The sequence below is a fragment of the Phocoena sinus genome, chromosome 11, assembly GCF_008692025.1.
Source record: "Phocoena sinus isolate mPhoSin1 chromosome 11, mPhoSin1.pri, whole genome shotgun sequence".
Lineage (NCBI taxonomy): Eukaryota > Metazoa > Chordata > Mammalia > Artiodactyla > Phocoenidae > Phocoena > Phocoena sinus.
The window spans coordinates 4,264,228-4,317,694 of record NC_045773.1 but is presented as its reverse complement, the minus strand read 5'-3'; the positions used below and the strand labels follow the sequence as shown (position 1 = coordinate 4,317,694).

The 53,467-nt window shown below is 58.5% G+C and overlaps 1 protein-coding gene across 1 annotated transcript; it reads right to left on the bottom strand.

The window, feature by feature from the left end:
* Nucleotides 1-225: 225 nt before the first annotated feature.
* On the bottom strand, nt 226-52,457 carry PLXND1 (plexin D1). The gene is made up of 36 exons (XM_032648817.1): nt 51,007-52,457; nt 34,486-34,662; nt 31,445-31,576; nt 31,052-31,152; nt 30,834-30,963; nt 29,328-29,505; nt 29,062-29,170; nt 28,519-28,621; nt 23,860-23,964; nt 21,451-21,540; nt 21,146-21,239; nt 20,046-20,200; nt 19,082-19,233; nt 18,122-18,221; nt 17,892-18,031; nt 16,964-17,131; nt 16,789-16,879; nt 16,352-16,615; nt 16,117-16,266; nt 15,143-15,257; nt 10,295-10,402; nt 10,103-10,215; nt 9,105-9,209; nt 8,436-8,566; nt 7,833-8,031; nt 7,037-7,183; nt 6,736-6,892; nt 6,185-6,288; nt 6,039-6,102; nt 5,315-5,349; nt 4,978-5,082; nt 4,303-4,466; nt 3,058-3,205; nt 1,836-1,976; nt 1,611-1,685; nt 226-1,355 (listed from the first exon to the last, which is right to left on the bottom strand). Exons 1-36 carry the CDS (start codon nt 52,321-52,323, stop codon nt 1,239-1,241), a joined length of 5,784 nt encoding a protein of 1,927 aa, XP_032504708.1. The 5' UTR covers nt 52,324-52,457; the 3' UTR covers nt 226-1,238.
* Between the last annotated feature and the right edge of the window lie 1,010 nt (nt 52,458-53,467).

Sequence of the window (53,467 nt, the reverse complement as noted above, 5' to 3'; positions counted from 1 at the left end):
ATTACCTAGGTAAGTAGGTTAGGAGCAGGGCCTGCCCAGGGGTAGATGGCACACAGCAGCTGTGACATATTCCTGGCGGTCAGTGGATGCCCGCGTTTCCCTTCTCGGAAGCGGAGTTGGTATCTGCACACCCGTCACGAGGGGAGCTGGGAGGGTCCTAAGCCAGGCCCCACCCCCTTCTGCTACAAGTACAGAGCTATCTCAGGATAAAGGCTGGAGCCCACGGCAGGTTTTCCCATCAGACTTTTATTATAAAGAAGGTTCCAGAGCATCCCAGCCTCCCCCTCCAGCCCAGCCCCAAGGTCTGCGACCTGTCCCAGCACTGGCTGGGTCAGCCCCAGCCAGCCGCTTCTGGCAGAACAGAAAGGACGGTGTTCCAGGGCGCGGGGGTCTCTGCCAGGTCTGCCTGTCCCCTGGAACAGTCATTTCCAGTGTTGCGCTGGGAGCCCCTCGGGACCCCTCCCCGGGTCCTCTGCACTAGTGGCAGCTATTCACAGTTGGCGCGTGATAAGTTTTTTAATATATAAAAGCTTTTTTAAAAACAACAACAACAAAAAGTGGTGCTCTCTTTAGAAACACTTCCAGCAAGATCAAGTAGCCCAGCTACAGCCTCGGTGCAACTCAGCCCCCTCCCCCGCCTCGAGACCAGGATCGCCCAGCACCTGTCCCCTTGGCCCCTGCCCGCCCGGCTCCCAGGGCAGCACAGAGCCTCCCGCGGGCAGTGGATGCTGCCCACTCAGCCAGTGGCCGCTCAAGAACAGAAACCTGACACTGCTGGATGGCGTGTGGCCAGGGTCCTCTGCAGGTGAGTAGAGATGGGGACAACATTTTGGTGGTTGAAGCGGAAACCAGCTGAGGGCTGGTTCAAGGGGCCTCCCCTCCACCGGGTAGGATGAGGTAGTGTTTCCGGCTGCGACCTCGGGGCCGGGCGGCCTCTTCGCCCATCGGTGGGTTCGTTAGCACTGGGCCGTGCAGGGCAAAGCAAGTGGGGTGCCGTCCAGGCTGTGCTGGGTGGACGGTGGGAGCCTTACCGGGGAACGGCTGCAGCATTTGAGCCCCCAGCCCAGAGCCGGGTCTGGGGGCAGGTGGGAGGGGACGGTGCCCAAGGGGCCAGGGCTGGGGGCTCCGCTGGCTGGCTCAGAGAGGCCCCTCGTGCTGCGTCGTTTCCCAGCCGGAGTCCGAGGCACTGGGGACAAAGCGAAGTCGAGGGAGGGCGCCCGTCCCGCCGGCCCCCAGGCTCAGGCCTCGCTGTAGCACTCGTAGATATTGTCCTCCATCAGGGCCACCACCTGCTCAAACTTGTGCTGCAGCTGCGTCCTCCGGGCTGTGGGGTTTGCCTCCAGGGCGCTCATGATCTGAGGGGGAAGCGGAGGGAGCTGGGCCAAAGCCCGGGCCCAGGACCCCCGGGTCCCACTGCACATCCCGGGGGAGAACACACCGCCTGGATTTCCACTGCTGCTGGCCACCCCCAAAGCGGAAACGTCCTGGGCATATGAATGCCGGAGAGGGACCCTCACCCTGGGTGTGTTGCCCTGAGCGGGTGGCAGTGAGCAGGGCTGGCATGGGGGCATCGTAGCTCCGAGGGGGGCCTCGCACTGGGGGCTACTCACCTGTGGGCGATACCTCTTGGCGTATTTATAAATCTCTGTCATGGCCACGTTGGTGTTGAACTCATTCTGGTATTTCTGTGAGGAAAGACAAGGCGGGAGTCGGAGAGAGGCTGACTCCATGGTCAAAACCAGGCCCGGCCCAGCCAAGACTCGCTGCTTAAACACAGCCCCTCGCTGACGGTCAAGTCCCGCCCTGGCCCGCCCGGCAAGGTCCCCGCGGCGCACCCGTGACTCCTCCGCCAGGTGCGCGTTCATTTCCTGCTCGCTGAGCGGAGTCATGTCGTGGATCTGTTTGTAGTAGCGCTGCACGATTTTCCGGTACTCGGGAATCTCCTTGGCGTAGAGGAGCTTGTTGGTTGGTGAGTCCTGGGCAGAGAGGAGTGAGGGATTAAGACAGAGACTCGTGTTCTCCTGGATGAGCCCTCGTCTCTCCTGCCACACAAACGAGCCCATCACTGAACGTCCCCGCCCCGCGGGCTTTGGACCAGGGACCCCCCCACCCCTCTCCTCTCTGCCCTTGTACTTGGAACCCCTGCCCTCTTTTCTACGGAACTGTCAGGGTGATGACCTCAAGGGGGGACCGACTTCTGGGGGGAAAAGTGCATGGGCTTGTGCCAGCTCTTTGACACGCAGGCTGTTTTGTTTGTATCCTTGCTTAGGGATATGGGTCTTGGTGGCTAAGATTTCTGGAAGCCTGACTGCTGTCTCAGTGGAATATCTCCCACCACATGTTTCCTACGCCTGAAAGCAAAACGTGCCAAGTATGTTCCAGTTCTCTGTCATGGGCGTCCTGCTTTCCGAGATAGTGTGTGAGAGGTGACGGCATTTTCTGCCTCTCGTGGCCTCTCTCTGAAAGTCATGGGCTAAACACAGGGCCAGGCACCCGCCCTCCTGCAGGGGCAGGTCTAACTCTACCATTTCATTAACGCTCACAGCCTCCCTGCCCGGCCCAGGCCCTTCCCTCTGCCTGGAATGCCGATCTCTCTCCTCCGCGCCTGCTAAAGCCAGCTGGGTCCTCTCCCTGCAGAAAGATGCCTCAGGGGTCTCCCTCCTGCATGTATTCAAAGGTCTTGGTCACTTGTGCCCCCCTCTGCCCACCCCTTCACTCAGTGCCCACTGGATGGCTCTTGACCATCAGGGCTGCCGCCCGGAGCCCACGGGTCTCTGATGGTGTGCCAGACCACACAGGCTTTCCACGTTCACTCTGGCTTCTCCCGGTCTGGCTCCACGGCCTCAGCATTGGGAACTGGTGCGGGGCACACCTGAGGCAGCTGCAGCCAGTCTGCAGCCACGTAGTTTGACTGTGGGTGGCGGTTTCTGGGAGTCCCCCCTGCTTCTGATGACCGCGTTCATTCCCACGTCCCCCAGATCTGAGCTCTTTTGGTTCCCCTCCCAGAAAGATCTCCGTCCCCATCAGCACCAGGTGGCCTGCCCAGGAGCAGCTGACCTTGCCCAGCTGCAGGTCCGAGATGGAACAGGCGTCGATGAAGGCCTGTGCGATGACTGAGAGGCAGGCATCGATGTGGTCCGTCTTCTCGATGTCAAAGACAAACTGTGGGTTTTTTAGGATGTTCACCCAGAACCGGAGAGGAAGGCTGTGGGACAGAGAGTGACAGGGGCAGCGGTGTGAGCCCCGCCCCACCCGGGGGTGGGCAGCGGAGGCAGTGGTTGCCGAGGGGGCTTGGGACAGGCTGGCTTTGCCCCTCGAGGCCAGGGGAGACTAGTCACAGGACGGAACCTCTGGAAACCTCGGTTTGCTCCCCCACAAATGCGGCTGATGGCCATCCCCGGCCGGCTGGGGCAGCAGAGGGGCTGGGAGCCGGGTTTCCTGTGTGGAGAGGGCCACGGGCTGCGGCAGGAGCTGCAAGGCCTGACTTCACCCTTGCTGCCCGCCCCACCCCTGCAGAGTCGCCTGCTCTCACGCAGCAGCCTGGAGCCAGCGAGACAGGCCTGGTTCCCATTAGAACCCCCGCCCTGCCCCTGCCTCGCAGCCCATGGCTCCTCCTCCAGCCCCTGCATGGCTGCGGGAAGTCCATCATCAGCTGGGTCACCAGGCAGACTGAGGGAGGGAAGAGGCCTGGATCCTTAGCCTCAGGGGGCCAGAGGGTTGGTAACACCCTCCTCCCCAGTGACTGGGCAGCCTGGGACATACAGACCCCCCACCCCACCCCAACCAGAGCTCTGAGCAGCCCCTGCAACTACACAGAAACTTCTAGGTCTGCAGCATGTTTTTCTGAGGGTTAGGCTAAGGTTTTCAACAACTTCTTGTCGGGGTTTGTAACCATGAAAAGCTAAACCGTGCCTCAAAGGAGGGATGTGATCGGGGGCAGGAACATGTCCACGGGCCTCAGTGTACTCATCTGTAAAACGGAGCTGACGGTGCCACCGCAGAGGGGTGGGGGAGAGTGACGGGAAGGGCAGAACTTAGACAATGCTCACTTTAGTTAATTCTTACAATTAAAGTGCGTTACTTTTACTGCCCTGGTTTTATAGCTAGGAGAAACGAAAGCACAGAGAGGTTAAGTCACTTACCCAAGGTCACACAGCTTGGAATGGCATAAGGGATTGAACCCAGGCCGGTGGGCGGAGAGACCAGGCTCTGAACCTCCGCACCACTGCTGCCCCCAATGATAGAGTGAAGCCACACAGCCTTCTCCTCTGGCCTCCCACCCACACCACACTGGCCCGCCACCTGTTGGTCTTCCAGATGTGTAGGGTGTCAGGGTCTGAGATCCCCCTCTTCTCTGCTTGCTCTTCCAGGAAGTCAAAGAAGTACTTGACAGCCAGTGGGGGCTTGTCTTCACGGATACTCAGAATGGCCTTGAACAGGTCATCCAGAAACTTCTGCAGCGTGCCCTGCATGGATGGAGGTGGCCGTCGTCAGCCCAGGACCACACGGAGGCGGGTAAGCAGGCACCTCTGGCAGTTCAGGGGAGCCCGTGGTGCTGGGACTGAGCAGTGCTGGGTGAATGGGGAAGCTACGTGGCATCAGGCTGGTCATCTAACCTCTCTGGGCCTCGGTCTTCCTGTCTGTGAAACGGGTTAGTGCAACCTACCCCACAAGGGTGTTGGAAGGACTGAGACATAGAGCAGGGAATTGCCGGGCTGGAGTGTGAGCTCTCAGCCGTGTGGCCTTGGGGGCATCGCTGGGCCTCTGCTGCCCTCCGTGTCACACGGGCTGATAGAGAAGTTGTCATCGGGCACCCTCCATGCTGGGAGCAAACCCCTCCTCAGCTGGGACCCAAAGCCCTCGGCCGCTCGCCCCAGAGCCCGGCTGGCCGCACAGGGGAAGCGCTGTCCCCCTCACTCCAAGTGTGTGCTCGCAGCTGACCCACTGGAGCGAGGACACAGATGAGGGCCGGCCCACCTTGGTGGACAGCAGGCGGGTCAGGTAGATCTCTGGTAGCACCTTCTTGCGGTGGCTCTGCCGGTGGGACTTCTTGGGCTCTGCCAGCTCATCCGTGGGCAGCACCTGGGAGGCCGGGGCAGTGGTCAGTGCTGGCGCCAGGCACCATCCCCGGCCGCCCGTGGGCACTGGGCTCTCTTTGTGGTGCACGCAAGCTACCCTGGGTCCCGTTCCCGCTCCCCACTCCAGCCTTTCCCAGGGCCTGCAAGCACTGCCCCCAGAGGCCCAGGGTGGCAGGAAGCCAAGTCGACACCCAGTGAAGGGCGGGCACGCCCAGGGCCGGAGGCAGGGCACTCACCAAATGGAAATACTTCTCTGTGTCCAAGTCTTTCACTGCGAGAGGGAAAACACACACAATAAACGAGAGAGGAGTGGGGAGAGAGAGAGAAACAGAAATGGAGACCAAAAGATGGAGAAAGAAACTGAGCTCCATGGACAGAGCGAAACGGACATGTGGAGAGAACAAGGCACAGAGAGAGAAATGCAAAGTAAGAGAGCTGAGAGCGAGATCCAGAGACACACGCGGAGAATGAGGTAGACAGAGAAAGACAGAGGCGTTGACAGACGGAAACATCCACCAGGTGACGGCAGCAGCAGGGAGACGGTCACGGCCCCCGAGTAGGGCAGGGTGGCGGCCCTCAACCCCCAGCCCAGACCTCACTGGGAGAGACCCGAGAGCCTGCTCCTTGCCTCAGGAGGGAACCCCAAGACCCAGAGGAGCCTAGGACCCCAGGCCTGGGGCATCTGAAGGTATGGATGGGATGTTTGAGGCGGGGACACAGGCCAAAGTCCACATGGCCTCTTGGAATCACATCCCACCCTCCTGGAGCCTCTCTCTGCTGCCTGCAGGAATCCAGCGCTGAGAGGCCTGGCCACAAGCCCTGCCAAGCAGCCCTGCGGCAGGGGGGCCCGGCCCCGCCCCCAGCAGGGAGCCTCAGCCGGGCCCAGCCCCGTCCCTCGAAGCCTCAGCTTCCCCACTGGGGCCGCTCAGAAGGGGCCCTCCCCACGTCCACCAGCACTACCTCGGCCCAGGGTGTTGTCCTTCTTGTCTGTGAGGCTCATGGCCAGGGAGGCACCTTCAGGGATCTGAGGGGGAGAGAGGCTGAGGTCAGAGGTCGGAGGTCAGGGAGGTTGGGAGTGGTGGGAGGTGGGTGGAGCCGGGGCCCACCTTGTAGTGGGCCAGCGTGTTGAGCTTCTTGCGGCCATCCTCGACCACCGAGGTGTCGTCCAGGTCCCGCAGGATGTAGCTCTGCGTGCTCGAGGCGAACCACTCTGCGGGCAGGGGGAAGGGCATCAGGGCTGGGAGCAGGGGCCGCGGGGAGGCAGGCCCCCAGCGGGCCACACGGGGAGAGAACCGGGGGCACCCACACCTGTCTCTGAGCCTCTACTTGCCCACCTGGGAGACGGGGAGGGGAGAGGGTGCCGGGCGCAGAGCAGGAGCTCTGGAAAGGCCTCATCCTCGGGGCTATCACTGGGATCTCAGATCTGCTGGGGAGGCCTCTCCCGCCCACCCTGGCAGCAGCCTGCATCGACCTCCCACCGCAGGCCCTGTCTCCCCTCCCCGCCCCACACAGAGCTCCTGGCAGCTGATCTGTCTGCACGTCCCCAGAGCCACAGTTAGCGCACATCTGCTGAGCGGCGGGAGTGTGTGCGCCCAAGGCAGGGGCCTGCGCTGCTGAAGCAGCCCCACGCCTGCCGCCCCTGCCCTACCCTGCCCACCTAGGTCGACGTCCTCGGCACGCGGCCACTGGGAGTAGGGCACGTTCTTGCAGAAGGCTTCCAGGATCTTCTCCTTCACCTGCGTCAGCGTGTCTGTGTCCATGGCCCGCACGCTCAGCGAGTCCATACCGCAGCCCTGGAAGGACACGTTCAGATTCTGCAGGAGAGAGGGGGAGGGTCAGCGGGCGACCACCGAGCCCTGGAGGGGAGACAGCCTGCGGGGAGTGGGGGGGGCGGGCAGCAGTGGAGCCGGGACTCTCTGGGGGTGCGGGACCCCTCCCTGCCCGCCCGCCCGGCTCACCCGGGGCTTGGCCTCGATGTTCTCCCGCAGCAGCCACTCCTCGTTGAGCGTGTAGCGGGCCTTGCCTGTGATGGCGTCGATGGAGCCCTTGTTGATCTGCTGCTTGATGGCGCACAGGAGCAGGAAGAACGGCTCCCCCACCGTCTCCTGCGGAAGGTGGGCGCCTGTCAGAGGCTGAGGCCAGACTGCCTGGCCCAGCCCCTGGCCTCCAGCCCACACTCCAGAGTCCGGCCCCAACCTGGAATGCCTTCGCTACCCGCTTCTGCCAATACCTCCGTGGCTGCCTGCTTATACCCTCCTTTTGATCCTGGTGCCGCTGCCTCACTCCCATCCCCCACCCAGAGGTGTCTCTGTGGACTCCAAGCTCGAACATCGCCTAATGTGGGTGGCCACATTCATTTCATCCTGCCAGCAACCCTTCCAGGTACGGGGTGTCATTCTCATTGCCGAGACTCAGAGAGGGCAAGCAACCTGCTCAGGGTCACCCAGCAGGGAAGTGGCAGAGCTGGACTCAAAGGCACATCAGGGGGCATATGAGGACTGAGAAAACAATCTTCTGAAACAATGCCACTGACAGAGCCTCTGTTCTGTCCTGGGCTGGCTCTGAGCCCTTGCAGGAAGTCAGGCCTTCTCTGAGCCTCAGTTTCCCCATCTGTATAATGGATCCTACGGGGCTGTCCCTCTGCCCTCCCCATTCCACATCTGCACAAAGAACTTGATAATCCCTTCGGCAGAGCTGGCATGAGAATAAAATGAAATCGGCCTAGGTGGCGGCACAGCGGCCCGGCCCCCTCACCCTCAGGCAGCTGTACATGCAGATGGACATCCAGTTGGTGAGCATCTTCTCAACCACGGACTCCGTGCGCCTCAGCATGAGCTTGGGGTTCTTGGCAGCCGAGGCGTCGATGAGGTCCACCAGCAGCTCCTTCATGATGCCCGTATAGTACTCGAGCTTGCCGTGGAGCGCAATGGTCATCAGGGAGGCCAGGCTGCACCTGTGGGTGGGCGTGGGCTGGGGGCGTCAGCACCACCCGCACTGCAAGGCCCTGGGCTCCGAGGACCACGCAGTGGGTTCTGCTGCTACCTTGTCGCTGGATGGACGGGTGAGTGTGATGAAAATCTCGCTGGAGAAAGGGCTACCTTCCCTACCACGCACAGCAACCGCCATGCCCACGAGCCCTATCCTGGCAAGCAGACCAGGAAGGGGAAGAATGGGGAAGGGGGTCTCAGGACCTCCAACGCCCCAGCACCCAGGGTCTGACGCTGGGGAGATGCCAGCTGCCCCAAGGACATGGTGATTTGGAAACTGGCCCAGGCTTGGATCCAGCCAGGCAGACCCAGGACCGGCTGGGTGGCCTCCAGCAGGCCCCTGCCCTCCCCCAGAGCCTCGCAGCCTGACCTGTCCCGCACTGCAAAGTCCTTCTGTTGCTCCAGTGCGTGGACGAAGACAATGAGGAAGTGCTTGTTGTTGAGCAGCGAGGAGAACAGGCTGATGCCCTCTTCCATGTTGGGCCGGCAGCTCTCGGGGATCTGCAGAAGCATTCAGTGAGGGGGTGTCCACAGAGGTCCAGTGTCTCTGCCTGGCCTAGGAGTCAGCACTTAGGATGCCCTGAATGGCTCCTCAAATGCTTCCTGGGAGGGGGAGCTCATTACCTTTAGTGGTAGACACCTCCTACCTCCCTGTGAATGGGAAGAGTGGCTCAGTTGAATTGAAAAGTGAGGCTCAGGCAAGGGTGCCAGAAGGCAACCTAGTATCCCTGTGTGTGTGTCGGGGGGACCCTCTCACTTTCCATTCTCTAAGCAGCAGGGGGAGTGGGATGTCCAGGGGGACCCAATCCTCTCCCATCTCTACCTGGCCTGGGGGTCAGCACGCAGAACACCCTGAATGGCCCCTTGAATACCTCCTGTGATGGAGGGCTCACTACCATACAATGGCAGGTTCCTCCCAACTTCCCATGATTAGGATCAATGGGTCAGATGAGCTGGAAAGTGGGGCCCAGAGAGAGATGGGGTTGCCCTGAGGCAGCCCAGTGTGTGTGTGTGTGTGTACGGGTGGAGGGCTACTCACCTTCCACTCTCCCAGCAGTGGGTGGGTCTCCTGCACCAGGGAGCTGCCCGGGGAATTGAGGGTCTGGGAGGGCAGGACGTAACGCTCTTCATAGAGGGAGGAGCACTGTGGAGGCAGACCCCCAGCCCTTCAGCAGGGCCGCAGACCCCCAGCATCTCGGCAGGGCTGCACCTTCCCCTGACGCATGCAGGGGCCACTCGACAAATGCCAAAGCCCACTTTACAAAGGAAGAAGAGGCAGTGGGCCACACCCAGGTGCCATAGGACTGCAGAGGAGAGGGGAGGGGAGTCCTCGGGGGCTTCCTGAAGGAAAAGGAGCAGAAGCAGCATGAGCCCAGGTGTGGCAAAGCTCAAGTGCACGAGGCTGAAGGGGAAGCCACAGCAGCTCCGTGCAGAATGAGGGAAACTGAGGCAGAAATGCCTGCAGGGACCACAGTATGGGCCGTCTGTGGCTGCTGCATGGAGAACAGTGTGGACAGGGCCCGCGGAGGCTGCTGGCCACTGGCATAAACACTCCTGACAGGCCAGGGAAGGTGGGGACAAGGCAGCGGCCCCTGGAACAGCACAAGAAGGCATGGAAGGGATGGGACAGAGTCCAGTGGACAGAAGGAGGAGATGTGGAGACCCAGAGAAGCCTCCCTGGGAAGGGGCTCAGAAAGGAGAGGGGCTGGCAGTGAACTGGTGCCTCTACTCACCCCCTGAGAGGGGAGTCATGCCCAGCACCCCAGGAGAAAAGTGGGCCTGGCAGCCAGCTTCTGTATGGACAATTAAAACATCAGTGGGCAGAGAAGGAAAGTGGGGGAAACTGGGCCCTCTCCCTCGGCAGGCCAGGGCAGGGGCCCAGGCTGCCACAGGCAGGCGTGCAGGTTTCGTACTGCTCAAGGGGCCCAGGCTGCACTTGTCAAGTTCTTCCATCAGCACAGAAGTGCCCTCTAGGTTCTCAGGGCCCAGGGAGGGGTCGAGGAGCTCCTGAAGTAGCCGGCAGGGGCCCGAACTGACCTTAGGGAAGAAGGTGCGGGTCACAAAGTGCTTGTACTCCAGGAAGGGGATGCCCTGGCTGCGGTTCAGCTCCTTGGTGAGATCCGTCATGTCTGTCTGCAGCTCAGCAAAGCCTGGTAAACAGGCAGTGGCTGTGAGTGGATCAGATGGTGAAGCCGAGGCCCAAGGTCTCGCATGGTCGCCACCCACTACCTTTACGGATTTCCTCTCGGATCTGGGATTCCATCTCCTCCATCTGCAGCAGTGTCTTCTGCCAGTAGCGCTCAGCACGGCGGCTCTTGGTGCAGAAGACAAACAGGGCTGTGGGCAGCAGAGAGGCGGGTCAGGCCAATGAAAGCCCTTTGGGGAGCATTTGTCGGTACCTGCCCTGTGCAGGGCCTGGGCCTGAAGCGAGAGGTCCTGCCTGCATCCCTCAGCTCCAGCTCCTTGGGGCAGGAGCCTCAGCTCATGGTCCTCTCCTCCCCAGTGGGTTGAAAACTACAGGGCCAAGGGCTTGGGAAACGGTCAGGAAGATAAGGCTCCATGTCCCATTCTTATAATAAGAAATGTGTGTTTGTTTAAAATAGTGATAAACACCTACCCTTCTGAAACTATTCCAAAAACTGCAGAGGAAAGAACACTCTCAAACTCATTCTATGAGGCCACCATCACCCTGATACCAAAACCAGGCAAAGATACTACAAAAAAAGAAAATTACAGGCCAGTATCACTGATGAACATAGACGCAAAAATCCTCAACAAAATACTACAAACCGAATCCAGCAACACATTAAAAGGATCATACACCATGCTCAAGTGGGATTTATCCCAATGATGCAAGGATTTTTCAATATCTGCAAAAAATATCAGTGTGATACACCATATTAACAAATTGAGAAATAAAAACCATATGATCATCTCAATAGACGCAGAAAAAGCTTCTGACAAAATTCAACACCCATTTATGATAAAAACTCTCCAGAAAGTGGGCATAGAGGGAACCCACCTCAACATACTAAAGGCCATATATGACAAACCCACAGCAAACATCATTCTCAATGGTGAAAAACTGAAAGCATTTCCTCTAAGATCAGAAAGAAGACGAGGATGTCCACTCTCGCCACTATTATTCAACACAGTTTTGGAAGTCCTAGCTGCAGCAATCAGAGAAGAAAGGGAAATAAAAGGAATCCAAATTGGAAAAGAAGTAGTAAAACTGTCACTGTTTGCAAAGGGCATGATACTATACATAGAAAATCCTAAAGATGCTGCCAGAAAACTACTAGAGCTCATCAATGAATTTGGTAAAGTAGCAGGATACAAAATTAATACACAGAAATCTCTTGCATTCCTATACAATAACAATGAAAGATCCGAAAGAGAAATCAAGGAAACAAGCCCACTCACCATTGCATAGAAAAGAATAAAATACCTAGGAATAAACCTACCTAGGGAGGATAAAGACCTATACCCTGAAACCTATCAGACGCTGATAAAAGATATTGAAGATAACACAAACAGATGGAAAATATACCATGTTCTGGGACTGGAAGAATCAATATTGTGAAAATAACTATACTACCCAAGGCAATCTACAGATTCAATGCAATCCCTATTAAATTACTGATGGCATTTTTCACAGAACTAGAACAAAAAATTTTTACAATTTGTATGGAAACACAAAAGACCCCTGAATAGCCAAAACAATCCTGAGAAACAAAGATGGAGCTGGAGGAATCAGGCTCCCTGACTTCAGACTATACTACAAAGCTACAGTAATCAAAACAGTATGGTACTGGCACAAAAACAGAAATACAGATAAATGGAACAGGATAAAAAGCCCAGAGATAAACCCACGCACCTATGATCAATCTATGACAAAGGAGGCAAGACTATACAGTGGAGAAAAGACGGTCTCTTCAATAACTGGTGCTGGAAAAACTGGAGAGCTACATGTAAAAGAAAAACTAGAACACTCTGTAACACCATACACAAAAATAAACTCAAAATGGATTACAGATCTAATGTTAGGCTGGAAACTAAAACTCTTAAAGGAAAACAAGCAGAACACTCTGACATAAATCACAGCATTATCTTTTGTGATCCACCTCCTAGAGTAATGAAAATAAAAAGAAAAACAAACAGGACCTAATTAAACTTAAAAGCTTTTGCACAGCAAAAACAAAAACCCAAAAGACCATAAACAAAACAGAAACACAACCCACAGAATGGGAGAAAATATTTGCAAATGAAGTGACCGACAAGGGATTAATCTATAAAATATACAAACAGCTCATGTAGCTCAATATCAAAAAACAAACAACCCAATCAAAAAATGGGTGGAAAATCTAAACAGACATTTCTTTAGGGAAGACAAACAGATGGCCAAAAAGCACATGAAAAGATGCTCAACACTGCTAATTATAAGTGCAACTCAGAACTACAATGAGGTATCACCTCACACTGATCAGAATGGCCATCATCAAAAAGTCTACAAACAATAAATGCTGGAGAGGGTGTGGAGAAAAGGGAACCCTCTTGCACTGTTGGTGGGAATGTAAAGTGATACAGCCACTATGGAGAACAGTACGGAAGTTCCTTAAAAAACTAAAAACAGAATTACCATATAACCCAGCAATCCCACTCCCAGGCATATATCCAGAGAAAACCATGATTCAAAAAGATACATGCACCCCAATGTTCACTGCAGCACTATTTACAATAGCCAAGACATGGGAGCAACCAAAATGTCCATCAACAGAGGAGTGGACAAAGAAAATGTGGTACATATATGCCATGGAATATTACTCAGCCATAAAAAATAATGAAATGATGCCACCTGCAACAACATGGATGGACCTAGAGATGATCATACTAAGTGAAGGACATCAGACAGAGAAAGATAAATATCATGATATCACTTATATGTGGAATCTAAAAAAAAATGATACAATTGAACTTATTTACAAAACAAACAGACTCACAGGCTTTGAAAACAAACTTACAGTTACCAAAGGGGGAAGGTGGGAGGAGGGATAAATTAGGAGTTTGGGATTAACATACACACACGACTATATAAAACAGATAACCAACAAGGACCTATTGTATAGCACACGGTACTGCACTCAACACTCTAATAACCTATATGGGAAAAGAATCTGAAAAAGAATGGATATGTGTTTATGTATAACTAAATCACTTTGCTGTACACTTGAAACTAACACAACAATGTAAATCAACTATAATATAAAATAAAAATTAATTTAAAAAATTACTTGAGTGAAAAAAAATAAAATAGTGGTAAACAGTGGATTTCTCTAGATGAGAGAATTATGGGTGATTTCTGTTCTCCTTCTGCTATTTAGCATTTTCAGTTCTTTCTACAACGACAAGGTATTACTTGTGAAATAAGAAACTTTAAAAAGATTACAAAGCAGTATTATATTATAACCCCTTTCTGGGATGTAACACATCTCTATATATCTCATATAACGAGATGCATAAAATATACATGGGGCTTCCCTGGTGGCACAGTGCTTAAGAATCCGCCTGCCAATGCAGGTGACACGGGTTCGTGCTCTGGTAGGGAAAGATCCCACGTGCCGCCGAGCTACTAAGCCCGTGTGCCATAACTACTGAGCCTGAGCTCTAGAGCCCACAAGCCACAACTACTGACCCTGCATGCCACAACTACTGAAGCCTGCGTGCCTAGAGCCCGTGCTCCGAAACAAGAGAAGCCACCGCAATGAGAAGCCCGTGCACCGCAACGAAGAGTAGGCCCCGCTCACTGCAACTAGAGAAAGCCCGTGCACAGCAACGAAGACCCAACGCAGCCAAAAAATATGTATAATATTTTTATGTTATATATTCTATCCCAGTTTTCCCTACATTTTCTACATTGAATATATTACTTTTTTAAAAACAGTTTTATTGAGATATAATGCACATGCCATATAGTCTATCCATGTAAAGCATACAATTGAACGGCTTTTAGTATATTCACAGGGTTGTGTAACCATCACCACTATCTAATTTTAGCACACTTTCCCTGCCCCTTGAAGACCCATAACCACAAGCAGTCAGTCCCCATCCACTCTCCCCCTGTCCCTGGCAACCACTAATTTGCTTTCTGTCTTTATCGATTTGCCTATTCTGGACATTTCATATAAACGGAATCAAACTATGTGATCTTTTATGTCTGGCATCTTTCACTTATCATGACATCCTCAAGGGGCATCCATGCTGTACCACGTGTCAGAACTTCTAAAAAATTACAAAGCAGTACTTATAACGCCTTTCTGAGATATAATCTATCTATCTATCTATATATATATCATACAATGAGATGTATAAAATATATATATTCGTTTATGGCTTAATACTATCCCATAGTATGGATAAACCATACTTTCTTTATCCATTCATCAGCTGACAGACATCTGGGCTGTTGTCACTTTTGGTGATGAATAATGCTGCTATGAACATTCATGCACAGGTGCTTGTGTGGACATATGTTTTCATCTCTCTCGGGCAGATACCCAGGACGGGGACTGCTGGGTCACACGGTAACTTTATTTAACGTGTCGAGGAGCTGCCGGAGAGTTTGCCACGGCAATGGCACCATTTAAATTCCCACCAACAGTGTATGAGGGCTTCAATTTCCATGCTACATTGAATACATTACTTTCATAACCATTATTTTAATAGTGGTATAGCCTACCTAAGAGGAAGGTTAATCTTCCTGAACAGCCCTCTTATAAGTACCTTCAGCAGGCCCTACTGACTGGAGAACAGGATCCGAATCCCTCTGCATGACACTCAGGGCCCATCGCCTGGGCCCAGCATACTTCTCAACAGCTATTGTCCTCCACCCTTTGTGCTGTGGCTGGGGCACACGCCTCACCACCCTCTGAGCGCCTCACCCATTCCTACCTTCACGCCTTTGTTCAGTCTGCCCCGGCCCACTATGCCTTCTCTCCTACCCACTGGTCTTCAGAGGGGCTGAGGCAAAGTGGGGTAGGTCTGCCCCCCACAAAACGACACGAGGGTGGGGCTCCTTACCAACCACGGAGAGCAGCAGCAGGACACTACAGATGACAATGGACACGATGATGGCGGTCTCACTGCCCCCCAGCTGCAGCGTGGCGATGGTCTGGTTGAAGTTCCCTACCTGGATCTGCACAGAGGTGGGGGGAGGGGGTTGTATCTTCCCTGGACTTACGCCCTGGCTCTTCTCCTCGCTAGCTGTGCGGTCTTGAGCAAGGCACCTAACCTCTCTGAGCCTCAGATGCCACAACTATGAGACAGAGAGAGCCCCACCCATCTCCTGGGGATGCTATGAGGGCTAAATGAGATGATGCTTGTCAAGCCCTTAGTCCCGAGCCTGGCACAGAAGGGAGACTCGATAAATACAGGCAACAGTGATTATTATTGCAGCCTGGGAGGAGCAGCAGAAGAGCCAGTGGCCGGGCAGTTCATAGAGCCTGGCCATGTCCTGAAGTATCTGTAGGGCTGCCCAACGACCAGGGGAGCAGGTGAGTTCTTAGGACTCAAAGGGCAGAACTGGGACTGGGGTACAGGTGAAAGGGAGCTTTTGCAGTCAGAGCCATCCTGGGTGGCATGTGCCACCTGGGAGGGAGTGAGAACCCCATCTCAGGAGGCATGCCAGCAGGTACAGTGCAGAAGAGATCCCACGTTCTAGGCCCTCTCTCCACTCCTGCTTCCCTCCCTCCATGACTCGGCATGGCAACTGGCGGCCCAGACTCTGGGTAGAGCAACCAGTGGAACGGGGACAACTTGTCATGGCCTCTGAGAGTCAGCTGGGGCTGATCACCGACCTTGAACAGATCACTAAGTTTTTGGGTCTCAGTTTCCTCATCTGCCAGGTGGGGAGGTAAAGCTCCTCTTTGCCATGGTTGTCTAAGCTTCTGAGCATGACAATGCTGAGACGTGCCGGACGGGGGGCAGATGCTCAGGCGCTTGGGACAAGACTGGGGGCCAAGCCCACCTCTGTCTCTAGTGCCCCGTCCACTCACTGTGATGGGCAGCTGCCCCTTGGCTGTGCCCAGGGACTCGTTGACCGAGCAGTGGATGACTCTCTCGGAGACGATCTGGATGTCACAGGCCACCTGGCCAATCTTGACCCGGTACTCGTGGCTCTCGAGGCCCAGGCCGTCCTGCTCCTTCTGCAGGAGCAGAAGGGGTGCTCGTGAGGCCTGTGGCTAAGCCCGGCCTGCTCACGCCCCCCACCTGGCACCCACTGGCACTCACATGGATGACCAGGGTGAGGGGCTCCCCGGGGTGGTGCTTGATCCACTTCTCCCTCTTCGCCGTGGAGAACTGTGGGTCAGGGAGGTAGTCCAGGCGGAACCTGCTGCCCCGCTGGGCCTCCTCGGGGTCCAGGAGCTCCTCGTCCACGGCTGCCTCGTCTGCGTAGGCCCGGCCGTTGAGGAAGAAGTCCACGGGGGCTGACGCGTTGCTCAGGGCCCCGGGCGATGGGCAGGTGATGAGGGTGGAGTTAAGAACCTTGCAGAGCTGGTTGAGGGGGGGCCGGGGTCAAGGTGGGGGACGGGAGGGATAATCAGATGTGGGAAAAGAGGGGGAGAGAGGCAAAGAGACAGGAGAGGCAGAGATGAGGAGATGTGGTGGAGGGACGCCTGGTCAGCCGGGGCCACAACCAGCCCTGCCCACTGGGGCCCCGCCCTCACCGTGGGCTCCCGGCCGATGTGGTGCACGGCCATGGACACCTTCTGCACCATGTGGAAACGCTCGCCAGCCACCGTGATGGTCCTGCCGCCACTGTGGGGGGACAGCAAGCCCCGTGAGCCCAGGTGCAGCCCCAGGGAGTGCCCTGGCCTGGGGTCGCGTCCAGGTCTCTCTCACCTGACGTGGCTGCGGCGGGGACTGATGGCCGTGATGACCGGGTTCCGCTTGTACCAGAAGGTGAGGTTGCCGCGCACGCAGCCCCGGTGCTCGAAGCGCACGCACACGGGCACGGGGGCCGGCAGGGCGCCCCCAGGCACCGTGCAGGTGATGCTGGTGTCTGTGCGCCTGCGGAGGACGCGGGCCTCTTCAGCAGGAACCCGCCTCTGTCACTCCCCAGCGACCAACACCCTGTCACCTGGGGCACGTGGCCTGGGGTCCAGGCCTGCTCACCTGGCCCCCACCTCATACAGAAATCTTGTTTCCACATTCCCACTGCCGCACCTTTGCTTGGGCTGTCTGCCCCACCTTGGATGCCCTGCCTTCTCTTCTCTGACCTGCCCCATCCCACCTCCTCCAAGAAGCTTCCCAGAAACCCTCTCCTGGCTCCCTCCCCGGTGAGGGCCCTGCACCCACAGCCCTGAAAGCGCTGACTTCTCCCAATCCTGACCCTCCTGGATGTTCCTAGCTCCTGTGAGAGTGTCTGCTGTACCCTGAGGGCTGAGACTTTTGGGCTCCTCTTGGTACCCACAGCAATGCCTATCAATAGCACCTGGTACACATTAAGTGCATAATAAAGACAAGTATTTCACCAAGAGCTTCTGGACCACAGCCCTGCCACTGGCCACACCCCTGGGCCAGCGGCAGCTCTGAGTGTGTACAATCATCACCATTTTCACTGCAGGTTAAGGTCACTTATGAAGTACCTACTGTATGCTGGGCACAGCACTTCCCACAAGTCACTGGTACTGTTCTTACCGGCTCAGAAAATTGAGGCTCAGAAGGAGGAAGGGGCTTGGCCAAGGGGACACAGCCAGTGAAGTCCCTGGTGATGCCTGGTGCGAGGACATTACCCCCAGCCCTCCAGCCCCCCGGCCTAGGGGCTTACACCAGCTCCATGCAGGGCTCCGTGTCATTCACCAGGACCTGGAGCTCGGAGCCCACATGGAGGTCGCTGCCGTGGATGGTGATCCTGGTGCCCCCTGCCTTGGGGCCCACGGCAGGCTCCAGGGAGTGAACCAGGGGCAGCTGTGGGGAGGAAGGCAGGTGGTCAGGCCTCAGGCCAGCCCGGGGTGAGCCTGGCAGGGTGGGCAGGGGATAGGCTGCAGCGTCCCTTACCACATAGGAGAAGCGCTCCCGTGACCTGCCCTCCTTGGAGGCGTTCACCGTCACCACGTCCGCGAACGCCCCCGGGGCTGGCCCCGTGGCACACACGATCCTGGGGAAGGCAACTCTGGTCAAGGAGCAGCCAGCAGATCCTGGGGGCCCAGGCAGGTGCCATCCGGTTTCTCCCTCAAGCAATGGCCCCTGCTCCACCCCCAGGGTGTGTGAGCGCCCCACCCTTGCACTCAGCCACCCACCCTCCCACTCACACCTGGCGCTGGCATTTGGCCAGGACACCCAATGGCATTACCCATGTCAAGATACTGAGACAATTCCCCATCAGCTGGAAAACAGCCACCGAGTCCCCCAGGTGTCACCCTGGTGCCAAGCTCTTCCCCGGGACCACCCCTGACCTGAGTTTACGACAGTTCTGCAACTATAAGACAAGGGGATTGGATAAGATGGTCTCTGGGGATATTTGAAAGTTCTCCAACCATGAGAACATTTGCTGGGCTGGTAGACTGATGGCCTTATCTGCAAGCCTGACTTACAGCCTTCGGAAAGGAAACCCAGCTCATTCCCTGCCCTCCGGGCCAGGCTCCACAGCTGCAGGCCCAGACCTCCGTGCCACACCAGTGGCTCCCACATTTTCTTAACAGCAATTTTTTTCATCGGAGCAAGGCTTCCGTGGAGGTAGGGCTGGTCTAGGGGAACACGGGAGGGCTTCCCAGGGGAGCAGGCGCCTGAGTGGTATCCCAAGCAAGAAAGGGCAGGATGCATGGTGGGAATGGCCGGGAGACCCAGGAGTGAGTGACTTCTGGGGAGCAGAAGGGTGCCAAGGAGAGTGGGATGGCAGAGGGGGGAGGGGGGAGAAGAAAAGGGAGATGGGAGGGCAGAGATGCAGTTGGCACTTCCGGGGCAGGGGGGGGGCCTGCAGGTCACTCAGAATGGCCCCAGGGACGGCCCTCTACTCACTCCTCTGACACCGTGTATCTGTCAGCCAGCGGCTCACAGGCCACGCTGCCAATCCACACTCCACGGAGCACGTCGCTGAGCCGCCGGCCCAGGTTCCTGCCGCGGATGGTCAGCAGGGTCCCGCCATCCAAGGGGCCACTCAGGGGCTCAATCTGCCAGGCGACCGGAGAAAGGGGTGAATGGGGTTCAGAGGCTGGGGTGCTGGCAGGCTCCCGGGGAGGCAGGGCCAGGCAGACCCATCACTTAGGGGAGGCTCTGAGAGCGCTGGCACTGCCAGCCACTTGGCAGGTCACTGGGGCTGCCAGTTGCGATACTGAGCCGGCTTGGGTCTGGGGACACCAGTGCATAGGGACAGAGTCACCGCTATTTGAGGGGCGTCTCCTGGGGACACCGAGGTCCACTCCCAGTGGCCATGTCTGACCACATGACCCTACATCCCAACCAGAGCTGACTGGGCCTGGGATGGGCACCTGACCCAGGCTAAGCCAAACCGACTCCTTCCCTGAGATTTTTTTCATAATTAAAACTGAGGCTTCGGAGTTACTGGCAGCCCCAATTTCACCTTATCAGCAAGGTTTCCCTGACCTCGCTATAAAATTTAGAGACCATCAGCCCCAGCATCTCTTCAACCTCAGACTCCCAATGCCCCCGCCCTGCCCTGCCGTAGCACTTACCACCTTCTCTATGTAAATTATTTCCTTTCTTATTACTGTCCCCTAACCCCAACTAAAACATTAGCTCTGAGAAGGCAGGTACTTGTTTCATTCCCTGCTGTGTCTCTAGCACCGGGCAGGGCCTGGCACCCAGCAGGTGCTCCGGGGGTAATACAGTGTGCATGGGCCTGGGTGTGTGCAAGCACGTGTACTGCGGGTCCCTGAGCCCACGTGGGGCGCTGTACGTGTGCACATTCAGGCATGTGGGTGCAACGGGCTTCCGAGGGGGGAGGTGGGGGCGGGGTGCTTACCGCTCGGATCTCGGGGGCGGGGCAGGTGTCGGGCAGGGGCTGCAGGGTCCCCCGCAGGCGGCAGCCGTCACTCCACACACACAGGTGGCCCAGGTCCTCCCGGCCCAGGCACTGGGAACAGTCGGGGCTGCCCATGGCGCAGTTATAGACCTCCACTGCGGGAGACACGGAGGCAGCACAGGTCAGCAGGGTCCTGGTTCTTAGGATCAGGACCCCATGAAGTTCTTAGTCTTCTCCAAATCCCCTGGGGGCTGTGCTAAGCACAGTGCAGCCACAGCCCCATTAACACTCATCCTCACTGTGAATCTATCCAGTGGGAGCTGTTTATTAGCTCCATTTGACAGATAAGAGATGAGGCTCAGAGAGGTAGAGTGACTTGCCCAAGGTCACACAGCCTGTGAGTAGCAGAGCTGGATTCATACCCAGGCCCGAGTGGGTCTCCTGAGCCCCCACGGAGCTCCAGGATGCTAGGGAACCACTGAGCAATGCGGGTTCTGTGAGCCTCAGACCAGACCCTCAGACTGGCACAAGGAGGAGTGCAGGGCCAGTTCTCCAGGGCCTCAGGATGTGCAGGCTTGTTCTGGGGCTTCTGCCTGGGACCTTCATAGTATGGATGTGGGGGGTGCCCATGTCCACCGAGATGTCTGAGACTCCCCATGAACAGACAGGCCCTTAGAGAGTTGATTCAGTTCATATAATAAGAGCAAGGACACCAACCACCCTATGGGGGCACAGAGTGTGTCCCAGACACCCTTGCAAGGCTTTGTGTGCACCATCTCAGCAAATCCTCACCACACCCTCTGCGAAAGGGCCTCTGCCCTTGCTTCATATGAGGACAAAGAGGCTCAGAAAGGGAAAGGTAAGGAAGTACCTGGGGCTGCACAGCCACTGGCCTGGAGATGCCCCGAGGGCGTGGTGTCTGCCCAGAGGAGCTGCTCAGTAATCAAGTGCTGAGTAACTGACCAGGCACAGAAAGGCAGGGCTGGGATCTGAGACAGTGCGTGTGTTAGGGAACACCGGAGCACGGGAATGAGTCCCCCAAGGCTGCGTCCCACCCACCTCGAGGCCGAGTCCCCTGAGGCCGTGTAAGGCGCTCCCACCTGTCATGTCGTCAGGGCTGTCCAGGAATCGGGTGGGCTGCCCCTTTAGCTGGAGGCTGAGTGGAAACACCTGGCTCTTCTGGGTTGTGTGCAGCTGCAGAAGGACAGGAAAAACCATGAGCGGTGTGAGCGGTGCCTGGTCTTTGTTGGGGGAAGGGTGTCAGGGAGACAGACGAGGGCAGGGCTACTGGGGGCAGGGGGTCCAAAAAGAGGAGGTAGAAAGGAAGAAGTGTAGGATCTGGACTTGCGCAGGCCTCCCCTTCCCCTCTGCCCCCGACCCCCGCCATTAAAGCTACACCACTCACCACCACTTGGTCGCAGCATACAGCTGATTCATTCACCCACACAGCCTCAAAGATCTCTTCTCGACCAAAGCTACATTCAAGCGCTGCACCCTGTGGGAGAGGGGGGTTGGGGAGAGTCAGGTCAGCACCCACTGCCCTGTACCTCCATCAGGACATCAGACACTGCTGTCCTGAAGAGTGGGCGTGGTCCTACTATCAGGCCTTTGCCTGGGCTGCACCTCCTCCAGGATGTCCTTCCGGGCCTCCATGTCCAATATTTGATGGAGGCAGGGGGTACATAAACACCTGGAACCTTGGCCTTGTGCTCTCTCCATGCCACTAAAAGTCTCACCAACGTCTCCCAATGGCCTAAACCCGGGGCCTTTCACTCCGTGGGTAAAGCCCTGACTCTTCAGCATGACCGACATACAAGGTTCATCCCAGTGAGACTCCACCTGTCCTTTAATGTCAACACCCCCCCCCCCCCCCCGCCGCCTCTGCCCCACAAGGCCTGGGACCAGCCACAGGACACATGTCGACATAGCACACGGGCCGTCCTGCCCTCAGCCTTTGCCCAAGCCCATTCTTCCACCCAGAAAAACTCAACACAGCCTTCAAAATGCAGCTCAAATGTCCCATGTTCCAAAGCCTTCCCAGACTCCCCCCTCAAATCACAGGGACACCCCTCACTTGATCATCCATCCATTCAGCAATGAACATTTGGGTGTGCGCCAGGGGCTCCATTAAGCTCCTAAAGCCTGTCCCCGACCCTGTAGGCCAAGGACCGCCCTTATCCCCCGTGCAGGCTGTCTACACCTGTCCCCCCACCCATTGGGGAGGGTTGGGGCTGGGTCTCAGCCCCTCTGGGCAGCAGATGGCAGCTGAAATAGCTCAGCTTCTACCTTACACAGGCCCACCCAGGTTCGAATCCCACCTCTGCTACCCCCTAGATGCGTGACCCTGTGCAAGTGGGTCCTCCTCTCTGGGTCTCGGGTTTCTAAACTCTGCAACAGAAAGAGGCTGCTCTGCTCTGCAGGGTTCTAGGGAAACTGGAGATCATGTTATCTTCAGTGGGTTGTACACTGTGGGTGCCTAATATATGCTGGCGGTTATCAGTATGCAAGAGGTGCTCAGTAAGCACTTGCTGAAAGACTAAACAGGGCCAATTCCCCAATCCCGTCTTGCCCTCAGCCCAGCACAGGCCTCCGGGAGCAGCATCAGTAAATATTTGCCGAATGAACAAATCCGGGTTTTGAGTGTGTTAGGCCAGCCGCGTGGCAGGACTTCCTGTTTATGTTCCTGTCGCTGGCAGATGTGACACCCTGAGGAGATAGCAGGTCAGCAACTCCCCTGCCCTGCCCCCTCCCCGCTTCGCTCTGAAACTAACACAGGAAAGTGGCTGTTGATAGGGCTGAGAGCTCACGTGTCCCTGGCACGCTGAGCTGGGAGGTGGGTCTGTCGTCCGAGTCCCTGGGCTCAGGGCCGCAGGGGAGCGGCACAGCCCTCCACATGGGTCCAGGCCCCTTGCTGCCCCTGGAGGCTCTTCCCAACCATTGCAGGGAAGAGCTTGAGGGCCCAGGGCAGGGCCGCCCTGCCCCTCACGGAGCTGCAGCCCCTGCCACGAGGCTGCCTGACGCATCCCAGATGCCTGGCGTGTGGCCCCCACGTGTGACAGGCTTCACGGGCCTCGGCTCCCCCATGGAAGCGACAGATGGCAAGTTCGCAGAAGCTGGGGAGGGGGTGGCTGGCATGCTTCCAGGACTCATCAACACTTCCCACCCAAGACGCTCCTCCAGGAGGGACCCAGAAAGGGGCTGTGTCCCTTCCCCCAGCCCAGATGGGCAGGGGGAGGGGAAGACTGGCTGTAGGGAAGAGCACTGAACAAGGAGTCCAGGGCTGGCGTGCAAGTGCAGCCCTACGTCGTGTGACCTGGAGGCACCTGCGTCCCCTTCCTAGGCCTCATTTTCCCCACCTGGACGATGGGGAGTCGGGCGGCAAAGGGGTTCTCTGGCCATTCTCCAGGGAAGACATGTCAGCCACGAACTGGGGAGGTGTCCAGGGTCACAACTCAGCCTGGGGTCTAGGGCAGGGCGGGCACGGTATGGACAGCGTCACCCATGGGCTGCGGCACTGGGCGGGCGCTGGGCCTGGATCTGTCAGGGGAGCTTTAGAGGGTAGAAGGGTCTGGGGGTCATGGCCAGGCTTTCCTGCGGGCACTGGGGGCAGCCTGCTGTCCCCGTGGCCTGGCCCTCCCCGCCCACTTTCCTGTTTCCCCAGCTCCGTGCAACCAGAGCGGGGCTTTCTCAAACATAGCCTGGAAACTCAGAGGAAGGAAACCAAAGCATGGGTGGTGGGCCCAGAGCAGAGTCCCCCCACCCAGGACGGCACTCTCCCGGCCCTCCACCCCACCCCCACCCAGCCTTCACTCACCTGGAAGAAGGCGGCGTTGGCCAGATGCACCGGGATGCTCTGGGAGCTGCCCGTGGGCATGGGAGCCAGGGCTGAGGGCAGGATCTGCGGGCAGTCCTGAGGGCTCTGCAGTCAAAACCCAAGGAGGTGGGGCTGGCAATGGGGCATTTCAGAAAAGATGGGGTTCACGGCCACCCCAGCCAGCCTGCGCAGCCCCGTCTCCCCGGGGAGGCACCAGGCAGCCTGGGGAAGTGAGGAAACACTACTAACAAAACGTAGCAGCCACACGCACCGAGGGCCGCGCGCCCACTGCCTCCCATGTACCGTCTCACTTGACCCTCACGGCAAGGCCTACGAGCAGGAGAAGGCATTGGCCCCATTTCGCCGACGAGGAAACTGAGGCACAGAGAGATGCAGTACCCTGCCCAGTGGAACTGGGTCCCCATGGCCGCTCCACCGCGTGCCTCTCAGAGGAAACCTCCCCGTCTCTGGGCCTCACCTTTCCCAGCTGTAAAATGAGGGGCTCTACCACTTTCTGAGACTCTACCCAGCTCTGGAGTTCTGGTTTCCAGATTAACTCACGATAAATGATTCAGAAAAGAGAAACCCCAGACTTCTGAACAGCCCACGGGAAACAGGCTGTGAGCGCCCTGGTGTCGCCAGGTTCCAGACCCTTCCCCATTGCCCGGGCGAGTCACAGGCCTCTAGGTGGAGGTGCCAGCGCCCGGCAAGTCCTGCGGAGGGCCTGGACATCCGCATTCCGCGGAGCCACAGAGGTGACTTCAAAAAAGGAAGGAAGTTAGGGTGGGGGGAGGGAGGTATGAACCTGAGGTTCAGAGAGGAGGGGCGCTACCTGAGGGCAGAGGGCAGAGTTGCTCTTTGAATTCCCCTCTGTCTGACTCTCGGGCCAGAGACTGAGGCCTGAAACTGAGGGCCAGGGATCAGGGGTCTTTACTCCTTATTGTTAATTAGACAGGGAGCTCCTTCAGGGGACCCTCAGGGGCCCAGCATAAAAACCAGAGCTCGAGGGATGCCAGTGCCATATTTACTATCATTGACCATGGTCACAGTGACAGCAGTAGCGGCCAGCTGACACAGCCCTCCCTGTGCACCGGGATACTTGGGAGCACTCTGCACGTATTAATTCAGCAAATCCTCCTCCCAACAGCCCTATGAGGTAGGTACCACCATCACACCCATTTCACAGACTAGGATATTGAGGCACAGAAAAACCAAGTGGTTTGCCCAAGCACAGCGGGCTCTAGTTGTCCAGGACGTTTGCTGACCTCCAGGCCAGAAACCTCGCCCAGGCCGGTGAGTTTCCCTGGGAGCCGACCACAGGGGCCTTAGCCAAAGAGGCAACATGGCTGGGCCCAGGTGGGGCCTCAGCGGACCACACGGTGGGGCTGGGAGGTAGCAGCTGGTGTCCACTCGCTGTGTGACCCACAAGTCTGTCCCTCTCTGAGCTGCTGTCCTGTGCCATCCATGTGTAACCCCCTCGGAGTTTCCGGGAATGGAAGCCACATGTTTCTAATCGGGTCTCACAGCCGCTGCCAGCCTGCTTCACAGCTGGCTGGGGGCCCTGCGGCTCTGTCCTCCCAGCTGCACCCCACCTGAGGGTAGGTGGCCAACAGCGGGGGCTGGAGGAGTGAGGGCTGGGGAAGGGGGAGCTTCCGCAAGAGGAAGTGACGTGGGATCATCCCTGAGGGCCCCTACCCCCCTTGACCCTTATGAGCCACGGCCACCTGGATGCTTGCACCCATTCTACAGAGCGGGAGCAAGGCTGAGGGCGGGCGCACCTTTGCCCTCTTTCAGCACCTCCCCCAGGGTTGGCTAATCCTCCTTGGGGACAGCTGGTACATCTGCTGCCAGCTTCCAGCCCCCGACCATGGCCTCCAAGTCTGCCTTGGCCATAGGGGAATCTCCCCAACCCCCAGGCCTGTGGTTCGGGAGGGCTGACCCTACTCCCTAGCCCCAGGGATGGGCGGGTACCCAGGCCCGTCCTGGACTCAGCAATTGGTATGGGGAGTGAACGTGACCCAGTTCCCCTGGAACTTCCGCAGAACCAATGAAAAGGTCTCCTGGGGCTGCTGGGGGACCAGAAGCCTGCCCGGGGCTGCTGAGGCCATCTTGCTGCCAAGAGGGGAGGGCCTGCCTGAGAGTGGAGGCCACTCAGAGGGGTGGGGAGGCCCTGCTGACAGTGTTGGAGCCCCTGGATCCAGCTGCGCCTGAAGGGGACGCCGCCCCTCGGACTCTGTACTCACACAAGCCACATGCTTCTGGTGGGGCCGACGCCAGTTTGAGCTAGGGCTTCCCTGCACGCAAAGGACCGGGGCCTCCCGGTCCCACCCCAAGCAGAGTCGTCAATGCCTCAGAAAGATGCTAAGCAGCTTCTCCCCTTTGCCAGAGTGTAGCTGCAGGCTCAGGAAACCACGGCAGACTGACCGAACGAACTCTGCGCAGAGCCGAGAAGGCGGGAGACCAGGAGTTGGGGGAACAGATGCCAGGGCGGCAATGCCAGGAGCCACAGAAAGCCCAGATGTGAGCCCAGTGTGTGCCAGTTCACAGGGGGCCTTGCCTGTCTCCACACTGGAGTCCACAGACGCCCCCAAGGTCTTTCTACGTTCAAGAGTTGAGAGCTCGGGTCCCAATCCAGCGGAGCACTGGGTGGCCCTGGGACCCCGAACCCACCTGACCTGTTCCTTCCCTGCCCTTCTGCACCGCTCCCAGCCCCTGTAAACTTCCCCCACATTCCCACCAAACTACCCTCTCCACCGGCTCCTAACCACCTTCATGGAGGCGTCTACCCAGGCTCCCCACCAAGAGACCCTGCCCTTCCATCTGCCCAAACCCTCCTTGCTTCTAAGGCCGAAAGTCACACCGCCTCGGGGTGGCCACGCGCTCCCTGGACAACTGAAAGTGGAGGACGCAGCGCCTTTCTTATTCTCCCCCCTCCACGGAAAGCTGGAGCCCTCCTCCTGGCATCCTGCACTCCCCGGTTTCCTTCCTCTGGGGCCCACGAGGGAACGGGAAGTGAGAAAAGACTCAGCCCCTAGCACCTGCCTTCCCAGAGACCCCTCTCTGGCTTGGCCCAAGCCCTACCGCCTGCTCCCACCTCCTGAGGGGTCCAGGGGGATATGCAGACCCCGCTGCCTGCCGCCCAGTCAGAGGCATGGCGCCTCCACGGCTAACTGGCACTTAACTAAACGCCAAATTAAGCATCGGTTCAGAAGCTCCTGCAGGCCCAGCGTGGGAGCTGCCTCTTTTCCCACTGGATTGCCATAATCCTCTAAGACGGGCCCTCTCTGCACCCCGCCTCAACCCTGACCTGCAGAGCCGCAGACCTGGGAGAGAGTGGTTCACGGGGGCACTGCCACAGATACACCTCCAGGCTGGTGAGCTCCTATGCATCTGTTAGGACCCGGCAGAAGGTTCCCCTCCCAGAGAAGTCCTCCCTGTCCCACCCAGCAGAGCGGCCACCTACTGTGTGTCAAGTATGAAGTTGGTACCTTACAGACAGGTGTAATTCCAGATGCCCGCCCCAGCTTTTGAAATAGGCTCCATTTTACAGACGGGGAAATAGGCACAGAGAGGTCTGGCAGCTTGCCTGGGATCACACAGCTACAACTCACACCTCAGGCTCTGGGTTCACGACGGGGAGGGCAGAACTGTGTCTAACCTGGTGCTTTCCCAGTGCCTAGGACACACCCAGGCATACAACAGGTGCTCAATAAATGAAGAGTGTTGAGGCTGAGTCCTCCTCGCCCCAGTATCCTAGGGTAGAGCACAGGAGGCAGGCTGCCGGCATGAATGCTTCACAATGACATTCATCAAGTCCCTACTGTATACACAGGCCAGGGCTGGGGCCGGAAGGAGATGTTGGCCCCAAACAAGAGCAGGAGTCCTGGCTGGCCTAGACTGGAGTCCCAGCGCCCACTGCAGAGGCTCGGCACCTCCCCTGGGATTTGGCCACACAGCCTCTACCGGGCCTCTCTCCCAGCACTGGAAACCCCACTTTACTGCATCGCTGCTTTGAGTTAAGCATTGCTGCTGCGGCACACCTCTTCCTCAAAGCAGTTCTGAGGCTCAGGCAGGAGGGGCTGAGACCACAGGATTCCAGGCTCAGGCCATGAAGTCCCTCCTCAGCGTTACTCGTTGGCACCTGCCATGGGCAGACAAGGCTTTGGGGATTCCTGACGAGGTTCTCTGAGCCCAGAGCCAAGAGGCTGGGGCTTCAGTTGCTCTGGGGACTGGTACTCTCTAGGGTTGCTAAAAATGTTGAAGGTAAAATTGAAAAGTAGCATAAAGTGCAGAAGGGGGCCTCCTCCTACAGCTGGAAGCATAAACTGGCTCAGGCTTTCCTGGGGGTCAGCTGAGCTAAAAGTGAAAAACATGGCCAGGCTTTCACCCCAAAATGCCATTTTGAACAGCTGGTCTCCAGGGAATAATCAAGGCCGTGCACAGTGCCCTGGACGTATCAGAATGCAAAAAAGAAACGGGAAGGATCAGCATGTCCGACAAGAGAGGGTTGGTTAAATGCACTGTGATGTGATGAGCCCGGCACAGCTGTTAAATCTGGAGCGAAGGGAGAAAATTTAACGATACGGAAATGTTCTCGACATACTAAATGGGAAAAAACGGAACACTGGAGGCAGAGGGCACCCCTTGGGCCTGGCTTACCATGGGATTTGGTGAGGCGTCACACCAGGACTGGTTGGAAACACAGGAGTGCTGCTGGGTGCACCAGAAACAGGGCCACTGTGCCGACAGGCAGCTGGTGCAGCTGGAAGACAAGGGGCACCCTCAGCTACCCGGCTCCCAACCCCGGTGCTCAGGAACCGGGACCCAGGGATGCAGATCCCAGCACAGGGGAAGGTCTTTCTCAACATCAGAGCTGCCGAGAGGGGCTGGGCACTCTGTTAGGTAGTGAGCTTCCTGCTGCAAGAGGTATGCAAGGAGGAAATAGGTAAGCAGGGCCTTTACGACACTAAGTTAAGTGTAATCATAGCACTTCTCTCGGCCTCTACCAGCCCGGGTGCTCACAGATGCCGGGCACTGTGCCATCTCTGCCGGGCAAAGATGCCAGTTTTTTGCACAGACACGCTGGCGAGTGAACAACCAAGAGTCCTGTCTGCCTCTGGGACACCATCACGTCTCTTCCCCGGGCTTCCCCAGGAGCAGAACCTCCTCCCGCCACCTGGAAGCAGGCCCCGCGCCACTCACGCTGTGTGGGGATACACCTGCCCAACGCGGCCGCAGTCGTAGATGGTGAAACTGGCCCTGACGATGTTCTGCCCGTTGACCCTCACCGCCATCTCGACAGTTACGTGGTCTGGAACAGAGCAGGGGATCCAGGGAGAGAAGAACAAGGGAGCAGGGGGTCTCCACCGACGTCAGAGGCTGTGATATCAGGACCCCCATGCCTGAGATTCCACCACCTGAGAGCCCCCCTCTGGCTGTCCCCACAGCCCAGGCAGTGAAGTGCTTACCTTGGTTGGGTGGGAAGGGCGGGAACCGGTTCCTCGGCAGGAGGTTGCAGTAGGCGATCTGGTGGCCAAAGGCAGGGCCCGGAACCCGAGCCACAGTGTGGATGTCGTTTCCATAGTCACAGGCCATCTCCATGCCGCTGAGGCTGGGCAGGCTCCCTGAGATCTGCAGGATCATGCCCTGGAGGCCAGGGCCCTTAGCTGGGGGTGTGGGGAACGGGGTGGGGGTGGGGGTGGAGGAAGGCCACTCCCTGCACCGCCCCACCCCCACCCTGTAACCCTGGGAGAAGAGGTGGTGGGTGGTCAGGACTCCACGCCAGAGGGCTGCAGCCTACATGGGCCTCAGTTTCCCTGTTTGCAAAATGAAACTGAGCATCTTACAGTAGCCAGAGGCGCTGCATGACGTGGCCCCCGTGACCTCAGACGCCATCCTCTGACACCCTCTCAAATCATGAGACTTGGTCCCACCTCAGGGCCTTTGCACTGGCGGTTCCCTCTGCCCAGACACTCACCCTGCCTTCCTACCTCTGCTCAGATGTCGCCTTTGCAGTGAGTTCCCCACCTCGACCTGGTCTAAAATGTCAACACTGCCCTGCAACCTACTCGCTCTGCACCCGGTTCTCTGCTCTGCTTTCTTTTTCTCTGTAGTACTTATCACCATCTTGGCATTTTATCTTGCTTCGTCTCTCTCCCTGATGAGCATGTCAACCCCTCAAGGGCCAGGTGTTTGTCTATCTTGTTCACCGCTGTGTCCCCAAGTCTAGGCCTGCGCGTGGCACAGAGCCAGTTTGCTTGACCAGATGACGTGTGTGCAGGACTGTGACATGTAATGATGGGGAGGAGGGCGCCCAGGAGCCCCAGGGCCTGTCTGGGCCATCAGAGCCATCATCTCCCCCAGGTGACAGAGGAAGATGCCAGCCTCAGAGAAGTCACTGAGGGCAGGGCTGGGTGGGACCCAAGCCTGTCTGTCCCTCAGCCCCTGCCAGGGCCTGGATCACCCCTGCCCAGAGGCTGCCTGCTACAGGTAAGCAGGGGGCTGTGGCAGCTCTAGGCCCTCCTGGACACGGGGGAGGGGGTAGCTACTTGCCCCCATGCTGCAGATTCACATTTCCCAGCTCGAGAAACAGCAGTCTGGCACTTAGTGGCCAGGATGTGAGATGGGGGGTGCTGGCTCTCCTCCCATCTTCCAATTTGCTCCCCCTCTTCTGGGACTCTGGAGCCCACCCACTTGAATTCAAATCCCAGCTTTGCCACTCCCTCGCTGTATGAACAGCGAGATGTTCAAGTGACTTGAACAAGTCACTTCACTGCTCTGGCCTCAGTTTCCTCGCCTGTAAAATGGGGATGTTAAGACCATCTGGTCGTTATTGTTCTTGTCATCTGCCTCCAGGTCCCTGGGGTGCTATGCGCAGGAGTCTCCACCTCTCAGGGTTTGGGTGCCAGGTGAAGGGCTGTTCTCCACCCGTACTTCTGAGCTCGGAGCTGGGTCCTGGCTCCCCAGAGACTCACCGGGTACTCTTGGTGCACATCGATCTCGGCCGGCAGGACGGTCATGGCGGGACAGCGGCCGGGGCCCTCGCTGGCACTGGTCCAGAAACGCGGCTGGCTGGAGTTGGCGCAGTCCTGCTGCAGGGTGCACCTGGGGTGGCACGGCGCAGGTCAGGACGCAGGGGGGCTCCCCCGCCCCGACGGCCTCCCTGGCCCAGCCCCCATCCCAGGGGTCTCACCGCGTCTCCAGGGCACACCAGCCGCAGTAGGCATCGGCTGCACCCACGCAGTCCCCGCAGGTGGTGTGCACAGCACACGCAGCGACTTTCACCCTGGCCATCTAGAGGCAGAGGCAGGGGCCCAGATCAGAGGGGCTGCCGGCCCCTCCCAGGGGAGTCAGCACGGCGAGGGCTGTGACAGGCTGGGGAAACTGAGGCTCGATGCTATAATGGGGGAAACACAGGGAACAAGGCCGCCCAGCAGAGGCGATGCCTGCGCTGGGAGGTGAGGACAAGCAGGCCGGGGGTAAGGGAGAGGGCGCCCCCAGCAGCAGCAGCAGCAGCACACAGGCAAGGCAAGCAAGAGAGCTCGGCTCGTCCTGGGGCCTCGCCAGACTGGGGCTCGGGCCTTACCTGGTGGGATGTCATCAGATAGAGGTAACCGGGGTCTGCGGGGTCAAACTGCATGACGTGGTGCACAGGCTCCCCGTAGGCCACCGTCACCACCTTCCTGCTCACCACCTGCATGCTCTCGTTCAGGTTGATCTGGGGCGGGGGGGAGCCGTCAGGGGACGGTGAGCCACGAGGGTGCCCCGGCAGGGGGAGGCCGAATGCAGGGGACCTGCCCTGGGGGTAGGGGCTGACCCGGGCTTGGAGTCTCCACCTCTGCCCCTCTCTCGGGCCCTTCCGGGACTGGCAGAGGGTCACTCTACGCTTTTGCCTCTGCTGTGCCCCCACCAGGGCCTCCCTCGCTGCCCTTCGTGGGCACATCCAACCCTGTGAATAGGTTCGGGCTTCACAGTTTACAGAACGTTTTCTGGGAGGCTGTTGGGCGTCATGCCAAGGAGCAGGGACTTGGGTTTGAATCCTGGCCTTGACATTTACAAGCTGCACAGAGTACAAGTTGTCCAAGTCGCCTCCCCTCTCTGAGCTAATGGGGCTGATGACGACACCTGCCCCGCGTGACCACGAAGTGTGCTAAAGAAGATGCGGCGGAAGCGCTGCTAGGGCCAAGCCCGGGAGAAGCTGCAGAGCCACCCGTCTCATCCCTCCCCTCTCACGCCCATCTCACAGATGAGGAAACTGAGGCCTAGAGAAGCCAAGGGACTTGGCAAGAGTCCTAAAATGAAGATGCCTCAGGGTCGTGATGCAAGCCTAGGCCTGTCTGACCCCAGAGTCCAAGGCTGGGGCTGGGGTGTGGGGTCCAATGTCCGGGCAGGAGAAGGACCAGGACTAGCTCGGGCCTGGAAGCTTCTCTGGCTGAGGGCCCGTCTGCATGTCCCCTAGAGGATTGACAATGCCGATCAGAGACCCATCAAACTGCTCTCTTCCGGCTGGTCTCACATTCTCAACATGCTGCCCTGTCAAGGTCCTGCCAAGCCCTGAGCTGGGGTCAGGGGTCTAGATGCCTCCCTGGGGCCTCCTACCACCCAGCCCTCCTCGGTGGGCTCCCAAACCTTTAGTGGCTCCTCCTGCGTATGGCATCAACTTGTTCTGGCATTCAAGGCCCTGACGATCCATCTCAGCTTACTCCACCAGCCTCATCTCCACCCACTAAACCCAACTCAACATCCCAGCCTCTGAGCCTTTTCCCATGCTGTGCTCCCTTTCTGGAACACTTCCCTCTCCCCCTTGGACCAAGATTTGTCCTCCCAAGGTCTCCAACAAAAAGGAGGGCTTCGCAGATGCCCTCCACACACCCAGTTGGAATTACTCTCTCCCCAGGTTCCCACAGGCTGTCCCTGCCCTTGTGACATCCCTCGTCCCAAGGGGCCTCTTGGCAGAGTCTGTCCCGGGCAGCTTGGCCCCATTCCCACCCCCAGGCATCCAGCAGACATGTTTCCACTCCTTCAACAGTCTACTGATGGGACTTCCCTGGTGGCGCAGTGGTTAAGAATCCGCCTGCCAACACAGGGGACACGGGCTTGAGCCCTGGTCCGGGAAGATCCCACGTGCCGCGGAGCAACTAAGCCCGTGCGCCACAACTACTGAGCCTGCGCTCTAGAGCCCGTGCTCTGCAACGGGAGAAGCCACCGCTATGAGAAGCCCGCGCACTGCAACGAAGAGTAGCCCCCGCTCGCCACAACTAGAGAAAGCCCGCGCACAGCAGTGAAGACCCAACGCAGCCAAAAAAAAACCCCCCAAAATAAAAAACACAGTCTATTGAGCACCTAGTGTGCTCTGGGGCCTGGGCTGGGTGCTTAGGATCTAAGCCCCAAGCTGGGCAAGTGGGCGGGAGACGACCCAGCACAGCGCAGCGTGGAGGGTGAAGAGGTCCAGGTTGAGGGGTGGGGTGGCTCTGTGCTGACTGGACCTGAATTCAACGAAGGCTCTCGCTGTGTGACTTTGGGGCAGTCATTTCCCCTCTCAGAGCCTCAGTGTCCTCATCTGTGAAATGGGGATCATGGCTCTGCCACCCTTGAAGGGATGTGAGAATTAAACAAGATGATGTCCGTGACATGCCTGTCGAGGCTGGGTAGACAGTGGTGCCTAATAACTGCAGCTTCGTGGGTGGGGGAGACTCCTGGACAGATGGGGAAATTGAGGCTCAGAGTGAGAAGTAACCACCCCAGGTCACACAGCTGGGAGGGGAGGAGCGAGGATCCCCATCTGAGTACCTGACCCCAAAACACAAGCCCCACTGTCTGCGGACCCTCAACAGAAGCTCTGAAGGTTGAGGAGGACCCCTGCCCCCTCACTGCTCCCACACCTGGCATCTCCCCCAGAGGGCCAGGCGGGCTGGGACTCTGACCCCCACTGCTCAACCCCAGCCTGGGGCGTCTGCCCAGGGAACTGAGGGAATTGGACTATCGGATCTGAATCAATTAGGCCAGGGCCTGGTGCCAGCGGGAGGCATGCCAGGTGGCTGTCGTTCTGACAGGCAGGGTGTGGTAGGTGCCTGGGGGTCAGGTTCACGCCCTCACCTGGAGGCCGCTAAGTGGGGAAACTCTCACCCCTTCCCAGCTCCAGGCAACTCAGGGCCGGGCATCATTACCTCCAGAAACCAGTCACTTTGGTTTCGGGCTGGGGCATCTGCAGAAGGCGGCCAACAGAGTGGAGGAGGAAACGGGAGGAAGAGTCCCCACTTGCCAGGCTGTGGCCTACCCCCGCCCCTTGAAAATCCTACAACAGTCTCAAGAGGCCAAAAGTGCAGCCGTCAACAGATGGGGAAACTGAAGCCAGGAGAGAGAAAGTTCACTGCCCAAGGTCAAACAGGCTGCAAGCGGCAGAGCCCAGAGACCTGAACTCAGATCCACCCGGTTTCAAAACCCCAGTCCTGGAGCCCTGAGAGAAGGGCCCCCTCTCAGCCCCGGTTCCCTCCTCTGCACGACGGGCACTTACTGCTGTAAGAGCGGAAGACGCAGACGTGGAAGATGCCACCTTATAACCCACGGGCCCCTCCCCCCAACCCTTGCCCCCTACCCCCCCGGCTACCCCCCCAGCCCCAGCCCTACCTTCAGCAGCCGGCCACTGACTGTGCCCAGGAAGACCACCGTGTAGTTGCCCACGCTGGCCACGGCCACGGAGGAGAGGCCCTGGGCTCGGAACACTGGCGAGGCCTTCAGGGGCTGCAGGATGGATAGGGGGTGCTGCAGGTGGGCGGCCCCGCAGTCCAGCTGTTCCGGCTGCAGCTGGAAGAGAGACGCATGTCAGGCCTCGGCTCCGGAACCTTCTCCGGCTCCCTGCCCACACAGCCGGCTGTGGTCTCCGGCCTCAGCATCAGTGCTTTTAAAGTCCTGCTCCTGTTCTGTATGCCCAGCGCTGGGCTCAGGCCCCAACATAAGCAGGACCCCGTCTCTGGGCCCAAGTTGACCTCTGCCCTCGGCTTCACTCACAGAGCTGCCCCAAGGAGATGGGTACGTTCCGGGTGTGCAGGAGCTGGACAGGAGGAGTCATGTGAGGAAGGCAAGAAGGCCCAGGGAGGCCAGCCTCTGCCCCAACTTAACCTGCTGACACCCAAGAGGTGTCCCTCCTGTCCCGGCGAGGTCTCCACAGCAATCATGGGGTCTCCTCCCCACCAGGCCCCTGTTCTGACCCCAGCAAGCCCCTCCCAAATTCCCAGCAGCTCGCCAGACCCAGGTTGAGGGCTCCCTAAACTGAGGTCCCTCTCTCCTTTCCCAACACACGTCCCTTCATCTGCCCACATTGCAGATGGGCAAACTGAGGCCAGGTGTGTCCAAATGCACAATCCTGACATCCACATCAGCTACACCTCACAGGAGCGGGAAAACCACGCTGGCATGCCCAGTCCCCGCCATTCCCAGGACTTGCGCCCACCTTTTCCACCTTTCTCTGAGTTTTGTTGGTTCTTTCAAAGGTTTCTCCTGCAATCTCCACAGAAGTACAACACAGGCCTCTAGGAAGTGCCTTTCAGAAGACAACTGTGCAAATCCACAAGGATGCAGACACAAGGGTGTTTTAGAAGAGTGGGGGGCGGGGGACACAACCTCAGTGTCCACAAGGATTGAGCACATCATCCAGGAGAGCCACCCCAGCCCTGGGAGACACCACAAATCTGCACTGATTATGAAGAAAGATATCTGGCTGAGAAAAGTCTCAGGATGTCGTGGGGCCTTTTTGGTAAAACTGGCACATAAACATTAAAGTAACAGTCACTACAGCAAACAATACAGGCCACGTCTACTGGGAACTGACCCTGTACCGGGCCTGTGCATCAACTCCCTGGATCCTGGCAGCCCTCTGAGGTCCCACGTCACAGACAGGGAAACTGAGGCTCAGAGGGATGTGGCCTGCTCCAGGTCACCAGCTGCAATATCACGCCACCAGGACTGAAGCGGCCAGCAGAACTGGCTTTAGGGCGTGGCTTTAGACAGAGGTTTTGTTTCCCCTTATCTGTGCTTTTTGCAAGCCAAAGCCACTGATGATGTGCCCACATGGGTTTTGTACAAAATCTCCACTAGTTTTCAAAAGCAAACCATAAATACCAGGTCCTTCATTCTTGGGAAAATAAACAGAGCTGAGCCCTGAGCCCAGCGATGGGGTGGGGCTGGGGACTGCCCTGGGCCACAACTCATGACCCGGTGGCCTTCCACAGGATGGCCAGGAGCGACCTGAGTAAGTCGCTTCACTCCTCTGAGCCTCAGTTTACTCAACTATAAAATGGGTGCATCTCCAGCACCTCCCTCATAGGCACTCGGATAAGACAGTTCATCGTAAAGCGCCGGCACGGAGCGTGGCTCACAGTAAATGCTCCAGAAGTGTCAACTGATACTATCGCTGTTTCAGATATGACAGTCACTGAAATTATTATTATAAAGTGGAATTTGGGGGCAAATCATGCCTACCTCAAAAACTTTCTAACCTGGACCACCTGGGACCACCTTAAGGCAGCCATCCTCTCACCGAGGAGGCTCTTCCAGGTCCCTCTTCTCTGGGCCAACTCTTGCCCTCAACATTTCCCCCTGAACACAGCTGCCAAGTGAGCCCTTTAAAGGTACAAAGGTCTCCTCTGCTTGAAACCCTCGGATGGTTTACACGATACTGAGAATAAACCTTGGATCCTAAACCCTCCCTTCAGGCCCCTGGGATCTTCTGGGCCCAGCCCATCCCATCCTTGCCCTCACTCCTCCACTCCAGCCACACCGGCCTCATTTCTGTCCCTCAAACAGTCCAAGCTGGGTCCTGCCACAGGGCCTTTGCCTGTGCCGGTCCCACTGCCTGGAATGCCACTGCCCAGACTGTCTTACCACTGGCTCTTCATCTTTCAGCTTCAGACTACCCTGCCTGACCCATCCTCTGTGTTCATCTCTGTGCCCAAGTTGGAGGCCGGCTCTGGAATGAGGCTGCTGGCCCATCTCCCCAGCGGCCTCTCCCAGCCGTGGTCCCACCCCCCACAATCCTGCAGCTGCAGGGAAGAGATGAGGTAGCTCCACCAGCGAGCAGGCAGGAGAGCGGGCACGTGGGCCCAAGACGTCATGAGGACGCTTTTCCCAGGGGTTGTCTAACTCTTCTTCACTGAAATCTGTGGATTACTTGTGTCATTTAATAATACATTGTTCTAAAATTAAAATAGTAAACCCTTGCCCAGGGGACAGGCGCTTCCTCCCTGAGCTGTGGGAGGGGTGGGAAGGCAGGAAGGGGACACCTGGAGGGCCTGGGTGACAACTTTGGGATTTTCTGCACTGGGCCCTGCGATGGGGGGGGTCCCCAGCCAGCCAGAATGGGGGGTCCTGGGAACAGCCGGACCAGGCGCCCAGATCAGGGTGATTTGTGGGCCGGGGGTGCAGAGAGGATGAGGTGGGAATGGCTGGGAATCTAGCTCTCGCCTGCCCGCCCTGACGCTCACAGCCATTAATTCTGCACTGGAGGAATTCTCTAAAAAGCCTTTCCTCTGGCTTTTTTTTTTCTTATCCTAAAAATAAAATTAAAAAAAAATTTTAAAGGAGAAGTAACCCATTGGCTGCTCTGCGTGATGTGTGCTCTGAGGGGGAAGCTGGCGCCCCAGCCGCCAGGGGAAATCACAAGGCTACAACTGACTCGAAAACGGAAGCCAGACACACGTCCACTGGGCAGGCGGGAAAGGCCTCTGCTGTTGGGGGATGTGGCCCGGGAAAGGGGGAAAGTGGGCTCGGGGGAACTGGCGGGCTGTCCCGGGTGCGCCCTCAGCCGAACCCGGTCTCCAGGGGCAGTCAGCTCCAAGGCCCAAAATACTGCTTGCCCTGACTGTGTGACACGGCCTGAAATCCCTCCATCAGCACCAGCCCTCCTTCCAGTCTCACTTGGCATTGGTCTTTCAAAACACAAATTCCTCTGAGAGAAGAGGGAGGGCTGGACTCTCACAGTGGCCTCCTCCAACCCAGAAGGGCCACCTTCCCAAGCACAAGCCTGGAGAGCCCCTCCTTGGCTTTTGGCCGTCCTCAGGGTCAAGCCTGACATTCAAGGCCTCTGTGATCTGTCTCCTGCCGGCTGCTCAGGACTGGAGTCTCACTTCTCTCTCTGCCCCGCCCTCAGCTCCGACCACATCAGTCTCTGCAGTTTCTCAAATGCGGCCACACTTTCCTCCTGGGGCGCCTGAACCTTCATGATGTTGTTCCCTCAGTAGCCAACACCCTTCTCATACCGCTGAGCCCTCTATTTCCCCTCCTCTTGACCCACACTGCTCCCTTTGCCAGGCGTGCCCAGGTGGCAAGTTTACAGCCAGGTTTCAAGATGCAATTCCAAAAAAACCTCTCCAGCCCTCTGTGACAGCACTGTGCTGGCCACCACCTTCATTTCTCACGGTAGCGTATGCATGAGCTTCTCCAGGGTGGAGACTGTGCTCTGGGGTGAGTGTTTACTAAAGAAAGGAAACTAATTTTGACTAAAGTGTGAGTGGCTGTATTCAGCTTCTTCTTTTCCAAGCAGAAATAATGAGAGGGGCTTCCCTGGCGGTGCAGTGATCAAGAATCCGCCTGCCAATGCAGGGGACACGGGTTTGAGCCCTGGTCCAGGAAGATCCCACATGCCGTGGCGCAACTAAGCCCGTGCACCACAACTACTGAGCCCGCATGCCACAACTACTGAAGCCCACGTGCCTAAAGCCCGTGCTCCGCTGCGAGAAGCCACCGCAATGAGAAGCCCACGCACCACAATGAAGAGCGGCCCCCGCTGGCCGCAGCTAGAGAAAGCCCATGCGCAGCAACGAAGACCCAATGCAGCCAAAACTAACTAACTAACTAAATTTATATATATAAAAAACAAGAAACAATGAGAGCAACACTGCACTGCCATGCTGGGCGCTGGAGAACGGAAGGAAAAGTATGGGTCAATTGTATGTCACTACGTGTGTGACCACACAGGGGAGCCACGTGTTCAGTGCCAGGCGGCACCTGGCTGCTACTTTTGGTTCCTCTAAGAACCTCAGCTGATCCTTCTCTGAAATGGGATGAGCCATGGGCGGCTGCTGGTCTCAGCTCTTTTCTAGGAGCAGGACACCTCCTCCTTCTCTGCTGGCTGCCTCCGGGGGCCAAAGCTCAGCTCTGCCCACTCTCCCACTAGAACTCTGACATACTGATTTCACTATCAACTGTAATTGTGTTGACTTTCTCCCCCCGGGAAGCCAATTGGAGCAAGAGCTTCCAAAGCCTGTCTTCTCAGCCTCCCGCCTCCTGCCTGCAGACCCCACCAAACCTCAGCGCCACTGCAGGCGGCACTCCGAGGACGATGAGGCGTCAGCGGCAGCCTACAAGACCAGCGGTTCCGCCCCAGGTGTAGACTACACCGGCTGTCGGGGTTTTGTGCTTGGGAAGTGAGGGCACTTTCCTGCCTCAAGTTTTTGGTTGTTACTGAACCCCGATCCCGGGAAAGTGAGCTTTCACTGCTGAGGAGCTGAATGCACAGCAATCACCTTGGGGTATTAAGCAGCAGACTGCAGGGCGACTGCCGCTCACTACACGGGGCTGGGGGCTGCACTGAGCCCCCTCCCACTCACCCTTCCGCAGCAGCCAAAAAGAGCTTTTACAACCGCAAAGCACTAAATGTGACGTGGGATCCCGGAAAAGAAAAAGGACATTCGTGGAGGAAACTCTGGAGTTTAGTTGAGAGTAAAATACCAATGTTGGTTTCTTAGTTTTGACAAATATATGTCGCATCTGTCATAACGTGCGATCTTAGCAGTGGGGAAAACTGAAGGAAGGGTATGCGGGAACTACCTGTACTATCTTTGTAACTTTCTTGTAAATCTAAAGTTATTCCAAACTAAAAAGTTGTTTTTTTCAAAAAAAGAGGGCTTCCCTGGTGGCGCAGTGGTTGGGAGTCCGCCTGCCGATGCAGGGGACATGGGTTCGTGCCCCGGTCTGGGAAGATCCCACATGCCGCGGAGTGGCTGGGCCCGTGAGCCATGGCTGCTGAGCCTGCGCGTCCGGAGCTTGTGCTCTGCAGCGGGAGAGGCCGCAACAGTGAGAGGCCCGCGTACCGCAAAAAAAAAAAAAAATGCAAAGTGGCTTGTGTCCCTCCCACAGCTCAACAGCCTTCCATAGATCCCCAGTGCCCTCAGCATAAACCCAAAATTTGCTCCTGGGCCCTCAAGGCCCTGCTCGACCTGGCATGCCCCTCTGTGGCTTCCCCCAACCCCTGTCCTGGCCAGCTCCTTCTCCCTCAGCGTGGACAGCAGAGGAGGGGCCGGGACTGGAGAACGGGGAGCCAGCAGGGCAGTAATGGGGGTCTGACAGGCACAGCATCAAAAGCCAGGCCTAGAAACAGGGCACTAAACTCTGCTTCCTGCAGAGCCTGGGTGAGTAAGCCCTCCCCCAACTTTCTCCCGAAGCTCTGAGGTTAAAGGGGGAAGTATTCTCCAGGTCTCCAAGGGCACAGGTCAGGCCCAGACTTGAAAGCACACCTGTGACTCCCAAACCCAAACTCCACCCAACCACTTCAGCCTGTGCGGGCTCTCAAAACACAACGGCTACTGGGCTACGGCTCCAATGAGCTGACCTCTCCACTGAGGGTAAACCAAGGCATGAAAAGAGCCCTGGGCCTACCGCATGCCGGTCCTGGGAGGGGGCAGGACAGACTCGGCTCTGCGGGGGCCTCTGGCAATGGCCCTCACACCAAGGAGGAAGCTGCCTGTTGCCAAGAAAGGAAATACCAGCACCTCCCAGTTGGTGATCAAGGTGCTCACTTCCTGAAGGGGTGGAGGTGGGGGGCAGTGGGGGAGAGAATGGCCAGCCAGGCTAGAGAACAAGTCAGCAGGCCTGGCTCTGAGTGGGAGGGGAAAAGCAGTGCTTTGGAGAAACTGAGGCACAGAGAGGGGCAGAGGCTTCCTAAGGACACACAGCGCAGTAATTCTCTTCCTGGCCCCAGGCTGCCTGAATCAGGCAGGAAAAACCAACAAGTGGCAATGGGCAGAACAGCTTGCGTGCACCCTTCCACAGCTTCAGAAGGGCCTGCCTTGGCTTCCCTGGCCCGCTCTGTGGAGGAGGTGGATCACCCAGCCCAAGCACTGAGGTCATCCGGGCCAGCTGGGCACCACCTGGAAGGGCCGTGTGGACCAGCCAGCCAGGCCGCCCTGAGCACGACGTGTCCACCCACCCACAACTGGCACTCCCGACCCTGCCGCCAAACAGAACACAGCCTGGAGGGACAGCCCCAGGCTGAGGTCACAGGCCAGGCTAGACCGAAGACCTGCTGCGTGCAGGCAGGGAGCACGCACTCTTGTTGGGTTTCCATTTAACAGACAGAGAAACCGAGGCTCCTGATGTGCCAAGTCTCAGAGCTCTTAGCTCACTGTGGGCTGCCCCATCCTCACTGAGCCTCAGTTTTCTCACCTATAAAATGGGGGCAATAACTGCGCCCACTACAGAGGCTCAGCTCACGGCAGCCCTCAATACTGAGCACCATAGGTGCTCAATACACATTCCCAATTATCTCTGCAGGCCACTGGGCAGAGACTTGGGGACGCCCCAGGACAGGAGGGCCCCTGGGACCAGCCGCTCCACCACTCCCGAACACAAGCATCTGAGGCTGGATGAGCAGCGCTGCCTTCACCCGGGCTGGGGTGGCTCTGATCGGGGCCTGCCTGGGAACCGCTGCCGCAGCCGCTGACTCAAGCAGCCATTGTTTTGTTAGCTGGACGTGGCCCCCCCAGACACTCAGCTCCCCCTTCTCGAAGCTGTTTCTCATTCTGGCCCAGCCTGGCCCCGTTTCCAGCCCTCCCCCCGGGTCCCAGGGGAGCACAGTGTGGGATGGGCAGCCAGGACTCTTCCCTGGCTGGGGCGGCGCGGGCAGGGGGGTCATTCCCTTCCGCCAGCTCCAGCGGGGGAGGGGCGGCCGGCGAAACGCGGCAGCTCCGGCCCCTCCTCACCCTGGAACAGTTTCGGTCCCAGCTTCTTCCCCTGAAGGGACGCAGGCCCGGAGAAGCTGAGCGTGCAGCTGGCTCTCCTGGGGACACCAGGCCTTCCTCCTCTTGGGGCTGAGGGGCCCTGGATACTGAATTCACACCCTCCTCCCGATCCCCTGGGGGTGCTGGCCTCGGTCCCAGAGTCATCAGACAACGGCTTGTGACTGCAGCCGAGGGGCTCCCAGCAAACATCTCTGGGCCGGGTCCCACGTGCTGGAGACATGGAGGTGACATGGGGCCCTCTCTCTAGCTGTCAATGTCCCAGTTCAGAGACCATCCCCATGTGGGGAAGGGACAGCTTAGTAAGAGTAACAACACAGCGGAATCAGTAACACAACAGAAATAAGCGCAATGGTTTACTCTGTGCAGAGACCTCTGCCTGCATAACCTCATTGAACCCTCGCCAGATCCTCACAAGTTGCTGCTACTTTACGGCAAAGGAAACTAAGCCACAGAGAGGTAAAGTGACTTGCCCAGGGTCACACAGCCAGACTAGGCAGAGGTGAGCCTCAAACCTAGGCTGGCTGTGGCTCCAGTACCCTCGTCCTAACCCACAGTCTCTCTGCCCCCTGCTCTGTCGGGTGCAGCCAACAGCTGCTGGGAGTTTGGCCACGTGGAGCTGGAAAGGCCCTGGGTTGCAAGCTGGGGATACTGGGGCCCATCAAGGAGCTAGCCACTTCCAGAAGGTTCAATCACCTCCAACACAGACGGTGGACGAGCTCTGAGAGGGGGATGGGGTGGGGCGGAGGTGACCACTGATCGCTGTTTAGCTCCTTTCCTGAGCCTGGCCTCCACTTCAAGCCCTCTGCTCACGGCCCCCCCTATTATTTACTGATCAGAGCAGAAAGCGCTCCGTGATTAACGCCCCACTGGGGCCTCGCTGGGCCTCGTAATGGAGCTGTGAGCTTCCTCCCTCCTCCAGCGTGTGATTTATCGTGTTTCAGGGTAAAGGATGGTGGACTGGGTGGGGCGAGGCTCACTGGCCCAGCTTATCTCGGTGGCATCGGCACATCGAGGATCAGCGGGCAGTGGGAGAGTGGGCGGTGCAGCGGGGCCCTTCCAGGCAGCCTGCTGGGTTCGGCCCTGGCTCAACACAGGCTTTGGAAAGAAGGAAAACAGGCGAGCTCTGGGGGGAGCTGGGATCCAAATCCACGTGGCTGGCGCCAGGAGACTTTCCGGGCCTGTCCCCACTCGGGGACCAGCTGGTTTCCATGGCAATCCCCACACCGCTGGCAGAGCTGGAGGGCCCCTTGGGAGTCACCTGGTCCAGCCCCAGCGGGGGCTCCAGGAGAGAGCGCCCTGCTCCCGCCAGCACCTGGCAGGACGAATGTGGGCCAGCAGCCACGGGGTCTCCTCTAGAACCAGATCAACTGTGTCTCACTCTTCCCCCAGGCCTTACTGGTTCCCTGTAGCCCACAGGACAGTGTCCAAACCCTCGGCCTGCACCCCAAACCTCACATGCTCTCAGCTTCATCTCTGCCTGGTACCCAAACCATGTTCTACCGCATCTCTGGGCCTCCGCCTCTGCCTGGAAGGCCTCCCCAAGCCCCATCTGTCAAAGTCCTGCTCCAACACCTCCCTCCTCCAGGAAGCCTTCCCTGAGTCCCTGAGACTCAGCTCTGCTTTGGCATATCTTCTGTCCTGAACTCCTCCCCGACTGTCTGGGGGCTCCTGGAGGATAGGGGCAGGGTCCGATTCATGCCTTTTAACAGGCTGCCATGTAACAGAGCTGAGTCCCTCCCTGCCACACTCCAGGGAACCCTCCACCAGGAGCACAGACAGGCAGGAGATGGTGCCCAGGAGGTCTGGGCTCTGGTGGGCAAAGGTGGAGACAGCTGCAGTTGTGGGAAACAGGAGCCCTGCACCCGGGGAACCTGGCCCCAGCCTGGGACCACGCTGGGCACGGGGGCTCGGCAGCTCTGCTGGCCTCACTGGGAAGTTCTCATTACTCCCCACTGCAGCCCCAGCAGGGGAAGAACATCCCTGGGTCTCAATTTCTTCAACTTTAAAAGGGACCCATTCACTCCATCACTGTGACCTTGAGGGCCTCTTTGACTCACACCCCTCAGGTCAGCATTTTCACAGGAACCAGGGAGTAAAGGTGATGAGCACAGGCTCTGACAGCAGACACTCTTCCACCTTTTACCCGCCATGTGACCTCAGGCAAGTCACTTATCCTCTGTGGGCCTCTGTTTCCCCTTCCTGTAGACTTCGCATAACACTCACCCCATTCCCTTGCTGGCAGGATTAAAAGATACGCATTATACATCAAGTGCTTTTGCAAAGTGCCTGAGACAGAATAAGTTCCCAGGACACAACAATAAAAGTAGAATAATGATGCCAACGGGAGCAGTTCTGGTGACAGAGTGAGGGCTTTCTTGCCACCCCACAGCCCAACTCAGACTGGGAAACTGAGGCCCAGAAAGGGGAAGGGATCTTTCAGGCCCTCATGCTTCTCTTCCATACACAGCGTGTCTGTTCTCCACCCTCCAGCAACCAGAACCCGGAAGCCGGCCTGTTTCCTTAATCTCCATGAAAACCGGCAGCCGTGGCAGTCGGCAAATGAGACTCCTGTAGAGGGGTGTTTCTGCAGGGGCTGAGCCAACTCACACAGGCCTCCGCTGAACTCCAGGGGTCCCTGTTCTTGTCTCTGCTGAGCTCACTTTACAGATGGGGAAGTGGAGGCCCAGAGAAGGTAAGTGACTTGCTGGAGGCCACAGGGAGGAGGTGCAGAGCCAGGATTTGAATCCAGGGACTTGGTGCCAGGGTCCAGCACTGACCCGTCCACCACTCTGGGTGTGTGTGGGTGTGGCAGGCTTGACTGTGGGCATGGCCAGGGCCGTGACAGATCCTCCATCCTCCTAGCAAACGCTGGACAGTGAGGGGCTGCCCTGGAGGGGAGGCGGAGGCCTGCCCAGCCCCAGTACACAGTACGGTCCAGGGCTGGGGTCAGGGTTGAAAGGGATTTGTCAAGTCATTCAAACGGACCACATCTCTCATTCACGCACCCACAGGGCCAGGGGGTCACAATCACATTTTCAGAGATGAATGTCACTAAGTGCCTCCCTGCCTCCCTGACTTCCTCATGAGGCCCCCTGAGCCCCAGCCCCAACTTGTGGCAGGGCCCCTGCAGATACCCTAGCCAGCCTCTGCTGGCTCAGGAACTGAGTCACTGCAGCGGCAGCTCCCGGCTTCCATCCCGGCTTCCATCTGGGGCCTGCTGGGAGGTGCTGTCCCAGAGGGGGTTTGGTACAAAGGGCTCCACCCAAATCTCCACGGGATGGGGGGGTAACTGCAAAACCCCCAGCTGAGAGCCCACAGCTAACACCAGTGGTCACCCACGGCAGACTCCAGAGCCAGACAGCCAGTCTGCAGGTCCCTACGCCACTAGCCAGCTGCGTGGGACCCTGGGCCTCAGTTCCCCCATCTGTAAAACTGGGGATAACAGCACTTCCTGCCTCACGGGGTGGGGGTGGGGTGCTGTGAGAGCAAACACACTGGTGCCTGTGAAGGGCCCCGCGCAGCATCCCTGCTCAGAACTGGGAGGGTGGCCGTGGTCAGTTTTCAGCCCCAGAGAGCTGAGAGGGCACCCAGCATCTGCACACCCTCAGGCCTACCAGATGCACAGCGTCTCACCATTAACAGAAGCGGCGCCCGGCGGCTCTCTCCTCGGCCTGTGCCTCCCGCAGCTGAGCTCGGGCTGGGAGGCACCTGACACACCTGCGCCTCACCCCTCTGTCTCGCCCACCCCGGCTCACCTTCAGGGCCTGCTTTGGTCCCATCTCCTCCCTCCTCTGAGCGCTCCCTGCCCCAACAGCTGTTCCACACACTGAGCACACTTCTCTCAGATGTATTTCTCTTCTCCTGGTACTCATACCTCCACCTGCCATTTCCTGGGCACTTCGTGTGAGATTTCACTTCAGAAGGAGACACTGTCCCATTTTACAATGAGAAAGCATGAGGCCCAGAGAAGGTAAGTGACTCACCCTGGGTCACACAGCTTACGGGCAGGAGAACAGGACTCACCATCAGCTCTACCCTCACGTACCTGGCAGTTGAGACTGACGACACTCCCAGGTCAGGGAGGTATGTTAACCGTCTCCTGGCCCAAGATGTGTCTGTCTCTCTAGGCTAGAAGGTCATCCCAGCCAACCCTGCCAGAGTCCCCTCTCCTAAGTGCCCCCAAGTGTCTCTTTTACCCTCGGCCAGCAGGGAGCTCACTCCCAGCCCCCAGGCCAGCTCCAAATGGAAAGCCCATCTTGGAAGCTTATCTCCCTCCACCTCCACCCAGCATTTCAGCCCCTAAATTGGTTCAGAAAATGCCTTCTTGACGACGGGCACCCACCCACTGCATGCCAGTTTAAAACCGCCTGAGGGTTTTTTTTTTCCACCTTTACTATAAAAAGACACCTTGAAAATGTAACATTGACATTTCCCTGTCCGTTTTCTTTTTTCTTTTAAAATACAAATATTATGGCCATTCATAGGCCAAAGGGAAAGATTCAGGGAAGGGAGTCGGACTCAGTCCGCCCTCGCCTTGCTGGGTGGCCCTGTGCCTCAGTTTCCCCGCCGAGAGCACAGGCAACTTCCCAACTCACTTTCACCACATACGTGAATTGAGAAAAGGGATCCAAGCTACATGCCAGAGGCTAATTTTCTCACTTTCTCTCTCAGAATAGTCCAAAGGCCCCAAATATGCCCAAAGCAATCAGGGACAAAGTTGGAGCCCAAGGCTGGGAGGACAAGGTTCCCTGCCTCTTCACTGCCTTAAAGGTGGTGAGCAGGGGGCAAAGCCTCCCAGGCGGGGAGATGGAATGTCCGAGACCACCCCAACCGAGGCTCTGGAGCTTCAGGCCCAAGGGCCCAAGGGCAACAGCATGAGGCTGGGTATCCAGAGGCCCGGCTGAGCCACCCTGCTGGGGGGCAGACATCCCTGGAGAAAGGATGGAAGGGCAGGGTCCTGTCCCCCGTTGTCCAGCCCCACTGAGACCACCTGGTGCTGGAGCAGTCAGGCCAGACGGGGCTGGGAGGAAGAGGGACTCCAGGCCCCTGGTACTCACCCCCGCCCCCCCCCAGCAAACCCACCGTCTTCCCCAGAGGCACCCCTGTCGCATCCCCGACTTCCATCCCAATGCTGGGCTGGACTGGGCAAATCCCTTCTCCATCCTGTCCGTCCCCACCTCTGGGGCTACATCCAGGCATCTGAATCCGTCTGGAACAACCCCCCCTTCTTCTCTCTGTGCCCTCAGACCAGGCCAGTCACATCCCCCTAGAACAACACCTGGCCGGCCACCCCTACCTCTGTGTCCAGTGCCCACCACACTGTAGGTGCTCAAGAAATATTTGTAAATGAAGAAGTGAATCACTTGCCTGGAAGATGGCACCAGCCTCCTTCCTACTCTCCCTGCTTCTCCTCTCTCCTTCTCACCAACCACCTAACGACTTTCTAAACTAGCTCCCTTAAAAACCATCACAGCAACTGCAAACACGTGTGCCGAGCACGCTGCTAACTGCTTCACCTGTAGCATCTCATTTAATCCCCACAGAGGTCCTGCCAGGTCGGTGTTTTTATTATCGTTCCTGCTTTACAGAGGAAGAAACTGACGTGCTCGTTCAGATCAGATGCTCTGGCTAAAACCCTTCATGGTTCCCCATGTCCCCAGGACACAGTCATGCCTATCCGCACTCGCATGGCAGGCCTGCCCGCCTTTCCCAGCCCTGCTCATAATTCCTGTTTCGCCTCCCCAGCCACGACGACCACCTCTCACTGCTCCAGTCCGTCTTGCTGTTTCCTACCTCCAGGCCTCTGACAGGCGAACAGCCTCTGCCTGGACCCCTCCTCTTCTCCTGCCAGCTTGGTGTGACTAACTACTGCTCACCCACCCACCTGCGCTTTGACAACACTCTCCCCAGAGGCCTCGATGCCCCTCTCTGGCCTCTGTCTGCCAGGATGGGATCACAGCACCCATCCCTCTGGGCTGGAAGGACCAGCCACATGGTCCACGAGAGCAGACAGTAAGGGAATCATCATTGGTTCCCAGCACACAGCAACACAGTAGGGACTTAGGAAATGTTTACTGAGGCTGCCATCGGGCGCTAGAGGTGGGGTCTTCACTGTTGCAGAACAAGCCAAAATAGGTCACTGGTTGCTGTCCAGGACGAAGCCCAGACCTGTGCTAATAATGCCCCCCCGGGGTAATAATAACAAGAACAGCAGACATCTACTAGGTGCTTGCTACGTGCCGGGCACAAAGCGCTTTACGTTAATTAATTCATTTGGTCCTCAGCAATCCTTAGAGATTTACTGTCCCCACTTTACAGATGAGGAAACGGAGGCTCGGAAAGGTTAAGTCACTTGTCAAGGTCACACAGCTGGGAAGTGACAGAGTAGAATTTAACCCCGGGTGCAAGGTCCAAGTTCTTAAGACTGTAACTGGGGAGCTGGCAACAGCCAGGAGCAAGAATAAGCATCACTCTCCCACCCCCGACCTGAGGCTTCAGGCCGAGACCCTGGGGCCTGTGCCCACAGCTGGGCGTGGGGAAGGGGAGAGGGGCGTGGAGGACACAGGGAGAGTGGCCAAGGAGGGCCAGGAATCCACCCCACCTTGTGGCGGGGAGAAGGCCCTCGAGCACTCTGCCCCTGGGGCTGTGTCCCTGGAGAGGCTCTGCCCCCGAAGAAAAGGGAAGCCCCAGCTCCCTTCTGCAGTGAGTCACTGCACCAGGCCAGGCTGGGGACGGGACCGTGGGAACGAGGACGGTTCCTGCCAGAGGGGGAGGGGGAGGGGGAGACTGTGGCGGCCTGAGGAATCCCACGGATTGCCTCTCACTGAGGGCCTAGATGGACACACAGGCCTGGAAAGGCTCGAAGAAGGCCCTTCCGACAGGATCTTCCCTCCGTAGAGCAGCGACTGACTCCCCATTCACCTCCTCAGGCTCTGAGGCCCCCGGACACAAAGCTTGTCCCCTCAAACACAGCCCACTGGGGCATGTGGCTCTGGGGAGGGGAAGAGTGCGTGTCCCGACTGCAGCGCTGGGTGACCACCCTGACTAAGCTGGCCCCTGCTGGTAGCAGACCGGCTCCCGGGCCAGTCTGCCCTGCTCGCCCACCATGACCTTTATTTTTAGGGCAGCCAGCCAGTCGGGTGGTAGGCAGTGTGAGGGCCCAGCTGCAGGAGAAGGAATCTGCGTTTTCTCAAAGCCCCAGTGTTGGGCACACCCACAGGGGAATAATTAATCTCACAGCTTCTTGCCAGGGCCTGAGGATCACAGAGAAGGGATGGGGCAGAGCCACAGGGAGCCTGGCCCCAAGGAGAGCTCCGTAATCACCAGGAGAAGGCTAAGTTCTGCATTTTGAGAAGCTGAGGCTTCCTAAGGGAGTGGCCAAGTCTCCCCTGACTCAGCTCGGGATGGAGAGTGCAGAAAAGGCACAGGGGTCCACCTCCCAGGGCACTCTAAAGAAGTGACCCCTTGCTGATGCGCTTCCTTGAGTGGAACCACACACAGATCCCTCCTGCACCCCCGTGTCACGTCCACCCAGGATCAACACACACATCGATCCCCCCCAACCTGGCCCCCTCGCTCCTGCCCTGCCCAGCCCCAGACACCTGGGCCCCACTCCCCCACCCCAGCTGCTGTGGCCCTATACCTGGCCCCCCGCGTTCCCTCCAGATCCCCACAGCCCACTCAAGCGCTACGTGCAGTCCCGCTCACGTCCCTCCACTCTCCTGGAGCCGGCACCTCCCCACCCCAGTCACCGGGACTCCTCCAACACACACACTCTGAGTTCCACATCTGTAAGGCGGCAAAGGCTCTGTAGCGCTACGCGCACAGATGCTGAGACCGGACAGCCTGGATTCAAATCCTGCCTCTGCTAGTTCTGTGGGACCTTGAGCAAGTTAGCGAATGTCTCTGTGCCTCAGTTTCTTCATCTGTAAAATGGGGACGAGAACAGAGCCTAGCTGAGAGGCCTGCTGTTAAAACCTAGAGTTATGCCATGTGATGCGCTTAGTAGGTATTCCATAAGTGTGACTGCCTTCCTCGTAGCCCCCAGGCCTGGTGCGTGCCACATGCTCGGTAAATGTGTGTTGGACGAATGAATAAAAAGCTGGCCTCAGGGGCTTCCCTGGTGGCGCAGTGGTTGAGAGTCCGCCTGCCGATGCAGGGGACGCGGGTTCGTGCCCCGGTCTGGGAAGATCCCACATGCCGCGGAGCGGCTGGGCCCGTGAGCCATGGCCGCTGAGCCTGCGCGTCCGGAGCCTGTCCTCCGCAACGGGAGAGGCCACAACAGTGAGAGGCCCGCGTAACGCATAAAAAAAAAAAAAAAAAAAAAAAAAAAAAAAAGCTGGCCTCAGGAACACACCCAGTTGCCAACCAGCGGCCTCCCCAGAGTGCCTACTGGTTCCCAAACAACTGTGTCCCCTGCCGCGCACATCCCACTGTGCACCCAGGCCTGCCCTATGGAACCAGTGTGTCCCTGCCACACGCACCTGCCTGCCCGCACGCCTGTGTGACCCAGCTCAGCGACACACAAGTCTGGGGCATACACCGTGCTTCCCCTCACCCCCCATGTGCAGGGCCCTGAAGCACGCCTGCCACACTCATGCACACACCTGCCAACTCCCAAAGGCAGCCCTCACGGGCTCATGCAGTCGGCCCAGAACATACCTTTGGTCAGATGCTGCACTCACTTGCTGTGCACACAGCCCACGGCTGCGACCCTCACTTGCACAGCCGGGATGTATATGCACCTTCGTCTCTCTTCAGCGCACACCTGGGTACCCATCCACAACCCGACCGCCCCGCACACCTACATATGTGCACCTGTAGCCCAGCACTCATTTACGCAAATGCTATCGTCGGAGGGGTTGAGGTCGAAGGGGCGTGCCCAACGCGCACACCTAGGCCATATTCACGGCAGTGCCCCCCACCTCTGCTGACACCTGTGTCCTCGCGACTACACCTGGGTCCTCGCAAATGCACCTGTAGCTCAGAGTATACACTTGAGTCTCCATACACGCACATCTAGGTAACGGCACACTCACACATGTGACCCGCTCAGCGCACAACCTGCCCAGTTACCCGCACGCTCTCTCTCCAGCCCCCTGGGCTGGTCCCCAGCGCCCCCGCTGCCTGGGCATACCTGGATGTTGCGTTTGCGCTCGCAGGCCGGCCCGGTGCCCTGCACCACGCTGTCGAGCACGGCCACCACGTCGGGTGCGGGCTCCACGAAGCAGGCGGTGCGCGCGGCGCGGATCGCGGCTTGCACGTCGGCGAAACGGAAGGCACAGAGCGCGGCCGGAGCCGTGCGGGCCGCCGGGGCCCCCTGCGGCCGCTCGAAGACCGCAAAGAGCAGCTCGCGCGCGGGGAAGACGGATACCAGGCGGCTGTAGAGGTCGCCGCGGCCCGCGCCGCCCGCGCACTGCAAGCCCAGCTGGATGTAGGACTCAGTGAGCTTCTTGGCGTCGCCGCCGGCGCCGCGGGGCAGGCAGATGCGCGCCAGCAGGCTCCGCGCCTGGCTCTCCTTGTCGCCCGCGCGTGCCTCGCTGTTGAGCGCCAGGTACGCGTAGGTCTGGGCGCCCGGCTGCGGGTCGGGAGGGTGCAGGAAGGCGCGAACGAAGCCCAGCTTGTGCTGCTCCTTGGCGCCCTGCTTGATCTTGAGAATGTTATCGTCGGAGGGGTTGAGGTCGAAGGTGAAGAGCTTGGCCAGGTCGCCGCGCGCATCCAGGGAGCGGATGGCGATCTCGGGCGTGTTCTCGAAGCGGTGGTCCTCCAGGCTGCGGTTGCGTGGGAAGAAGGCGCTGCCGTAGCCCGTGTACGTGGCGCCCACGAGAAGGCGGCTGCCCCCGGTGCCGGCGGCCGGCGGCAGGACCAGTCCCACGGTGGACGCGTTCGGGTGGTTGGCCGCCACGTTCAGCATGCTAGGGAACACCGTGACGGGCTCGGCGGGCGGCGCGGCGGGCGGGAAGTGCACGGCCACCGCCGAGATGTTGCCCCGCCGCCGCAGCTGGCAGAAGCCCTGGTAGATGGAACCGCACACGACCACCAGGCCCTGGCCGGGGTCCAGTTGCAGGATCTTGTTGTAGTTGTCGGTGAGGCGCCGCGGGTGCTCGCACGAGGCCTGCGGCAGCTGCGGGGCGTGACACAGCGGGCTGTCGGCCACCGGGCCCACGGCCGCCTCGGCCTCCAGGCTCAGGTTAGCGCCCGACAGCTGGTAGAGGCGGTTGACGGCCGCCAGGTACACCGTCCCCGCCGCGCCGTCCAGGGCAAAGTTGTTGGTGGGCGTGGGCGAGGGGAACCGGCGCTGGATCTCCAGGGCGCCTATCCGCGCCGCCCCCAGGAGCAGCAGCAGCAGCAGTGGCGGGCACGGCGGGGCCCAGAATGGCGGGCGCGGCGGCAGGGGGCTGGCCGCGGCGGCCCGGGCGCTATGGGGTGCGCCGCCCGCGCCGCGACGAGCCATCCGGGCGTGCGCGGGCTGCGCGGCACGGCGAGTGCATGGGGCGCGGCGCGGCCGGGAGCCGGGAGCCCGGAGGCGCAGGAGGCGGGGGGCGGGCCCGGGCCGCGAGGCGCTTCCTGCCCGCGCCAGCCGCCCCCGGCCCCGGCGCCCCGGCCGGGCTCAGCCGCTCCGCTCAACCCAGGGGCGGGGCGGAGGCGGCTCCTCTGCGGACACGCCCTCGCGTCCCGCCCCCCGCCGCGCCCGGCCCGGCCGCGCCCCGCCTCCGGGGCCCCCACCCCCCCCGGGCCCACCTCCCCACGCGCCCCGGGCCCCCGCCCCTGCTGCCCGCCAGCCCCGCCCTCCGGGCGCCGGGCCCTTGCTGAGCTGTTGTTGGGTCTGGCTGCCCCGCGCCCTCCAGGACCCTCCCGTGCGGCACCCGCGGCCCGCGGCTCCTTTCCTGGAGCTGCCTCCGCCTCCGTCGCTGGTTGCTTTAGTTCCTTCTCCCTCTTGGCCGCTTGGCCTGTCTCTCGAGCTTGTTTTATTTTTTTCCTTCTCTGTCTCTTCCTCCTTCTCGGTAAGTGTCTCTCAGTATCTCCCTGTCTCTGTGTGTCCCGCCCCCCACCCCAACTCCGTGCGTGCTGTCTCTCCTTTTCTCAGTCTGATTCGCTTTCGCTCTGCCGTCTGTTACCCCGCCCCTCCCCTTTCTCCCTTGTATTCTCTCTCCCCCTTCTCTCCCGTGTTTCTTCCTTTGGCTCTCTCTCCCTCTCTCCTGGTTCCCTCCGCGCCCGCCCCCTCGGACCCTCTGTCTCTCTCGATCCCTCTAGCCCCTCTCTCCTCCACCTCTGTCCACCTTCCTCTCCCCTCGCCCTCCCTGTCTCTCTCCACCTGACACTCCACTCCCTGTCGCAGGACACTGTCCAGACCTTAGATCCCACACCATGGACACCCCCAGGGTCAGCTGGGCAGGGGGCACTGCCCCCTCAGATTCCAAGATCCCCAGCCCGGAAAGGGGTCTGACAAGTGGCAGGGACCAGAGATCAAGGGTCAGACATATAAATCAGTGAGAAGTGAAGAGGAGCTTTCAGGTCTGTGCCAAGCCTCGGGGTACCCAGAGTGGAGCCTTGGTCCTGGGGGGTGATGGCCCCAGGAGGCCCACAGTTACCTCCTG

What these genes read in the sequence shown, in the direction of transcription:
- PLXND1 (XM_032648817.1), bottom strand. Translation starts at nt 52,323, where the DNA reads ATGGCTCGTCGCGGCGCGGGCGGCGCACCCCATAGCGCCCGGGCCGCC. An exon ending in GGGAGCGCTTCTCCTATGTG is followed by an intron (nt 18,032 to 18,121) that starts GTAAGGGACGCT and finishes TCCTCCCCACAG; the next exon opens with CTGCCCCTGGTTCACTCCCT. An exon ending in CACATCTGGAAGACCAACAG is followed by an intron (nt 3,206 to 4,302) that starts GTGGCGGGCCAG and finishes TCTGTCCCACAG; the next exon opens with CCTTCCTCTCCGGTTCTGGG.